This window comes from Haliotis rufescens, unplaced genomic scaffold (assembly GCF_023055435.1).
Source record: "Haliotis rufescens isolate VD_foot unplaced genomic scaffold, xgHalRufe1.0.p SCAF_11, whole genome shotgun sequence".
Taxonomy (NCBI): Eukaryota; Metazoa; Mollusca; class Gastropoda; order Lepetellida; family Haliotidae; genus Haliotis; species Haliotis rufescens.
The window spans coordinates 24,390,941-24,463,029 of record NW_025963791.1 but is presented as its reverse complement, the minus strand read 5'-3'; the positions used below and the strand labels follow the sequence as shown (position 1 = coordinate 24,463,029).

The following is a 72,089-nucleotide window of genomic DNA, read 5'->3' as shown; positions in this document are numbered from 1 at the left end:
CAGATCTTTAATCACCATTAGATGAGATGGCGTCAAGTCTTAAACCTTATTCCTTTGGGACATAACAGTCTGTTTGGTACTCCGCTTGCGGATGGAATATTGATTTTATGGCAAACACTCTCAGTTGCAGTCATTTGGCCTGATCTTTTGAAACAGAACCTGTACATTTACATACACATGTATGTTTGTGATCGATCCAACTTTCATAAATTTAAAGTCCCAATTAAACATTATTCGCTAAAGCATTGTTTTATATTCAGTTATAATACACCTTACTAGTTGTCTTGTTACACAACTAGGCAAACGTGTCCTAGTCCTTTGGTGAACTCATGTCACTGTATCTCGAATTTACCCTGATCACGGTCTAGTGACCGCTCCGGTCCCTGGCTTTACCTCCGACATCTCTCGGCAAAGTCCTGCGGTCGTCGTTGTAGAGTGTCATTTCATTAGTGACCCGACTATTTCATTATCTTGTGATTTAATCACACACTCATACCATGTGTTGTCTCAGTGTATGATATCTCCTATATGTTCGCTACCTTATTCATATATTGACAATGTTCTTGTGACTATAATATTAAAACATTAGGTGAATTTATACGTAAAACGCAGATATTTCTCATGTATATATGATCCTTTTTGCCTCCCCAATAATCGTACATAGCTTGTTGTAAATATTTCATGATACCGATGGATAGCGCAAGTTCAGCGCTTTATTGTGATACACCTTCAGTATGGATATTGTTGTTAGTTTGCTATTCGTGTCTTCCCCATGTTTAGAAACAACCGTTGGCTGAGCACCTCAGACTATTGTATTCCCAAGCTGTCCAGACGCGCTTTATATAGATCTTGTAGATCTTTGTAGATCTTGTGTCTACACCCCACCCCACCCCACTCCCCACTCCCCACCCCCGCAATATCGGCACCTTGGAAGCGCTCGTGAAGTCACCAACATCATCATCATCATCAACCCCCAAGATTCGTTGAGTCGTTTGGGTCGGTGTGCTACGGGGAGGTGGTACGAAACTCAGGTTTTGTTGGTGAATGATTATGGAGCACTTTTGATCTAGTACTGACTTATTCTGGTTGTACTGAGCTTAACTTAGTAACTTGTTTTTTTGTAATACTCAGTTTGTCAAGTAATCAACCTTCCCGTGATTGTCTAGCTTTTGGGGAATTTGAGTGAAAGTGACTGAATCTTTAGTCGATTATACTAGTCTGATGTTCAGACGTTAACGTCTATTTTAACATGAAAGTCCAAATGACTTATTTTAGGGATAGGCCCTCTGTGTGTTATTTAATCAGTCGAGGTTATTCACTCATCAGAGTGTTGAGCTAATTGTCTACGCATCTGATCGGTATTTCGTCAAAGTATTGTTTTAGCTACCTCATTATATTTCTCTGATACAGTTGCTTAGATAAGCCACTGCATTTGCTCTGATTTAATTTATCAGCGATCGTTGTCAACGCAGACTGACACTCTAACTCTATGACATTATTCTTGTTTAATGACACCTCTGATCACAGCTCCGTGACATCTTCCATCCATAAAATCGGTTCCAACCAAGACGCTGAGTATGGGGTTCAGACTAGAAACAAAGCAAACACTTGATTGGGGTAATAATATACCATACGCTTTAAACATAACAATATATTAGTATTGTCCAATAATTATATGATTATTGTTTTTTTTTATAATTAAGACTATTGACCTTGTTTGATTATTTTTATCTTCGTATGCTGTGTCCCATGACAACTATAATAAGAGATCAACCAGCTACAAAAAGGTAACGAATATCTATCGATTATTAGAACTGATTTGACAAGGACGGCACAATGTCTACCCAAGGCAATACTATTCTTCATTTTAACATCATTTTAACGTCAAAAAGTCGTAGCTTAATGACGGGTTAACCGGTTTTACTGATTATTTTAAAACGTTAAGTGATACAGTGCGTATTTCGAAAAATATTACTTTCAAGAGCCATCAATTTTACACAAGCACAAAATGTCAGTGACAGAGACTGCCTTCATTGCAGTCTAGAGTTTCTGACAGTCGATTCGCAAATTGCAAATAATACGAGTAGACGCGTGCTTAACGTAGACGTTAGAATTACAATCTGATAGAATCGAAATTACCGTGATTACCAACATTTACAAATGTGGACATGTAGGTTAACCGAAGAAGAAAATGTCACGTGTATCCCTGACGTTCTCTGCTGATCTTTCTTTCTTTCTTGTTTAACGCCGCACTTAGCAATATTCCTGCTATATGAAGGCGGTCTGTAAATAATAGACGCGGGACCAGACAATCCAGTGATTGACACCATGAGCATCGATCCACGCAATTGGGATACGATGACGTGTATCAACCAAATATCCTCTTGGAAGACTCAATTGGGATGCCAATGATGCAATACGCTTACTTATTTGAAAACGACGGTATGTGTCCATCATTTAATGACATATCATGATCTTAGACGAGGCAAAAATCCATCAGTATTAGACAACTGTACAACTCACCAACATACAAAACGTGTAAATCATAGAGTCAGTCCAGCTGAGCTCACACAAAGCATCATAAATTCACACGGGGCCAGAATTACGAGTTTTAACAAGATATGACCGATTGGATTTTTGCACTGAAAAATGCAGGGCTTGGACAGGAAAATTCGCACGGGGTTTTAAAGGTGTGACTTAATACCACCGTGTTGTTCTAATGTCCCCATTGGTACATGGTGGGTTATCCTGAATAACTCAAAATCATTCCATTGATGGCAGCTGGATTGTCATTTAGGTTTGCTTGTAATAACACCCTAGCAACCACAGAATTATATGTTAAGGTCACACTGGGAATGACAGTTATGATTCTGGCCCCTTGACTGAGGATGACAGGTGTTATCATTGACAAGACACGGGGATGTGACCAGGGAGCTGGACACAAATCTCAGACGGACGTAAGGGCATTTGACGGTTACCACGTCATAAGGAAACCTGGCCTTTCCAAAGAGGTCCCAAGGGAGCTGGAGACAGAGGGTCAATATCTGATAGACCGATGACAGACATGTTTCTCTTGCAATGAAAGCCCGTTGATCCGGTACTTTAAAAATAGAGCTCCTTTTGGTATATGCCATTAACAACGTCTAAAATAGTCACTATTGGATGGTGTATCTAGATACCAATACATACATGAGTGAGTGAGTGAGTGAGTGAGTGAGTATGGTTTTACCCCGCTTTTAGCAATATTCCAGCAATATCACGGCGGGGGACACCAGAAATGGGCTTCACACATTGTACCCATGTCGGGAATCGAACCCGGGTTTTCGGCGTGACGAGCGAACGCTTTAACCACTAGGCTACCCGACCGCCCCTAATACATACATGAAGGCTGTATAGATATTGATTAGAACTGAAAAAAACATCATTGTTTCAATAACCTGTTTGGTTCCATCTAGACCTGCAATTGTATAACGCTATTTCTTCTACCCAAATTTTTGTCATGTCAATGTAAGTTGAACGTCTTTAGATTGATGTGTGAAATGTATCGTCACGGCATGCATGCATTGCACTGTACCAACTGTGCCAGTGTATCAGCTCAGCAATAAATACAAGTAATCGTGTTTCTGTATTTACTGCATCTTCCTCTATGTCGAATAGGTCGAATAGGTCCTGGAGCCTTGGACAATCTGCAGTCGATATTCATTAAAACACTATTATAAAATTGAATTTGAAACGATGAAATACTACAGTAAATATCGGATCAGTTTTAAGGGTTTGTGTGATGAAAGGAAGCTGTGGCCTTTTTACCCTTAGGTATTGATTATGTCAAACTCCTAGCATATGGTCAGAGTGATTATGTCCTCAAGATTGTCACCTGTGTCAACGTTATGAGCGGCTGTATTGTATATTCGTTCTGCGGATGGCATCCGGCAGAAGATTCCCCTGCAATCACTGAATGACAATCAAACCTATTTTTGTCACATCTAATGGCTGTCACCTACATATCCATATATGCAGGCTTCTCATTTGGATAACATATGTTTCAGATTGGACAAGTCCAACTTTATAGTATTAGGTTGAACAAACATGGTCCTTTGGCAGTGGATTTCCTTTAAAAAATTGGGCCAGCGGGAGGCCCTTTCTTTGTTTATTTCGAAACAAGTGTGTACCCTTATAAACAGTTGTGTACATACAATCAACGTTAGTCTATCTCCCTAACCCTATAAAAGTAATTAAGAAATTAACCCAATTCTAGAATGATTTGGCAGGTCTAGATTTCCTGAAATTGAACTTTGTTCTGTGCTTTATAATATATCTTGTACATATAGGTTTTTACATAAGATCAATTTATTTCTGGGACTTAATGTGAGCCAACGTTGGAAAAGGTCTCTCTACATAAATGTATTCCTTGATGTGCACAATCATTTACATTGCTTTTAATTTCAAAACAGATTTGTTAAAGTGAAATATATGACAGTCTACCGTATTTTAGAGTGCGCACTGTATCAAATAATACAGCTTTATATGCATAATACACGCATTAAATGAGTTTCGATTTTGTTTCCCGTGCCAAGACATTATCGAGAGCACGTAACACACGGATGTCAAACAATCCGTACTATCTGGTTAAAAAATCCATTGTACAATGTATATCTGGACTTGTTTATTATCTATCATATCCATTTTATTCCAGATTCCATTCGATATTGAGCGATCGAATTATCAGGATCGTGTGAAGCCTCAAACAACTACTTTTAAATTGAAAAAGGAGGTCCAGTGACATGGGAGATTCAGACCTGTGGAAATCTACACTTGCTTCATTTAAGACTATGGCATTACAGAAAGGGCTAGGCGGAAGGGACAATGATATGGTTCTGGGACTCTGAGATAGACCAACCAAAGTGCTACCCTTATGGTTATCTTAAATAGATTTAGGAAAAGCTGTTTCTAAACCACAAGATATTCGAAAACATAATTCCTGGTAGTTTCAGATTCAATGTATTTCTATGATTGCATTGAAATGGCTTTTCAGTTATGATTCTGCGTATTTCTAACTGAATCACCGAGACAATTACACCCGGTAACCTTAATGTCAGCATGTAAAACAATCCTTATGCATACGGTATATACAAACGAAACTGCAAAAAAACAAGATTCAAATTTGCATTGATCTCGTTTGCAAATGGCAAAACAAGCACACAAAACATGCTTCTACAAGCAACTATCGTCATTACCGTCAACAGAACGGCAGAGCGCCCGTAAAGGGAAGTAACTGCGCGCTATATTGTATGGCGTCATTTTTAGCGTTGCAGTATTTCACCGCCACGGTAGTGTGTTCGAGACGCGGAAAATTTACCGATTTCTCTTTCTAAATGGAAATAAAATCGAAACGCGCCGCGGACTTTGTAATGATGCGGCGTTGCCTGAGCACCAAGACCATATTTTTAGTCAAACTGTACTTATTTTTAGAATGTTCGAGATTCTATGAGCGGAATGGTGTACACGAAGTTCCTACTTGTATAATCCCGTATGTGCATTTTATTAGCTGAAGGACGAGGTAGGAAGGATCAGGTAGCTTGATTATATTATTTCGTAACCGTAACTTACTATCTTTATAATAATAATGATGATAATAATAATAATAATAATAATAATGATAATGATAATAATAATAATAATAATAATAATAATAACTATATTTGTTTAATGATCATCTTGTGAAGCATGTCAAGACTCATGATGAAAACAAGGCATTCCACGGTTTTCTAAAACGAGCCAAGGATGTGGAACATAATATTAATGTCGGTTTTGATTTTGTTGATGGTTCTGTACTACTGGACGGTACCGAAATGACTGTCAACCAAGCGAAGTGCCATATCAAGTCGGCCCAGACTCAGTTTTTCAAGGAGAGGCTATCTGAACGATCGTTGCATCGAGTTTATGTGCAGTGTTTTGAGAACATCAGCAATCCTGCAGGGTCCTTCGCTTGAATGAAGTCGTCTGGTCTGAAAAGTGAAACAGAAAGTTTTCTGTTTGCTTCTCATGACCAGTCACTTCCCACTCGAAACCGTCAATGTGTGATTTTGCATCAAAATGTAAATATGAAATGTAGATTATGCAATGAATTTAATGAGACTATCCAACATTTTGTCAGTGGATGCCCAGCTTTGGCACAAACACAGTATCTTAAACGACATGATGGTGTAGCTCGATCATTTTATTACCGTCTTCGCCATGCTTGTGGTTTTGATACAGAGGTCCACCCATGGTACGACCCGGAATATGTAGGGGGCGTCATGGAAAATGATAAATACAAAATTCTTTGGAATAGGCCCGTATACAGCCTCAGCCGTATCCAGGCATACAAACCTGATCTTGTCCTTTTTGATAAATCCAATGAAATTATTTATATTATTGAATTTTCTGTCCCTTTTGACACTGGTGTGATTGACAAGATTGAGGAAAAACATGGCAAATATGCGGACCTCGCTTTCGAAATGTCACGCTTGCATCCAAAGTACCAAGTTGTCCGACTCCCCATTGTTCTCAGTGCGTTAGGTTTAGTACCTCCCAATCTGTTGACTGACATTGGGAGAGTACCCGGGTTCGCTACCAGAAATACAGCCCCTCTGACAATCTGGGTAATGCAGAAGGCTGCAGTGTTAGGGAGTCTTCACATTTTCCGAAAAGTTCTGTGTGGGTTTGACGAGGCCGCGCTTCCTGGGAGAAGTCCCTTTCGCTGTCTTGGCTGCGTGTGGAAGGGGTAAGTGCCCTGAACTGACGATAAGCCTAACCAGCCTGACTGCCAGAATCACACTAACCCTCTTTGCTTCATTTGTTTCTAACCTGTACATATTTATAATAATAAAGCCCAAAAGGATCCACAAAAGGATTTGTAAGGTTCAGAAAATGATCCTTGAAGAGGCTAAAACTTGCCACCGTAACCTCTCAATGTGTTGGATAGACAACAGAAAAGTTTATGATTCTGTACCTCACGAAAGGATTTTGAAGCCAATGTTTGTTTGTTGTTTTACGCCGCACTCAGCACTATTCCAGCTACATGACAGCGATCTGTAAATAATCGAGTCTGTACCAGACAATCGCCTTTTACGACAAGCATGGGTTGCTGAATACCTATTCTAACCCGGATCTTCACGGATCTTCTTTGAAGCCAATGAAATGTATTGATCTTCCCGAACGGCTACTTGTTTTACTCAAGTCTCTAATGAATTGCTGGTCAACTCAACTTGAGATGTATTCGCAGCTGCATGCGGTGACTTCGGAACACTTTTCTATCAGAAGGAGAATATTTCAGGGCGATTATTTTAGTCCCTTGCTTTTCTGTTTGTCACTAAATCCTTTTTGCTTAGCAAAGAGGAATGTTATCACCCTGGACCTCCTCAGCATAGAATCCAAACATTCATTACTCACCTCCTTTACGTGGTTGACCTTGGACTTCTTGACAAAGAAGAATCCACACTGAAAACACAGCTCATTGTCGAGTCCTTTCCTAATGATATTAGCATGTCCTTTGGACTCGACAAAAGCCACATTCTTAAGTAGACGAGGGAGGATAAGTCATTCTGCATTACCCAGACTGTCAGAAGGGCTGTATTCCTGGCACAAACCCGGGTACTCTGCCAATGTCAGTCAACAGATTGGAAGGTACCGAACCTAAGGCATCAAGACCAATGGGGAGTCGAACTTTGGTACTTGGGATGCAGGCGTGGAATTTCGAAAGTGAGGTCCGTACATTTTCCTTGATTTTGGATTTTGGATTTATTCCAAATTGACGCGGTGACTTATGTACAATGCAAAAGGATTACAGACTTTAAATACATTCTCTTGTAGATTTACATTGTGTTTTCTGCACGATATGCAGTCTGTTATTGTTCATATAATTATATAAATATGCCTACCGAGATGGATTGTAAAAGAAGTACTATTCTAAAAATATTAGCTTCTACGGTGATGCGGCCGTCATTTCGTCTGTTTCAATCAGAGGGGTGGTTATTGATTTGATACCTCTTATTGACCAATCAAAGTCGAGTATTTTCCAAATTCATGTTAGAATGTATGTTACATGTTGATTTGGAACTCATCACCCAGTGTGTTTTTCTTCGGGTTACAATGCACCAATTAAACGCTCTTTGGTGACAGCGAAGAAAGTAAGGATGGTGCCAACCCCACCCTACCCTGAATCCCCAATGCTATCAAATTTGTCACTCATTGCTCTCCCCTAAAACCTGAATACTACATAAGCGAATTCTAAACCATTGAGAAAAGGGTGCGATTTGTAAGTAAATTACTGAAAAAATATAAAATATAAAAAAACGTACATAATATACTGTTTATTGTACAGCACGTAGTGAAACGACATGATCATGCAGCTCACCCCTTATTTTAGACAACATACGTGCCAACCTATCATGTATTTTTGTGTTTAAGCGACTTGGGTTGTGTGTGCATCCCATCTTTTTCAGAATCCTGGATCCGCCCTGATTTAACTTGTTTGAATAGAATCCCGTGCACGACACAATCATGAGGCTGGTCTTTTGAGGTTATCGATGTCCAAAACCTGACCATCAGATCCCCTTTCAGTCTGCTTTTATGACAGATATAAACTACTGGGGACACATTCGAACCTTTATGTGAATGAATGGCATCGATTTCTTTGATGCATATTACTATAATATGTGTCTATCGCAACTGTTATATCAATAGACGAGTCAAAACCAGTTGTTAATAGCATGAGCAATGAAATATGCTGTCGATGTACAATGAAACACACGCTGCCAAGCCACCTCTGAATGTCAGATCTCGTTTTATATATGTAAGGCATTTTGAGGTTTTGATTTCAAAGTTTGTGAGGAATACAGTCATATTGTTGTTATTGTACGACGCTTCAATAATTCCCCCCGCAGACTCTATGAGAATCCCACCATTATAGAACTGTGGCAGTCGGTAGGCATAAGCGTTTATTAATTACGTCGAAGATCCCGGTTCAAAGTCAGGGCAAATTCGTGAATCAAACCCATGATAATTGAATCCTGGCACGCCCAAGGGACGCCCGGTCTGCAAAGCTTGCTTGTCTCAGTGGAGAGCACATCAGTAGTTTTCCTTAAAAAGTTTGATACCTCTGTACTCTTGGCTCCATGTACAAAACGTTTGGGTTTGCATTCGATCTAGCATCCTTGCACTAATGGCACTCTGGTTGTTTGACAAAGGTAATTTTACAAAGAGTTATTTGAAGCCAGGAAATCTTAACATTTCGCTGCGTATGAATATTTTCGTGATAAATATTTTTGTCTTAATCCAATATTTGAAAAGAAACCCCTTGATATTCGGCGTTACAGCATAAAATTCTGACTCTGTGTATAATGAGCGTCTTAATATTCATAACCTGGCACCAGTTGATTTCTATATCCAGTGAGTCCAACTATGTTCTCTGGTACAGTTGAAGTGCACGAAAAATAGATGAAACTGAAGAGCGTCGATACTTTTTTGTGTGTATTTGCACGGTCGAAAACTACAATGTGAATGACTGAAATTCTTGACCGCAAAAATTCTACTTTCTGAAATCTTCGGCTCGCGACATCGGATCGAGCATTTCCGTTCCATAAACACAAAGGCTCTAGAAATCTGAAAACAAATCGGACTTGACTCCCTTTGACACAGTCGTTGCTGTAACTGTTGTCAACTTTTGATTTCAGTTCCTTACACTTGTTTGATTTTAACGAAGAACACAAAATGTTATATCCCGATACCTCTTTCAATCGTCTTTTGAATATTGAGTGAATATTGTTTAACAACTTAATCAATGGTTGGTTGGTTGGTTGGTTTGTTGTTTAACGCGGCACTCAGCAATATTCTAGCTATATGACGGCGGTCTGTAAATAATCGAGTCTGGACTAGACAATTCAGTGATTAATATCATGAACATCGACCCACGCAATTGGGATTGACGACATGTATCAACCAAGTCAGCGAGCCTGACCACCCGATCCTGTTAGTCGCCTTTTACGACAAGCAAAGTCGCCTTTTACAGCAAGTATGGGTTGCTGAAGACCTATGCTACCCCGGAATCTTCAGTCCTTAATCAATGGAAACAAATCGCTTGTAAATTCGTGTCTGAGGACCGTTTCACAAAGCGATCTTAGTCTTAATACCAGATGACGATCCTGACGACTCATACTTTAACAAAGACTCACTACAGTCTTAGATCTGGGATCGCTTTGTGCACTGGAAGCTAGGCAAACCAATGATTGATAGCATGAGTACACATCCACTACAAAATACACAATGGCACATATTCAACCTCTTCACAAAGCAGACTTTCCGATCAATTTCAGTCTCCCGTTACCAGGGATGGGTTTTGACTTGCAATAATGACTCATGTATTGTGATAGGTGCCACAACATATTCCAAGTGCTCGTCCACCATATTGTTGGATGATGGTATGGTCACAGCGCATAATAGACACATTATATACTGGACACAGGTAGCGAATAGTTTCGCTTTTTCTGTTACAGGAAGAAAGTTGCAAATTTCTAAAATTCATAACTGCAGTTTGACTTGTCACTCATCTCAATTTTGCTAAAAAAAGGAACATATACATGATTTTGAAAAACACAGTACACTGATATTTTCCAAACGTATTGTGATACATATTCACCGCACACCGTAAGCCACTTTTGACATTACACATGAGGATTCGGGGTAGAATAGGTCTTCAGCAACCCATGCTTGCCGTAAAAGGCGACTATGCTCGTCGTAAGAGGCGACTAACGGGATCGGGTGGTCAGGCTCACTGCCTTGGTTGATGCATGTCATCGTATCCCAATTTCGTGGATCAATGTTCATGATGTCAATCACTTGATTGTGTGGTCCGATTATATAGCTGGAATATTGCTGAGTGCGGCGTGAAACAACAAACAAACAAACATTACAGACAGGGGTGTGGTCATGTGGGCTATTCCTCCCCGGGCCCTCGCGCCAATAGTGAGTGAGTTGGGTTTAACGCCGCTTTTAACAGTATTCCAGTTATATCGCGGCGTGTCAGCTTAATTTGGGAGGAAAGCCCCAAGTGATGCAGGTCTCAGACGTTGACCACTTCGTTGAAACCCACGAGCACGGGTATGGTGCTGACAAACCTAGAAACATAATCGGGTCGAACCGGGATTCGAACCCACAATCATAGGTTTCCGGCGTGTCCAAGGGACGCAACTCTGCACAGCGAATCGCGGCGCCTTAGACGACTGGGCCATCCGTGCCCCCCTCGCGCCAATAAGATTAGAGTATATATATATATATATATATATATATATGGGACTCATTACATATATATTGCTTGGAATCTCGACATATGCATGTGTGTATTCTCAAATCATAGATTTTTATTAGCTAAATTACAAAGAATGAATATTAATCAATTTGTACGAACAATGAATATAATTCGCGCATAAATGGTTAAAAAATATATTTTACGGCGCTTCAAACGGGTGATTACCCAGATTCTCTTTCCACGTCGGTATCATGTGCAAAATATAGCTTGTGCCAAACACGCCGATCATTAATCATAAAAGATTTGTTAGAAACCTTGAACGACATGCTTAAACAATTTGTCACCTGAAACAACAAGTCAGCAAATCCTTCCGTCCGAAAACATCGATAAACTGGAAGCAAGGTACTGTTGTCAGAAAACTAAAGTACTCACGGAAATGAAAAAAACTGTTTTTCTCAATTTAAAAATCGACACAAAGTGTTACGACGCTGTAAATACGAAATAACAAAACAACTCAAAAAGTACTAGTCTGGATTTGCTAGTTTGATCTCAGTGAACAATACAAAATGTACTTTACAGGAGGTAATTTGTCGTCACTTTCAACATTCAAAAATAAAACTAAGTCCAAACTGACATAGCAGAAACAGACTTTAGGCATTATGCACCTGTTCTCACCTGTCGTCAAGGTGTCATAGGTCATGGACATTCACCTTGATCTACTTACACCTGGTTATGCCCTGTTTCACAATAGTCTGTTTTATTCACATATTTACACACTTTTACTTGTAAAAAGGCATAAAAACCTGTGATATGTTGTATTTGTGCCAAGGCCCAATTAGTACTAATTGAGTTGTTTGAATATTTACATATTTTGTATGTTAACTGTATTTATTTAAGATCTGAGGTCGAAAAAACATTTTTTTTCATTTCCGTGGGTACTTTAGTGTAGCCCACTTTTGCCGCAGAAGTGAGCAAACTTGTCCAAGGGAGACAACCCCTGGTGGCTACGAACTCTACCATGCTCTGTATGAATCCCACTACAAATTAAATGAAAAATCGGTCCATCTATTTAATTATTTAATTATAAAAGAAATTGTGCCATAAAGTTCAATAATAATATGTTTGTGAAGAAATTAGAACATGGATCTTTCAATACAATGTAATATTCTTGAAGACATCTCCTCGATTATAAGGTCGTGATTCACAACTTGAACGTGCATGTTCACTCACACGCGTATGTTAACAGGACACAATGATTGTTTTGCTGCCAGGTGCTCATAAAAACACTCTTGTTTTACCGTAAATAACGCTCACGCAAATCCGTGGCCTGCTGAATATTAACGTCTACGCGCCGTGGGTAAACAGGAATGGCGCAAAACGGAGTTGCCAGACATTCTTATATCATCTCTGTGGAGACGTTATCCACAGCAGGACAACACTCGTGACACACGTCCTCGTGTGACGTCATGTTAACACGAGATTCATTTTCGGTTGGTGCATTTACGTTATCAATACCAAACTGCTACATTAACAGCTCGGACAATTCCATTCGTGACCAACTCGTGTTATTCCGTGACAAGCCGAATATCGACACGTGGCCCTCTCGTGGCCATTCTTGCGACCGGGTTCCGTCTTAGCGCAAACGGGCATACCTACAACAATTGTCAACTTGTTGCGTAATGGTTCACATATATTTCCCCATATATTATATATATTTCAGATGCAATTTAAAACATCGGGACATGCGGATTTCAACAGTATGATTGAACACATTTAACTTTGTCTTGGGTATATTTTTAGATGCAAGACATGTAAATTCAAAAATTATTTATGTGGGATTCTTTGACGAAGAACTTGAAATCATACGCGCATTCTGATTGGTTTGTCGTATTTTCGCACATAACATTCATCGATAGGGGGACGAGTCTTCTTACAGGTTACGGAAAGGGGCAAGTGGTTACGAATGGGACAATTCCTGGGTTGAGACCAATTAGTGGCAGTGCCGTACGCATCTGGTTGAGGGAGCACAACATCTGGCCCCGACGTCCAGCGATCCGCCCAACTGTCACTGCCAGACACGCCTAGCTTAGTGTAGACAGCATCTGTTGTTCCGAAGACAAGGCTGAGACGGTACGTGGGATGGTCAAAAAGTTCTAAGCCTCATAAGAACACTAACAATTGTCAAGGTAACAAATGTTATATTTGGGATAAGACTTTCTATGTAAAGTACAGATTCTCGTGCTTTTTTGTGTCCCGTCCGTACGCAATATTCTAGCTATATGACGGCGGTCTGTGAATAATCGAGTTTGAACAACACTGTCCAGTGACTGAAGTCATGAGCATCGATCCACGCATTTGGGATACGATGGCATGCATCGTCCAAGGCAGCGAGCCTGACAACCCGATCCCGTTAGTCGCCTCTTACGACAAGCACATTCGCGTTTTACGGCAAACGTGGTCTGCTGAAGACCTATTCTACTCCAGGTCTTCACCGGTCACTTAGTACATGTACAGTGCACACTTTTGTTATTTATCGAGTAACATGAAGTGGTCACGTGACTTGATCCAAGATGTCTGAAAGTCGAAATGCTTATAACGAACTTCGGATAAAACGAATTAAAATTAATGGTCCCTTTGAGTTCGTTATAAACGTAGTTTACTGTTTATATTGTCCTATACTCCTCACACAAGGTGTATGACCAAAGCGATATCATAATTACCCCGGTCAATGGATCAGTGTGTACTCGATCTTTTAATTCTGTGAGGCGCCAGAATGTTAACACTCACATTGACATCTCATCCTAACGGGTACCCATTGACTGCTAAGTGAACAGAGGCACATTTCGAACAAAGTCACTTACGTAAAGAGACACCACATGTCCTACGTGTGCTTCAGTATGGGACATGACCGAATCCCTAGGAAGTCTCAGGAGTCAAGCTGCCAAACGCGGTCACCCATCCAACTATTCTCCGCGACCGACATTGCTAAACTTCACCTGATCTGATATGTACGCTGTGCACAGGATCACCACGTTGCAGCAAGATAGTGTTTGCCCACATGTTGAACGTGTTGTGACAGATGTTTTGAGGCAGCTTATCTCGGATGAGATGGCGCAACGCCTACGACAGGACCAGAACTAATCGGTAACGTTAGCTCAGTGTGTCAATCTTTGGTTGACATTTGGAACAATCCCTAGGCTGTATTCAATCATCTGGTGTCCTCAATGCGCCGCCGCTGCCTCGCCTGTTCCAACGCAAATGTTGGTCACACCCGATATTGACATTGTTAATTGAGTATAAACCACCCCTCTTTTAGGGCTTTTCGCTCTGTCTCCTGCTACTAGGTATGGGTTTTTCAATAAATTTGTTATGATTAAACATTGATCAGAAGAATGAAGAAATATATTTCGGCTCCTTATCCAAGCATACTTGGTCCATTGTGATGTTTTAAGCCCTTTTGAACTTGTTAAATGTTTTTAGTCAGGCTATCAAAATATTTAGGCATTTTATAAATTGCCCTAGTGAATCATATTATACACATAGCCTGTAACTCGAGACAGTGAATACTTTAAACAACCTATATTTGCGCCAGATGTTTCTCGAGCAGAATATTAGCTGATATGGTTATAGTCGTAGGCGTGTTGTTGCACAATGTGCATGCAGACAAAATATCAGAATGATGTTATTTAGTTACATATCAAAATGATTAGCTCAAAGTGTTTAATTTTAAATACTTTAAGTATATGAAAACCAGTCTCGATAATCCGCTAAAACAGATTCCATTTGGCGTAAAAGGCAACACAGCTGTGAACATTACATGAATGGACCACTGAAAATCAGCGATGATGGCAAGGGTCAGCATGTCCTGCCCTACATGTAGCACTCGGTCCCGGTAGCACCCGCCAATCACACAATTTGCATTTACTTTTTTGTAAGTATTTATTGCTGGAGGAAAATGCATCGTCTAGATCATATACAGCCTGTGAAGCGTTTTATGGGTGTGGTTTTGTAACAAATATATTTTAAAATTTACTTGAAACAGGTTGATAGACGATGGATAGTAATGTAGCAGGTGTGTGAACCTCCAAATGAACTTCCTAATTTGTAATTACATGGAACGGCTCTAATACAAAATGCTATTCACGTGTATGTTGGAAATCGATCACATATAATTATAGCCAGTAGTAATGAGGGTGTTGCCTACCTTCCTCGTCCCTTCTTTGTTAACATAATGCAAGAATATGTAAGACGAATCTCGAACTCAATGTGCTGCCCAATTACAACGATAGTCTTCTTGAGAGAGGTTTGTCCCCTCGTCCTTCGAACGGATCTGTGCGGATGTGCTCATTTCTAATTAAACCAATGCCTTGTCGTATGCATTGAATGAACGAATATTCATATTACAGGAATCATTGTTGGTATATCACCATCAGGATTAATTAGAAGGAGTCGACCTCTTGTCACCTCATGTCACGGACGTTGTCTTGGTAGTATCAAGTATCTCATCTCGCGACGACTACAGATAGCTAGAGGCGTGATCGCACATCACAGATACAGCAACAAATATGAATTCGACAAGTAATGTAACAATGTCAGGAGACAACACCATTTTCGGAGTCTTATATCTTACTTCAGCAGTACTGGTGATGATGTCAAATGATCTGATCTTGCTCGTCACTCTCAAATCCCGGGAACTCCATCTGCCAACACTTTGGATGATCGCATTCACGGCCCTATGGGACTTCTTCGTTGGTGTCTATATTCTCCTGTTTGCAGTGCCTTCAAGTTTTCTGAACCATTTCGCATATCCAAAAAACATGATTAGTGTCTCTGCATTGATGATAGGCGTGATAAATCAGCAAAACATATTCAACACAAATCTGTTGATGTTTGATCGTTCCTTGGCTGTTCTACTTCCTTTGGCTTACACAAGAATTGCAGTGGCGCGAAACTATGCTCTTCTCGTCCTTCTGACTCTGGTGGCCAACCTATCGATTCTATTGGTTTTGATGCTCACGGACACAACTTTCTACTTCGATGTTCGTGTCTGGCTTTGCACGGTACAACCATCTACTGTGCTTAAAGCCATAGTGGGAAGTGGATTAATAATCAGCCTACTGGCGATGATACTTGGTGGTGTTTTGGTGTTTAAAGACATCATGCGGTCCAGAAAAATAATCGCACCACTAGGTGTAAATCCAACATCACAATCTTCAAGACGCCTGTCGGGTTTTTCTCTGACGGTGGTTATATCATCAGCTATGTTTTGCCTATCATATTTTCCATTTGCATTAACGGCCTTTTTTTTTCTACGGACAAGGACATATTGCACTTATCAGGTTATCGACCATTTCCGTGTTGAGAAACAGCGTGTTGAATGTATTTATATACACGGGAACTTACCGACCCTTCCGAAATGAATTGAATCGCTTGTTTTGCAAAGCCTACTACAGACGGCAGAGACAGGCAGCTATGATGGCAACACTTCAACACAATGAACTGAGTATAATCTCGAGGCCATATTAAACGATGATGTGTATCGTGTCAAGCAACAGTATTTACAGCAGGAAGCAATCATTTCACTTTATTCACTTTATGGAAACATGTTTTCAGGTCGTAGTACCCAATTCTATTATATTTTCACAGATCATTTTCATTTAATACTGCTTTACCCTGTTCAGGTTTTTATAATGGGCTGCCTTAACACTGCCTATTGCAATATTTTAGCAAAAACTCGACGTCCTCCAGCACGAGGAACGTCTGGTTTCAGTGGACTACAAGCCTAAATATAGTGATACTGATACTTTTAAATGCATTTTGTAATGACTTGTCACTGCATTTATGTTGTAAACATCTTCAGAAAGACGATGTCTCCGGTCTGCCAGTGTTTCACTGAATAGTGAGTTAGGGAAAATAGATCAGTTATATCACGGAAGGTCATCTTATTGTAAGAGGACAGCCTAAAAAGATACAAGTTGTACACATTTACCAATTATGTGAAACCCACGAAGGGGTTTGGTTGCTGATATTTAAACTGAGGCGAAACGGTGATTCCAACACAGGATCAGTGGATACTGGCACGCCTAAGGGACGTAACCCAGCCGCCTCCACTGTATAGGATGACGAAAGGAAACATTTCGGAGGGACATAACAGTGAGTACTCTGGTGATATATAGCTGTAGTCAGGTGTTTTTTCAATCATATGTATTCCATGACATGGTATCTGTTCCTTAAATGGACACATTCATGAACACAACATATCCTCTAAGGCCCACTTTGACGTGACAATACAAAGGAGACGAAAATGTGCTTGAGATATATGTGTCACATGGACTGTGTGATCCCAAAAATGTTTCAATGAATAGTTGAATGAAGGTTCATTGTGCCAACATCTGGTCCCGGTCCTCCGCCGTGATATTGTTTTAATCATAAAATCCAAAAACTCAATGAGTCCTTTATCTAGGCGGGTCCTTTAGAACCATTGAACAAAATGTGTTTTCTTTCTGTACTGTAAACCTAATGCCATTTGCTGGAATAATATATCGCCTGATACATAACCTTCAGTCTGATATACTCGGTAGACAATTGATAGAAAGTAGTTTCATCGATTATCTCGGACTGAACGTATCGTATCGGGAAATGTATTCCTCCATCAAATCTCATGAATATACAGCGTTTCACATTTCCCGTGATCTAACCCCTGGTTTCAAAGAGCACTTTGCAATAATAAATAGAAAAACAGGAAATCCTGATAGATGGATGACAATGATAAAAAGATGACCCTGGGAGACAGAAGGGTGGACTTGATATAATATGACCCTGTTCAGATAGGTGACCGTAATTGATAGATGACCTTGACAGGTAGATGTCCCTGATCGATAGATAGATTATCCTGGTAGATGACCCTGATAGATAGACGACACTGATAGATAAATGACACAGATAGATAGATGATCCTGTTAGATAGACGATCACGATAGATAGATGACCTTGACAGATAGATGATCCTGGTAGATGACCCTGATAGATAGACGACACTGATAGATAAATGACTCAGATAGATAGATGATCCTGTTAGATAGACGATCACGATAGATAGATGCCCGTGATAGATAGATAACCGTTGTAAGTAGACGTACCCTCTCAAATCATAAGCCCCTCCGGACTGGACCATTAATCTCCAGCGCTTTCTATAAATGGCAATTAACACCTCGTCACGTCGCTAGATCTTACATATGTGCATGTTCGTGGGTCACTGACCTAGTCCCGCATTATGTCATACCTCTATCTACAAAACATGACGGACGTGGTCAATCAGTAGGACGGGCCCAAATCATCGACAAAAGCGGACGGACTGAGCAGCGAGTCGACGATGAAGAACCGCCGTCCGCCTTCCTGCCTGTGCGTTTTGTCACGTGATTACTGAAACCGGGTTTTCTGCGGCATTATATACAACCTACGCAGATGACACCAAAGACGGCTACGGAGTGTGAGGCTTCTATTTATTTGTTAATGAGCAAGGTAGACACCATGTGATAATAAACAATAGATAATATAATATACGCACATCAAAACATAATACATAATTATCATATCATCATCAAAGCAATACGATAATTTCCGTTACATTGCTTACAACCAAATACTAGTAGATGATATGAGAGAAACGGCTTATAATACATATTGGATAACATAGTTACACATGTGATTTACTTCTACATATATCATAGATATATATTTTTTGTGACAGGTAAAGAATATATAAATCGCATCACTTCGATGCTGTTTTATTCGAGGCAAAGTGATTCTGTAACCCTTTTCTGTGATATACACACAGAATGTGAAATGATCGGATGGGCTATCCAACGCTATCATTGCCACTGTTTTATGTTAAAAACACATTATGTCCGAGCGTCAAATGTTATTTATCACGACTTTTAAAATTTCAAAATTGTATAAGTTAACAAAGTAAACACCCATCATTAATTGTAATAGAGATTATTTCAATAAGCTATGGTTAGTCTAAATCCAAGTTTATTATATTATTCACCTTAATTTATAAAATTGTAAGCAGACTATATTCAAGTTTGACACACACGTTATATAAAAACTATTACCAGAAAAAACACAATACCATAAAAAGGGAGTTATGTACAAACATCATAACACCGTCTAATATCATGGCATCATCTAAATGAAAACTGAACCCTCATCGTGTAGCATATGTTGGCGATAACGGTACCGCCGGCATCTCCTCTGCATGGACAATAACACCAGTGGCGCTGTCATGTTTAGAACTTGTGCAAGTGATCAGTCTGGTGGAGAAGATAGCTACAAATAATATCCCCGTAGCTATCTTACTAGATGTCGGAAACACTGGTACAAATGAAAAAACATGTTTCACACACACACACACACACACACACACACACACACACACACACGCACACACGCACGCACGCACACGCACACACACACACACACACACACACACACACACACACACACACACACACACACACAAATATGTTATTTACATATTTGAGATGATACTTTGTCACGGGTTGAAATATACAAGATTTTGGAGAAATGTAAAGATAATAATTATATTATATTTCATCCATTTACTGACGAGCCATTTAAGCTCAGTCGAGCCTCTTCTGGGATTTTGGTTTCAATGAGAACCCAGTTGCCCATGGTGGTCTTGAGAGGCTACTTAAAGGGTCGGGTGGCCTGGCGTGGTGACTTGTTAAGAGAGTGCTATAGTATCCCGACGGAGTTGGTCGTTGCTAATGGTAGCAATCATTGGATTATTTACAGGCATCCGTAATATAGGTGGAATATTTCTAGATAGGACGTGTACAGATAATGCGTCGGGAGTATTAAGCGTCACTGTCATGCCCCTTGTTCCCTTGGTTACTGTTTTCTGACGTATACAGAAAACATTTACCACACAATTCTGCAAAGGAAACCGCCTGAACACACCAACAATGTTTTTATTTTGTCTAATAATGTTTTATGACCTTTAACCGCGAAAACTTGCCATGAAATTTTGGAAATAAAGAAAATATGTTTTACACACTTGCCCGCCAGCCTACACTGGGATTATCTGATGTGATATTGTGTTACTGTGTGCATATGTGAGTCATTTATTTTTTAACTTGCTTGCTTGCTGTACCTTTACCAATGTTGAACTATACTGGGGTGTGATTAAAATTACTTACCGTCTTTCTTTAAACAAGGACGGCGTCTTAATAAAAGCCACAAAAACATTCCATCATCATAATACATCTCAAATTAAAGCAGAAGTTAACGACGGAAAGGATAACACAAAACTAGCTTTTTGATGCAAATTAGATTGAGGGTAAATAATTAATGATCTGTTTATTTGACCGCCGTGAACATCAGTGAGTGAGTGATTTTGGTTTTACGCCGCTTTTGGCAATATTCCAGCAATATCACGACGGGGGACACCAGAAATGGGCTTCACACATTGTACCCATGTGGGGAATCGAACCCGGGTCTTCGGCGTGACGAGCGAACGATTTAACCACTAGGCTACCCGACCGCCCCGCCGTTAACATTAAAGGGGCACTGATCTAACGTAATTCCCCGGGACTGGTTGTTGCCTTTGTTATTGTTTTTTCCCAGTGAATACCCGGATGTATAGCAGAAATCTAGACTAGTTCGCGACCTCTGCTGCGCCATTCGTAAGCGCATTAGTCACTTTTATGGGTAGTAATAAGGGCGTATGGTCACATTGATCAACAAAATGAAATACAGTTTTCGAGATAATAAGGAAATGTAGGTATCTTTGTGAGTAGCATCGGTAATGACGACGAAGTTTTGAAAAGTCACTTGCTTGGTATTTTGCGATTTTCGTTTACACTATTTTGACTTGCAACACAAAGTATATATTTCACCTGAGCATATGCTTTTTTTATAGTGTGTATATTTTTTTACTGTCAAATGTGTAACAAATTTATTAAACGTCTAAATATTCAGTTATTTTACAAAGTGACTGAAAAACATTTCCATCTGTATTATTATGACAACGAATTCCAAACATTTTGATGTTTAATGTCATCACCAAGAGACTGAAAATGTAACGTTGAAAAGTACATTTCTAAGTTGTTTGGCTTCTAATCCTACATAATAATCTGTTGTGATGTTTGTAGGCGCTTTTGATCGTCTTGATCAATCTGGACAGATTTTTTTAGTCAAAATGACTGAAATATTTACACATTTTATAAATTGCCTGAGAGAATCACATTTTACAAATTGACGGTTATATATACACGCTTACAAAGGAAAAGACCTGTGAAAACAACGTCTATCGCGCATTGAAGAACCCAACCAAGACGTAGAGAAACAAGAACGAATCGGTTCAAATGAAGGAAAACAAAATGCAGATATCATAATTACAACCTACCAAATTTATGTGTATAAGTTTTAGGCAGCTTCCTTGTTCGAGGAATGTATCCGTGAATATCCACACAAAGGAACAATATCCCACTCGTCTGCAGCTGTACAAAGAAACTAATTCGATGTCACGTGTCCTTAGTAACAATCAAATATTTTAAAAGATATATATCGTTTCGGGATATTATAACCTGTGTTCGTTTCTCAACTGATCGCTTGGATTGTTTCAGGTGTTTTACATAGGTGTCAAGTCTCAATGGTCGGCTGAGAAAGCCCACGTGACAACTATTTTCATAGCGTCCACGGTTCCTAAAAATTCCATTGAGTGATAGATAACAATGATCAATCAATCAACGTATTATCAGTTAACCCTTTGAACAAAGTATGTTGTTTTTACATCGGCACTTCGCGCCATGATATGAGTGTATTCCCTTTGTTTTAGTAAACCTAGACATGTAAACACTCACTCTTGACATATCCACTGTGCGAGATAACAGTGATTAATCAATCAACGTATTTTCTGTTAATCCTTTGATGACTAGGAACGATCCGTTGATTTACAAAATAAAGTAAATCAACTGATCATTCATCTCTTGCTGGGCTGCCACGTGCATATTACATAACACACATTTCACCTCACTTCAAACCTGGATTTAGATTGAATAATTACCCCAGACACAATAAATGCCAAATGGGAATCTTTGTCAGGTAATATAAGTGGTGCTACCACTAATTGTACCTGTAATAAATTCATTAACCGAGCATCAAGTGAATGACGACAAATACACAAGTGTAGGGTTATACGAGAAAACGTGGATGACAACAAGGGAGTAGTAATCGTATTATCGACGCAAGCCGAAATCCGAAAATGCTTTCACTGCATGGATACTGTTTTTAGTATTAAACTATAACCATCTGGGGTATTTCCAAATGACGACATCCGATGAGCTCCCTTGTTCTTTTTGTCTGTTTGTTTAGGCTGAAGAAATGAATTAACATGCGCCCTTTGTCGAAATCTTTATAGATCACAGTTAACCAATCAGTGTTCAAAAATGCATAAAACAAATATTGCCTCCAGCCTCCAAGTTTATTTAGCTGTCCTTGCAGACGGTACCCCAGTCTCTGGTCACGCTCAGTTGCGTTGCGTATCATCCGGGTACTCACGGGGGAAAAACAATAACAAAGGCAACAACCAGTCCGTTAGATCAGTGCCCCTTTAAGTATAGATATTAGGTGAACATGCGGTGCCACAGTGAATATCTTCATACCAATAAATTTCATTCACATGGACGTGGCGCATGTTTTGAATGATAATCTCGAACGACAATTAAGAGTATGTACATCACAGAAATCCTTAGTGGTTTATGTTTATAATAATCAGCAGACACGAAAAGTCGACGTCTTGTCACCGTAGTTGTGGGAATTGTCTCAGTAAATACCACATACACGTGTATCTCATCTTTAGACGACTACAAATAACTCACCGTGAGATCGTGCAGCGCAGATACATCAGCAAACGTACAAGTGTTGTTTAAACGTCAGAAGACAACGCCAGTTTCGGAGTCTTATAAATTAAATTATATCTTACGCAGTTCTGGTGTTGATGTCAAATGACGTTATCTTGCTCGTCATTAACAAATACCTGGAACTCCACGGTCATCTGCCAACACTTTGCATTCAAGGTCATCTGGGACTTCCTCGGGCTTCACAAATAATCTGATTGTTTTTTAACGCTATGTAATTATATACATATGGCTTGTGGCTTATACAAGAATGGCATTTGAGCGATACTATAATCTTCTCGTCCTTTTGACTTTGATGGTCAAACTATTTACTATTTGGTTCCGACTACTTCAACGGTCACATATGGCTCTCCATGGTACTCACTTTTTAATCTACCCAACGCTTTAGAGGGGAGTATTTGAATCAATCAGCTTCTTTAAAAGTTAAAAAGGACAAAAAAACAAAAAAAATTCTGTGACAATAAGAAATCTCTACGAGAAGCAAAGTTCATTGTACGATTCCAACTACCTCATAAACACGTATTCTTGAATCACTATCAAATAGTGATGATACCAGGTGTTCGCGAAAAGGTGAGCATATCCTGACCCAGTGGTGGCAGCCGTCACAAACACTTGCACGGGCACGTCAACCTGAAAACTCTCCGAAAACTTTACTTAGGTACTTAAGACTCACATGACGCTCTTTAAAATCTTCGTAGAAAGAGCATGGTCAACTGTACCTCAAAAGTTGTGAAATGTTGACACCCAAGGCTGGAGTTGCTGGAATATTGCTCGACCTGAAGGGATAAGTTGGCTATTTGAAAACTGAAGATATCGCCTCTTGTCAAACAGACGTGTTATGAGTTTTATTTTGTCACCCTGAATCTTTATGCCCACTGTGTACCGTATGAAATAACTACTATAGCAGCATGAAATATTCCATAAAATTATACATTTTTACTCCCAGTCGTGGTACGCGTTCATGATGTTTCACAATACATTTCAATTGAACAGGGCTTTATCCTGCCAAGGTATATTCAGCTTGGAAAGGGATGTTGTGTTAGATGGCAGTGAGCGATTGACCAACAATATCTCAGCGTCCTGTTAATATTCGAGCATCGGCAAGGCATATGTGTTGTCGGCTGTCAGCGAGCATTGACTTATAGTGGCATACCACAGTTATACCCTGATAAATCAAAATGTATTTTATAACCACCATTTAACAAAGACTTGTCCTTGGAAATATATTCTGAAATTCTTCGGGAAGATAGGGTTTCCGGAACTACCGCGATTTCACTGAAGAGTGAGTGAGTGAGTGAGTTAGGGGGTGAGTGAGTGAGTGAGTGAGTGAGTGAGTCAGTGAGTGAGTGAGTGAGTCAGTGAGTGAGTCAGTGAGTGAGTGAGTCTACCGGCACTTTGAACAATGTTTCATGGTTTGTCAGCTTGTTTTGAGAGGACAGATTCAAGGGACACATACTCTCCTTTGTGGAAAGGATTATTGTGTCACATGACCAAGGATAATATACCGCCTCCGTGGTATGGTGCATAGATAGTCTGCCTTGAGCGCAAAGTCGGTGGTTCTATGCTCGTTACGGTCATACTAAAAAGACGCTAAAGGATGGTACTTTTCGTTACCCTGCCTTGCGATTGGCATAAATGAGATAAAACGTGGACTGTTCGGCCTGGAGTCAGTATACTGTCATGGTCTGAGCGTCATATCTCAGTAGGCTAGCTCTAAACGGACTAGTTCAAGCAGTCCCACACACGCGCACACACACACACACACACACACACACACACACACACACGCAAACATTCACACAAACACACACAGAGTTGCATGCACGTCGCTAATGGGGGCAATAATCTTTGAATTTAGCGACATTTAAATCCCATTTCACCTTACCGCAACCCATGGATAATAATTGGTCCGAAGCTGTGATTTCTCCCCATGATCCTGGCACGGCAAAGGGTCGCAACACAGCGAATAGCAGCGCGTTCGACCACCAGATCACTCGTGCCCATTGAAAACACACAGATGAGCAGACACAGGGTTTTCTGCTATAGGGGTTATTGAAGTAGTCAATCTGAATTTGTTCGTGTCTGAGGCTTCTATGAACACAAGATATCCTCAAAGGCCTACTTCGGGGAGCATTTACATCTATAGAAGGTGTAGATTTGTTTGAATAATATATACTTCCTGAAAGGCAGCAATCTCAAAATTATCCATTTGAGTCACCCCCCTTTGGTTAGCTATGGCAGCGGAGAGATCGATTTTCCACTCTTGCATTGTTTGTAAGAGACTCTAATTTCATCATGTTTTGATTACAAAGCAAATTAGTCAGGATATGGTTATTTCAATCCATTCAACGAGACAGTCAAATCTCAGTGGCAGAATATAGGACAGTTGCTAGAGCCTCATATACTTATATACAATGTGCCTTTGTTTCTGTTTGTCTGTGTATTCTTTCCTTACAAACATTTCACTCAGCAAACTTTTCCCAATAGCAATATTCTTACAGTAAAGGCATTAAGTCATTTATCAGTTTTAATTCTCCGGTATGAAACTTAAGTAAATCAGTAAATGATGTGCGAGCAATGTTATAGAGGAGTGACGTATTAACTACCAAGCTCATATAGTCAGTGTAGTGTAACGAATATAGGTTTCAACATTCCTGACACGCTGGCAGTGAACATACATTCATTATGTGAACACAGAGCGGCCGGACTATGCGTGTAACAGTTTTCTCCCTCCCGACGCAGTCACGACAATAGGAGCCTTCAGTGTGTGTGCAGGCATTCTCACTCCAGGTAACGCACACCAGACGCGACCAATATACTTGTCAACCACCACGGATACAGCCGCTGTACTCATTCTCCTCGGGGAGGGCGTAGCAGTGTGAGTGAATCTGTTGAGTTGAGGGGGCACGAGCCTATAGCTCCTTGTTGCAGCAATGGATTTCCGGGACGCTAGCAAGGTGAATGTCAACCGGCGATGTCTTTATTTTTTTATATTCCTTTTCCTTGCCCTGCCTGTGGTGGTGGGGGTATTAGTATGGTATTTTATCCCCAAATGTGACGGGAGTGATCCTTCATCGGAAAAGATTTCTGGGGATGGGTCCACCACAGCGCCCGTTCCAACTACCCCTGGTTTCTCGGAGACAGAACCCTGGAAGAATCTCCGTCTACCCCGATATATCGTACCGCTGCATTACGATCTCACCCTGTACCCGGATTTCTATGGTGATAACGGGTGGTTTTACGGAAATGTTACTGTAGAAATCAAGATCAACAAAGACACGGACTATGTGCTTATTCATTTTAATTACCTCAACATCTCGAAAACTGAACTCCGTGAAAATGACACGAACAATCAGATCGGCATCAAGAGGACATTTGCATATGCAGAAAACCAGTTCTGGGTCATTGAAACAGCTGTGACATTGAGGCAAGGTGCAAGTATTAAACTGTCCCTACAGTTTGACGGTTCGCTCACCAAAGCAATTGTTGGCTTCTACAAAAGCAGTTACGTCAACTCTCAAACAGGCCAAACCAGGTAGGCTCGTGTATTCAGACTTCTTTGTGTGTTAAAGTTCTGGAATAGTAATGTGGAGGTGGGTCACTTTATACGTGTTGATGTGTTGAATGTGACACACGGCACGACGAAGGTGAGGTGTGACATTAACAAACAAATCTCTCTCTCACGTCGCTCTCTCTCTCTCTCTCTCTCTCTCTCTCTCTCTCTCTCTCTCTCTCTCTCTCTCTCTCTCTCTCCCACATATATACATTATCTTTGAACAATTCAGTACAAGGTATGGACTTAAAATAAGCTACTCAATTTTCTGTTATTGTTTATATCAAGACTGTGTAAATTGACGCGCAAGCTACATTAGCTCATGTCGATCTATGCACCTAACTACGTTGATGCACGATGAAGCATTGTTTATCATGTGTACATTTAATTACCAATCACGTCTCAAAGACAGTGTTCTTCTGTGTCTATTTGTAACCTCATTCCCCAAGGGAGGATAATAAGGTTCTCCCGACTCTGTGTTGTGTGCTTGGGGAACAACGCCAGTTAGTACATGAAAGATGACCAACTGACCCCAACATTCGATTTATGCTTTGTCTATTAATTACCTCATGACGGCAGATAGAACAAGCACACGTCATCTCTCAGAATTAATGCACTGAGCGACAAACATCCACACGCTTTCAACATTTACTCACGCCATGCGCAAGAGAAGGAAGCATTTCTTTCCTTATATGAACTATCCGAACGTTGGCAATGATTTCAACTGAATGATTTATGAAAGATAATGCATTTGATCAACATACAGTAAACTACGTCTATAACGAACACGCTTATAACGAACTGACCGATATAACGAACTTATTTTTAGTCCCGGTCATGTGTTGTATATTATGTATATATGCGTATAACGAACTACGGTTATAACGAATTAAAATTAGTGGTCCCTTTGAGTTCGTTATAACCGTAGTTAACTGTAAACGCAAATAAAAGAGACAAAACCCTTTCCTTATCAACGGAATCTCTTCTAGAAGCCTCGTCCATTGTACGATTCCGTCTATATCATGAGCATGTGCTCATAAATCACTTTATTTAATAATAGTGATGATATCAGGTGTTCACGAAAAGATAAGCATATCCTGCCACGCCAGTGAACCCCGTCACAAAGTAACAAAGATTTGTACACAATTCACGCAATACATGCGTTGATTGAGTAACATTGTCACAAACCCCATCCCTCATCGGATAGCGCGGGACAAACCGCCTTCACACCTTCCCCGGAAATTATCAGATAAATGCAAGAAGCCCAAAATAATCAGGTTGATCCCTCAAACCACCATATTGTCGATACAGCTTGTGTGAGTGTTTGTGTTCTAATTATCGCATGATGCACGTCAAGAGCTTCATATCTCTACATTCCCTTGAAGATCCGGGTTAGAATAGGTCTTCAGTAACCCATGCTTGCCGTAAAAGGCGACTATGCTTGTCGTTTGAGGCGACTAACGGGATCGGGTGGTCAGGCTCGCTGGTTTGGTTGATGAATGTCATCGTATCCCAATTACGCAGATCAATGTTCATGATGTCAATCATTGGATTGTGTGCCCCAGACTCGATTATTTACAGACCGCCGTCATATATCTGGAATATTGCTGAGTGTGGCGTTAAAGAAACATAAGAAAAATCATATCTCTACATTCGCACAGTTGTCCAACTTGTTCTGAGGACTGACTTCATTGTTAACACCATGGGACGGAAAGGAACAGTTTTTCCAGCTGGCACCTCGTTGATCTTGAATGGTTGTGTGGACACACCCCATAACCTGCAGGCATACATTTAGAACGTGAGATGGATTCTATGTTAAACAGACCGCCACCGTGGTCTAGTTGATAGAGCGTCTGCTCGGAGAAGGGATGGTCGGTGGTTCGACCCCCGGCCGCGTCATACTAAAAGACGTTACTTATTATTATCCTGGGGGGGCACGGGTGCCCCAGTCGTCTAAGGCGCCGCGATTCGCTGTGCAGAGTTGCGTCCCTTGGACACGCCAGAAACCTATGATTGTGGGTTCGAATCCCGGTTCACCCCGATTATGTTTCTAGGTTTGTCAGCACCATACCCGTGTTCGTGGGTTTCACCGAAGCGGTAAACGTCTGAGACCTGCATCACTTCGGGCTTTCCTCCCACATTAAGCTGACACGCCGTGATATAACTGGAATACTGTTAAAAGCGGCGTTAAACCCAACTCACTCACTATTATTATCCTGCCGGACGCTCTGCTCGGCTTCAAGGTCTGGTCGGTTCAGAGTCAGTTGGGTTTACGGGTTTTCGCTGTATAGAATATAAATCTCACTATCTTGCAACTTTAAGCAGAAAACCACAGTACATTGTCGTTACTACACATACCTGTAGGATCTATTTCTGCAAACATGCTCTACGAGGTTTCTGAGTGACAACGAAGCGTTATGCATTACCTGACCTATATATTCATATATATGTGTGTGTGTGTGTTGTTTTGACAAGGCGCGAAATATTCTCGTTACCTCGAGAAGGTAACGCCGTGCACAGCCGGAATGAATTGTGGTTCATGAGACTGTTTTCTCGTAAACTGTGAACGAGTGATGTACTGGTTACAGCCACACTCGCGTACCTACCTGCACTAGAACTCTGGATACGGAAGCATTGTTTTAGTATTGTCATAATATTAAGTTGAAGAGTTTTAAATAAAATAGATACGAGATTTCAGGACTCGGTATGACCGAATCCAGTTATGTAGCTTTTGAGTTTATGAACCCCCGAAGTCTCAGAAGGAAGGACAATTCTTCAAACATGCATCCACAGCTAGAGACTCACAATCGGAATTTCTCATTTCTGTGAGGACATTTATATCAAACAAATGATTAGGAGTGAGTCAGTGAGTATGGTTTTACGCCGCTTTTAGCAATATTACAGCAATATCACGGCGGGGGACACCGGAAATGGGCTTCACACATTGTACCAATGTCGGGAATCGAACCCGTGTCTTCGGCGTGACGAGCGAACGTTTTAACCACTAGGCTACCCGACCGCCCCAAATGATTAAGAATTGACTTCAAAATACTTTTGCATTTGTTGAGGTAGAAACATAAAAAACAGTGTGCTCGCTTCGTAAATCGGCAATCCAGATTTACAAAAAGTGTGCACGTTAGTTTTTACGTGTATGCCTCCATAAGCGCAAAAAAATAAATTATTATAAATAAATATGTTAATAAAAATTTCATAAACTGCTTATTTAATTATCAACACAAAAAAACTGTCGACAACGATACGAAATCCGTTATATTTATCAGCGACCACAATGCAACAGAAGTTGACCCTGTTAACAGCAACGCGGTAACCAGTGGCCCAGTATTGTGCGTGGGCTTGTTAGTTCAATGGAAACATAAATGCAAAATACATTGCTTGGTTAGCCAATAAAATGCTGACCCGTGAAGATCCGGGGTAGGATAGGTATTCAGCAACCCATGCTTGCCTAAATGGCGGTTATGCTTGTTGTAAGAGGCGTTAAACAACAAACAACAACAATATATTGCTATAGAATCACATACAATTTGTTTTGCACCTGCACATGTTGCAACAGTTATGTACATGACAAAGCAGTTGCTCGTACAAACATATTTGAATCAACCGATTTAAACCTGGAGCCCAAGCTTTTTATATGTAGGATAAAGTATTAAAGTGAACAATTAATGCATACTGATCAGGACATCATGCGCAATCAAATACAGTTAACTATATAACGAACACGCTTATAACGAACTCACCGATATAACGATCTTATTTTTTAGTCTCCGCCATTTGTTGTATATATGCTGTATATTAGCTTATAACGAACTACGGTTATTACGGACTAAAAAAAGTGGTCCCCTTGAGTTCGTTATAACCGTAGTTTACAGTAGCAAAAAAAGTCGAGTCATTCTCAACAAGTGCATCTAAATCAGGAACCAAAGGAACAAGAGCAGAGCGACAATAAATACGATACTGTTCTTCGTTTTACAAGTGATTTGGCGCAACGACCATCGTTTATGTACAAACCTTGCTATATCTCGTAAGTCTATTTAAGCTGTGAGAGTTACTACAGTCGTATCGCTGAGATTGCTTTGTGGAACGATGCCCGTGCATCATGTCCACTGAGCTACCTTAGCACAGTGACCATCGTAGCTCCGAGGTTTCAACATAGACTTACAATGGACGAAGCACTAAGTAGCACTAAGCAGCACTAAGTAGCACTAAGTAGCACTAAGTAGCACTAATATGTATGCTGTGTCATCGAGTATAGTTTGAGATGAGCGTATTACTTCTCTATAGCTTTTGCTATTTTTTCTTCCATATACAAGTTGGTCGCGTGTTTTGAAGTGGGTTTACATCTTCGCTAACGAACTATGATCATTGTTTGCGACGTGTTGTTAATAGTGCGAACGGAAGCGTGCTGTCAATATACAAGAGTCTGTAAATTGACTGCTAAATGCCTTAAAGGGGTGTTAGACGCTGGGGTTTTTAGCGGTCCGAGGAGATTTAATTGCCGAACACCAATTTGTTGCTAGTTCAAATTTTAGTAGGTCTATCAATCTAACAGTTACTGATTACGCGAATTACTCGAGACCAACTCAGTTGCACATGTGGCATTAATGACATCGTCTAGAACGAGGCAGAAAAGGGACCCCAGACCGAGTGCCCGTTTAATGTTCTCAATCAGTACAAACCATTAATATTATTCTAACAATGGCAAATGTGGGAATTCCTTTCATGCATGATTTTAAATGTTGTTATTTGGTAATGCTGTTTGTCGTGAGACTATACCAACAAACTTCAGTTTGTGTAACATAAACGCCACACATTCAGACATCCTTCAATGATAAAGATAACTGTTCGTCAATTCCACACCTGGAGAATGGCACCTTTATTAGCTATCACCCTTAAGGAAGAATGTTTTATTCTCTGAGGGTGGTCGGCATCTGTCAGTCCCATCTCATCCCCTCCCCCACCAGATCCTACACCCCAGGTCCACCCAGAGTGCTCGACCCTCTTATCAGTTCCTTGGGTTCCTCGGGGGCAGACTTTGATAATTTGGAATGATACGGAACTGCCGTACTGCTTCAGCTGAAGCTCTTTACAGATTAAAGACTGGCTACCATTATTTCTGCAAGATTATTGTATTTCCCTAAGGTCCAATATGGTCACTCTCTGGTCATCGTGAATGCTTAAAATCTAATCTCGAAATGGAACTCCCTGGTTTAATGATATTGTTTATTCAACAGACCTAATCGTCGAGTAAATCGCGGTATCGAACAATTGCTTTGGTCCCTTTTATTAAACAGTTCTACTAAATGTAATGTTGAGTTTAAATATTAATATATATTCCTGTTACATTATCAACTCATCTTGCACGTCTACTTGTAATGTTATGTCCGTACATGTGCTCGAAAAAGACTTCCACAGAACGTTCGCACAGTCCTGATCGATGAAATGACGGACGAGAGTGACCATACGTATTTACAACGTTAACAGAAGCTGCATCGTCAAGGTAACAAGGATAACACAAACCACACTAATGATAAATGCACCACAGTATCGATAATCAACTTTTCATGACGATTATAGCGATGTTCCCAATAGAATCTACCGCCGTTATCAAGCAAACGGTATGATAATGGACTGTCGATGCAAGAGTGAATGAGTGAGTGAGTCTGGTTTAACGCCGTTTTAACAGTATTCCAGTTATATCGCAAGCGTGTCAGCTTAATGTTGGAGGAAAGCCCACAGTGATGCATGTCTCATGCCGTTTACCACTTCGGTGAAACCAACGAGCACGATTATGGTGCTGACAAACCTAGAAACAAACATAATCGGGGCGAATGTTGATTCGAACCCACAATCATAGGTTTCTCGCGTGCCCAAGGGACGCAACTATGCACAACGAATCGCGGCGCCTTAGACGATTGGGCCACCCTTGCCCCGTCGATGCAAGGGTTTGTGATAATTGTCCCGATCCAGCTTAGAATGAAAGTAAATTTTATGCAATATTCGGAAAAATGTCGACAACATTACTAATCACGTTACATTTGATCGATTCTCAGAAATTTTGAGCAAAGTAAACATAAACATGTATTCCAGTTGGGACATCTTGGGCGGTTTTGAAATATGTATTCATAATACATTGGAGTCGGTAACTAATTGATGACATAAATATCATCTTTTTCAGTTGACTCCAAAATTCTGATTATGAGAGTAATAAATACATCGTATATTTGATTGGCGTACCAAACAAGTAGCTTCGCGAATTTACACAGTCTTCTCGGCAGTGTTAACGTTAATACTCCCATAAAAAACAAAATATAATGATGTCAGTTCCTAAATATTCTTTTAGATGATAATATACATTTAAGTTCGGAGAAGCCTCCGTCTATGTACCGTCTACTTGTTTCGAGTAGTAGATGGCGGTATGTATGGTGTCGGCTATCCTTTATACAACACAACGCAACAAGGTATACAATATATACATGCAACAAATATGTCACCATGAATTCGAAAAGGATTCGATTCTGATTGGTGAGTCAGAGGTTGCACAAGAAACACCTCTGATTTTTTATGGCTGGTTTGGCGGCCAAAAAAGTTATAGAAAAGTATTTCTTTCTCAATCATTGTTGGTATGCATTTTGAAATAAGGATGCAGTTGACTTTTAGGCTGCAAATTTCACAGTTGCAGTAACTACAATATTAAGTATGTGTGCCGATGCGTTTTGGACAGAATTCACGATAGAAATCGACCGAGTGTAATTCAGGTTTTTAGGACAGCAGAGCTTGCAAGGCTTGATTTTTCTTTAGCGGTACACATTATATGGTGGCTTACGAAGTAGCTGTGCGTAACACTTTCTTTTCCTTTCATATAATTATGCTACTTAAGTAGAAGTAGTATTTGAAGCAATGTTTGAGAATAGACAGCGCCCTAGTTTTTGCAAAAGACTCAACCCTTGCCAGATCAAACAAACATCTTTACTAGAACCAAAGCGGTTTTTATATTTTGTAACGGTAACATGACAGAAGCGTAGGCTTATATGCAAATTATATATCACGATTGCAATCCACGCGAACTAAACACCTACCGAAAATATGTTAGTTACAAACATCATTTTTTTGCAAATACAAGTCGTACGCTCATGATGAGTAGTGTTTCTTTCAAATAACATTGCAACATGTAGATGATTTAGTACCGCGTGTCGGCGATTTGTCCGTTCTTCAAGGAGTTTTGTTTTTAACCTTCTGGAACACGTGTTCCTCCCGCTGGCACAGATGTTACCACAGACGTGGTGCCAGTCAGACCGCCAGATCCATGCGCCCACGCTACCGCGATGGAAAGATCATTGTGTTCGAAAAATCCAGTTAATATTTTTAACCATTTGTATTTAAGACTGTTATTGTTGGTGTGTTATAGAGCTGTTGCATATGTTCCATAAAGTCGATATGATCCAGTATGATGCTGTTAGAATGTCTGATGAGGATGTGAAATGACAGGCGGTTCGGCTTCAGGCAACTTGTGACATATACATTGTGCCTTGAGCATAATATCAAAGAACATGCTGATATTTCAAATAACTTATCTACTTGTGCCTTTGTCAGATCCTCTTATATTAAACATTCACAGGCCAGGTTCTCTTTAATCTTTTTATTTTCCTATTTGCCAACAGCACTAGTGCTCGTCCGTGGTAAAGTATCTTTCTATGTTATCTGATACTAATTGCATTTCGGAATCATGGAATTCTCGTCGGACCAATGCATACTTCGAACAAGTAGGACGACCGTCATCGTTGTGTCCAACAGGTGCTCGCACTCACCGTTGATATACCATCAACGGGTGGTCATAATACGATGTTCGTAGGTACCGTTTGAAGGTCGTACGAAGTCGCGTGTTACAAGTAAATGGTGTTGCTAAATTACGTTACATGCCCAGGTAACATTGCTAAATTGCCTTTCCAGTACTCATTATTTTGTAAGCTGCTAGCGGGAAGGATGAAGATGGGAAAGATGAAAGATCATGTTTATGTCCGTGATATATTTATCTTACATATATTACATTTATGTCTATACACGTCATGGTAGGTTTCACCAAAGTGGTAAACGCCAGAGACCCGCATCACTTTCATCCTTCATTAAGGCGACACGCCGTGATATAATTGGACTACTGTTAAAAGCGGCGTTTAACCCAACTCACTCACTCACCCATGTATCACTAAGACTCTCACGTCAACGATCATTTGTAAATATATGCTTTCAAGTAATGTCCAGCACAACCAATTGTACCCAAACTGCTTAATTCTTTTCAATGACGTTTTTAAAAGCATATCATAAATGTCTTTTACATGACACTCAATGTAACTAATATGTTGATCGGAAGTACCCACGTCACCTCATGATGAATGAACACCACCGACGGTGTTCGTCTTAGAGCCTCAAGACAATATCTGAAAATAGTATGACACAATGGCCACAGCCGTTATACAAAACATATTATCAACAGTGGATAGAGGGAGTTTTCACTTAAACTGTCGTTAAGTAGATGCCTGCCAAATTCCATTGAAAAACAACCTGTATACCGAATAACCTAGTGTGAGGTGATGGGGTTTAACGTCGCGTCAAAGAATATTGCAATTATATAGCGACGTGCACGCTTTATAGTGCTAGACCACTGAAACATAAATGCCACAGTTTGCTGGCTCCGAGCCGACCAGTTATTGTTCTAGCCCTTAATGCAGACCGCCAAACAGGGTAACAACAAGTACAATCTTTTAACGTCTTTTGGTATAACGCGGCCGGGAATCGAACCCCAGACTTCCGCTCTCCGTGCGGACGCTGTACCACTAGACCACGGAGGCGATCGGTACAATAAATACACCTGAAACAAGGAAATAATAAAACATTGATGTTGATTATACCTTTGAATTAATTGCAAAGATGGTCATATGTCTATGTCAGCTGATATAAATTCCGTTAGAATGTTCGACATTATTATGGCGAGAGATGTATTAACCTCCACCTGACCTTGTTCGTATACTGACTTTATAAGGCGTATACTATTTCAAGTATGTCTATGTACAGATGTATTGAGGTGTACAGATTAAAATCAGTGTTAACATTTGTCAAGTGTGACCCAAAACGTGCCTCGAAACCTTCCATAAGGTGGTATTTATGCTTATCTTGACTATAACCCGTTGAGTTATGTGAATATTTTATTATAACAAACATAGCCAATCCAAATACGTCAGGGGATATGTACATAGCAATGTTTGGTTAGGCGTTGATGACCTGTAGCTGTCAATCCTTGCTCTTGAACGTCTCAACATGATTACATTAAGCACAAGGCAACATGTTTAACAGGTGCAATCCTCCATAACAAGACTTACCTTGTCGGTAACATACTAATATCAAAGTGAAAATGTTTAAAACATACAGCACCTTCATATTTGGGTCGTACATCGCTTTATCCGATTACGTTTGTATAAGTAAGTATATTGTAATATGTCACACATAATATATTTATATATGTTGTATACTTGTGTTAACATTCAGGCCTTACGCATGACCTCATGAATAATACGTGTATACTCGACTTTGTTATATGATGTTTTATACATTTCTGCATGGTTGCATTGTGGATGAAACTAAAGTGTCGGCTTGTCAGTTGAGTTGCCTCTGGCTCTAGTCCGTGCATTCTGGGTACAGTTTGTGTGGCCCATTATTTTCGCCCCCCTAGAGACTGGCATTTGTTTTATCATGACGTTTTAAAGCTGAGACAACAACAAAAAACAGAAAATGTTTTGCGTCCGCATTATGTGATGAGGACCCTCTCATAGGTCCATTTTCTAAAAACGTTTCACAATTTTATATCTGGGAAATTCCCACTTCCCTAAATTCAAAATTGTCTACCGCATGCGGATTATTGGTACAATAGAAGAAAGTCGGTTTGCTCTCAGAAAAGAAGATATCATTAATCGCAAATGATCTGACAACTTTTTATATGTGAACGATGTGAAACCCCTTCAGGTACACAATACATGTGACATAACTAACCACAATACCATCTGTCGAGGGGAAATACCGGACATCCCCCAAAACGCCACACACGAAGCATATGCCCGTGGCGGGGGATGTTTTGAAAGTTGAGGATTTCTGGGAACCGTCTGCGAAAACATAATTCCACAAATCGATCGGAAATGATCACCATTTCTCGTGTTTTGTCGCAAACTTTATAAGAATATTCGAAATTGGTAAAAGTTTCATGCATGTTTGCATATGTGTTCTCGTATTAGAAGTACAATGTTACATTGTTATATATTTGATAGTGGCGGCGGACTAAACCAAGAGGTTAAAACGTTTGCTTGAAGACCGATGATGCCCCGGGTTCGATTCCGCGCCTGTGTAAACTATGTGAAGCCCGTTTTGTCTGTTCCTCTCTATGACAAAGCTTTTCTAAAAGCTGGGTAAACAATTCTCACTCATTTTATAATCGATGGTGTGGACTGTAGTTATAAGGGTCGGTATGAGTGAGTGATTTTTAATAATATTCAAGATAACCACGACGAGGAACCAAGATTGGCCTTCACACATTGCACCAATGTCTTGCATAGTGATCGGTATTGCACATGTACTTAAGCCAAAAGACATACTAGTACCTAGTTAACGTTTACCATAGAAATAGTTACAGGGATGACACGAATTATCCTTTGTCAAATAAGTGACTCATTCATGTTTGTTTTTAATGACGAAGTGATACATTTACTATTGGCAACACATCATCGTCTCATTTGAGTTACAGCCAACCCATGCACTTATTGGAATCTGGTTAGTCCCCAATTTCATTCGTCGCACTGTCAGAGATTAACGGCGAAAAATACTCCTAGCTGACGTTAGCCTCTAGTGTCATCGAACGCTATTTTGGCAATGACCGTTACATTATTATCCGCCACCAAGTTCATTACAACGAAGGAAAATCTATATTAGCAAAAGGCACAATCTACCCCTTCTTCAGGATGTAATCGGTCAAGTCACCATGGCTTGTTTGCCGTACTGAGCCGTGAGTTGAGCCAGATCGTCCGTTTCACAGTTTTACCCTTGAGCCATTTACTTGAAACAATTAGGTCAGTGCTTAACCAAGGTACACAGACAACAAGAAAGCTCCATAAGAGGACAACACAATTGTGTGTTTAGTCTCAGCGCAAAGAATCTACTTAGTCGGCATTTATTTCACACCGTCCTCTTGATAAACAATCACTACGCTTCATATCTCTTCATTGAGGAACCCGAGGCTTGAGAAAGCCGTATGATTATTTTCATCCGCGGATTACATCTAAGCCTTGATATAATGTTACACATTACGCCTTGTCATATACGCGCTGGAACAGATAGGATCTTCCGAAACCATATGGTGTAAATGATGCGTTAGTGTAGTTTCTGTTGAACCAGCCTGTTTACAATGGCTAAGTCCACAATTACCCTTCACGTCATCAAATATGGACTTAACCCGTGTGTGGCCTATATGCATCCACGAGCTACTTTGTTGCTGCCTGGGTGTGTAGGTTGAGGCCGTGTCACCATGTATTGTGATGTAATGTAAATGAGAACAGTGTGTCCGGAAACGCCGTGTGACGTGACACACAGATTGTAAATACAGTATTTGTTTGAAAACGACAGATACAAATGTGTGTTCGTTTTCATTGTTTTCTGTTTGTGTGAGAGGAAAGTCCGAAGTGATGCAGGTCCTAGACGTTTACCACTTTGGTGAAACCCAACAGCATGGGTATGGTGCTGACAAACCTGGAAACATAATCAACCGTGATACGAACCCACAATCACAGGTTTCAGGCGTGTCCAAGGGACGGCGAGATAGTGGACAATGGATCAGTCAGTTTTCGTCGGGGAAGGAGGGTTTAGGGTGGAGTTTTGGGTTTGGATGTTAGAGAAGGGAGGGGGATGGTTTGCGGCTCGTTTGTGTGCGTGTACAGGGGACTGCCGGTGGTTATCTGGAGTAATAAAATTGTAAATATTGCATGTAAATTAAAAGCTTTGTCTTTTTTCCGCATGTATAATGACGAACAAATTATAGAAAGCATAAAATGTTAAATGACAATAGTCTTGTATTTTTTACCGAATATGAAGTCCAACCTTTAGGCGTTGGTTCCGAACACTCTTTCAAACCAAAAACTGTTAATTTAATCTTATCAATCAGCACTGCATGACTTAACTACCTGCCTATTGTATACAATGTTATCGAATATATTTATTATGTATTCTATTCTATGTTTTTGCTTATTTCGCTGATGAGGTTTTCAGGTTGTAAGAAACCAAAATTCCTCAGGATAATAATGTCTATCATATCTTTTCTTTGTATTGATGAAGTATACTTCTGAAAATACATGTAGTTTAACGTGAATATTTAAAATAAATGTGTTCACAATCTGAAACACCCAATATAAAATTGTACACGACATATACGACTCTGATTAACATAAACATGGAATGCTAAATAATGAAATCCTTACATCGTGTTACACTTTGTAACACTAAATATTTATGCAAAAACTTGTACTTTGTCATTAAGTTCGTTTAACACAAAACTTATACAGGACAGATTTCCATAACGGATACATTACCTTGTTTTCTCGGAAATATTCATAATTTTCGTTCCTGTTTAGTGCATGTATTTATAATTTGTTTTCAGGAATCTGGCAACGTCCAAGTTCGAGCCGGTCGATGCGAGGAGAGCCTTCCCCTGTTTTGACGAACCTAATATCAAGGCTGCCTACACTATAACCCTCCTCCATGAGCCGGACTACACGCCCTTGTCTAACATGCCGCCCCAGGCTGGCCAGGTAATCGCTGACACATCACACACATCTCTCTCTCACACACACACACACACGCACGCACGCACGCACGCACGCACGCACGCATGCATGCACGCACGCACGCAATCTCTCTCTCTCACACGCACACACACACGCACACACACACGCACGCACGCACGCACGCACATCCCTCTCTCTCTCTCTCACACAAACATACACACACACACACATACACGCACGCCTGCACGCCTGCACGCACGCACGCACGCACACACACATCATTCCGCGGCCCTTCATGCTATGTTTATAAATTCAACATGAAAGTAGAAAGACAATAAAAAACTAGGCTGCCAAGGCACAACAATGAACATGCGGATCAATGGAATTTGTCAAGGTAGTGCAAAGTGTACAGACACTGGTCTTAAACTGACGGAGATGCCCCAGTACGTATATCAGATTTTAATAATCATATAGCACTTAAGCAATACGTTCAGATTAGTATCACCCTCTTCATAAATGATGGTTGTTGTAAGGCCTCATGGAATAGACAGGGAGAGGAAGCGCCTAGGAGGAGTACAGTATTGTGACCTCAAATGTCATACGATGGCTGGAGGTATAATACAATGTCGTTTGAAATTTATGTTGCATTGTTTTTACACTTCGTATATCCCATCACCAACAAAATCTTCCAATTGTTTGAATGTTTCGTATGGCTCTGGGTGTGGATTCGTAAACTACATCAGCATCTGGGCCCCACTCCACAAACCGATCTTAGTGCCACGACAGTCATAATGCGTTACAGTAAGGGAGTAACCTCTACGATCACTTTATAGGACGATTACCAGATTAGATTAAAGTGTCATCTTACAATCGTCGACACATGAATAAACACTGCCGAAATTGATCTATTGATGATCAGCAGCATGCGCCTGCTCACATTTTACTTAAGAATGAAATTTTATCATCAGTTGTAGAATCAAGCTATTTGATAAGCCAAACAAACGTCAGCTGGTTAGTCTATATATTGATTAAGACAGCTATTCTATAAGCTATTCTGTCAAATCAAAAATGACCTTGCTCTCACTTTGCGTTTCCACATCGACAGTCCACTAGTGTATTCAAGATAGATCATAGTGTCATACAAATCCAAATACATTAATCTTTGTAACTCGTGCAATAGTAATGACACATTCGACGCAAGTGTCACGAGTGAGGTTTACGATGTTTACTAGTTGAAAGTTCATGCAATCATTTCGACCTCAGTCTCGTGTGGTACAATAGCCATTAGTGTAATCATTTCGACCTCGGTCTCGTGTGGTACAAGGCCATAAGGGTAATTTTTTCGACCTCAGTCTCGTGTGGTACAAGGTCATTAGTGTAATCATTTCGACCTCGGTCTCGTGTGGTACATGGCCATTAGTGTAATCATTTCGACCTCAGTCTCGAGTGGTACAAGGCCATTAGTGTAATCATTTCGACCTCAGTCTCGTGTGGTACAAGGCCATTAGTGTAATCATTTCGACCTCGGTCTCGTGTGGTACAAGGTCATTAGGGGAATCATTTCGACCTAGGTCTCGTGTGGTACAAGGCCATTAGTGTAATCATTTCGACCTCAGTCTCGAGTGGTACAAGGCCAATAGTGTAATCATTTCGACCTCAATCTCGTGTGGTACATGTCCATTGGTGTAATCATTTCGACCTCGGTCTCGTTTGGTACAAGATCATTAGTGTAATCATTTCGACCTCGGTCTCGTGTGGTACAAGGCCATAAGTGTAATCATTTCGACCTCGGTCTCGTGTGGTACAAGGTCATTAGTGTTATCATTTCGACCCCAGCCTCGTGTGGTACAAGGCCATTAGTGTAATCATTTCGACCTCAGTCTCGAGTGGTACAAGGCCATAAGTGTAATCATTTCGACCTCAGTCTCGTGTGGTACAAGGCCATTAGTGTAATCATTTCGACCTAGGTCTCGTGTGATATAAGGCCATTAGTGTAATCATTTCGACCTCAGTTTCGAGTGGTGCAAGGCCATTAGTGTAATCATTTCGACCTCGGTCTCGTGTGCTACAAGGCCATTAGATCACAAAATTCTTTAACCAGCAGGTGACACATGTAACTAATGGCACACCAAGTCTGCCATATGTCCTTTACCCCTCTATATTTCTAGGAATAGTCAAAGAGTGAATGTTTTACACGGTATATGAATATCAATATCAAACACAATCAGCAATTGGGATCTGTTCGTGATTTCGTCACCGAAACATTGCCCAGTCCCGCATTGAATGGTTTTGAATCTCTTTCGAATGGCTACAAAATATTTGAATATTGTAAAAGCCAACGGAAAACACTACACCATTTGGTTACCATAAGAGCAAAGTTCCATAGAGATATCATCGTACTTTGTTTTAAATAAATAACTTCAGTTACGAGGAGTTTTTTTAACAGTCATTTTACTGCAAAGGGTAAACTTAAGAGCGACAAGTGGGCACGATCCTCCAGGCATATTATCATCTGATGGCTGTGTTGTCGTTGTAGCCGACCAAGGTTCCGTGGTCCCCCACCCTTGTGTCAACGCGATTCCAGAGATCCGTCATGATGAGCACCTACCTCGTCTGCTTCATCGTGTGCGACTTCGACTACGTAGAAGACACGACAACTTCAGGAACAAAGGTTGGTTGTTAAAGAAGAAGAAGCACCCAGCTGTTGTTATATACATATACAAGGGTTTTGATTTTCTGACGTCTAAGTGCCGTCTCAGGAACATCTGTAAACATAGCCGACAACCATTACTTTGTGAAGATAATGCATGATTAAATAAAAAGAAAAGAAAAATAAGTAGAATACAAGGATATTCATGCCATGCGTTCATTTGTTCCATACAGAACACTAAACGTTGAATCAGAATGAATCGGTTTTGCTTTTAAAACATGCAAAAAATATATTATTTGGTATCGCCAGCTATATCTTCTGTGAATAATCTGTAACTTATTACTATAAATGCCTTACCTGTGAAGCTCCGGTTTTTAAAAGAGGTCTTCGGCAAACCATGTCTTGTGAGAGGCGACTATGCTTGTCGTAAGAGGCGACTATTGGTATCGAGTGGTTGATGCATGTCATCGTATACCAATTGCGTAGATCGATGCTCATGATGTCAATCACTAGATTGTCTGATGAAGTATCGATTATTTACAGACAGCCTTCATATAGCTGGAATATTAATGAGAGTGGCGTTAAACAACAAACAAACAAACAAATCAAGTGAGTCTGGTTTCACGCCACTTTTAGCAACATTCCCGCAATATCACCTCAGGGGACACCAGAACTTGGATGAACACAGTGTAACCATGCGCGTATGTCATTGATTTTTAAATGTACATTCGCAAAGCTGTGTTGTCGCCAAGACTGAAACCTATGACAAAAACAAATATTGGTTTATTTCAATTCTTTAGCATTGTGCAAAACATGTATTACAGTAGTTTTTTTTCTGATGGACTGGAGTGTTCTCCTGCAGATTCGTGTATACGCCACCCCCGACAAGATCAACCAGACTCGCTACTCCCTGCAGATTGGTAAACACTCAATGGAGGAATACGAGAGGCTATTTAGATTGCCCTATCCGTTGCCTAAGCAAGGTAAGACGTCAAACCATCAAACACATAAACATAGTTTTTGAAATAACAGGACAAAATGGAAAAGAGGTCCGCCCAGGATGTTGCTTTGACCCTCGGCTGTTCTATAAAAAAACTATGTTTATGGAGCTGGTATCTTTCCTTTCGTTAAAACATTTTATCTTATTTATTTCTATTTTATTTAATGCTGAGCTCCAGTATGAACTGATATGTTTTCTCGTTTATCATTTCATCAGTCTCTACACAATTACGTTCGTATGCGCCAGTTTCTTGTGGTTGTGGCGCTAATTGAATTATGTTTGTGTGTTTACACTGAATTACATAAATATGAATTCTCATGATATGGTCGGAATCGTTTAATCGACTCTCCTTTAGGCAGATATTTCTTATGAGTACTGAAATGGTTTTGTCGCTTTAATTTAAGAATATTTGATATTTACCTAGTTGTGTGAAACATTTTGTTAATTTATTTTTATAAAAGACTTAAATCCTAAAACCTGGCTTGCAGTGGTATTACTGGAGCTATCTATCTATAAAAGGGACGCTACTCCGTAAGTTCAAAGGCGTAAGCGGCATCGTCCGTATGAAAGGTGTTTTTTTCTGTGACAAATGTATGAAGATAACCTTAACCAATCTCATGATAAGGTTAGAATTGAATGTATTTAGTAATCTTTCAAATATTCTGTAAGGGTAAAGTGTTTTAACATTATGAAGTCCGGTCCGGTTCAATTATTCGGTAAAACAATCTATGAAAGGCTGTTTGTCTGACTTTTAAGAAATATCTTGACTGTTCACTTAAGCCGTTAGCCTACTCACGTACATGGTCGTTTAAAACGTAAATCTAGTCATAAAATGCACATTTGATTAACACTGAACACATAACAATTACACACATCAAATCCAACTGTCAGTACAGTTTCATATATCTTCCTGTCAGGGACCTGCAGTCACCTTCAACCTCACAAATGGTTCACCTCTGTTACCGTGATTGTGGTTCACAAAGCATTTAAGTGACGTTTCAGTAGGTCCGTTTGAAGATGGCTGCCTTCCAGATTGGTCCCTGTAATGACGTCGTTAGAGGATGAGCGCTAGGTTATTATAGAAAAAGCTCCTCTGTCAAAGGAACAAAGATACCATTTGCATTAGAACTACTATTCTGAATGGAGCTACTGGATACTTGTAAAGGCCGGACTACAAATTGACACAATCAGTGTCTGAATCATGTGTTGTATCAAATACCAGTTCCGGCCTCCCAATAATGAGAAAAGCTGAAGTTCCGTAGAAACCTCCTCGGTGGCAGTGATTTGAAACGTGAAAGATTAATTATGTTTTTGGAGACAAAGAGTACACTCGGTTAGAGATCATATATTGTACACCAGATGAAAGAAGAACAATTTCAGTCATGTTTTATAACAGTCGCGTTTCCTAATAGATTTAAGATGGGCGTGGTCTGTTAATTTTGAAACGAATCTTAATTTGGTTGACATATGAAATGATATTGCGTTTCGGAAAAGATCGATTAACTAGAAGACATCAGTCATATTTCATGCATTTCATTTTAGTTTAATCATTTGATCGCGTGACTTATGTCCTATTTTGAAATTATTGGGATTATAGGACTTTTCGAATTCTATTTCGCAGGTTTTTTTTCATATTTTCATAAATATCATGTAGAAATTCCAAATCGTAATCTTCATAAAGAATAATATGATAATATTTTCCCAGGCGGAAATGTATGTTTTTCTGTCACTTTCTAGTTTTAAGAATTATAAAAACAAATAATGTGATTTAAAAATGCGGGTTTAATTCATTGTGCAAATCGACAAATACTAATGGTTGCCATTCGTATTATAAATCTGACGCTTTTTGTGATATGGCATATACAAATGGAAAATAAATCACAAATAACAAGGTTTAGTGTGTAGATGTTTGTGAATTTTAAATGAACAACATTTTCGAATAGGATTGACATAATGAAGCTTACCAAATACAAAATCAGCAAGAATGGCTTTTGCATTGTTTCAACTGGGAGTCCTCGCCCCAGGGTTGTCTGTTAATCTGGACAATAACAGAAAGACGTTAGGACCACTAAAAATATACGCTATAGTTTATCAAAAGCCCAATCTGCATTATATTTTCCCCTTGCAGACATGATAGCGATCCCCGACTTTGTGTCTGGAGCCATGGAGCACTGGGGCCTGATCACGTACAGAGAGACTAACCTACTATATGACCCCAGCAAGGCCTCATCGGCCAACAAACAGAGGGTTGCTGTGGTAGTGGCCCACGAAATTGCACATCAGGTACATTAGAGGCAAGGTTTGGTGTTGTCTGGAAGCTACCAAATGACAAAACCAATAACCTGAATAAAGTGACAGTTTGAGAAACAGAAGTTTTTGAAAACTAGATGAAAACTAGATGATAACAGTGAAACCTTGTCAGTACGGACACCTTTAGTCCGGAAACCCCGCAAACAGGACGATAATCTGTGGGAAGGTTTATAAGTTTATACAATTAAAGGAACATTACTATAGTCCCATGATTCGGGAAGCATGTAAATTGGTTAACAGGTCCGTCCAGATTAACGAGTTTCATTGTGCAAAAGCAATCTAGAACACGATGCGTCGGAGCCGAAGTTCGACATTGTCGTTGATGAGTCAACCTATCTGGATTTAATTTCATGCCCGAAGTACGTGGTCAGGTGAGGTTAAATGGGATTTAACGTCGCGTCCAAGATTATTTCACTTATATTGCGACGTGGATGCACGTGTTTGTGTGGCTGCTTGTATTAGTCCTGACTGATGTCGATTTATAGTGCTAGGACACAGAGATAACATGAATACCCCACTCAGACACAGTATACTGACTCGGAGCCGACCAGTCATTGTTTTAGTCCCTTGATGCCGACCGCAGGACAGGGTGACAACAAGTACCATCTTTTAATGTCTTTTGGTATTATCGAACTCCGGACCTTCCGCTCTCCGGGCGGACGCTCTACCACTAGACCACGGAGGCGGTCTCCGAAGTACGTGACGTGTGTTTGAACATGACAGTGAAGGATGCAGTTCTCACCTTGGTATCTCCATCCCCCTTTATTCCCTTAATGATCTTTCCCCGGTCCCTTTGTTTACCTGATATGTCGTACCTATATTAGATCTACCTCTGATTTGACACACTTACTTTTACGTACAGAAAATCCCTTCATTCAAATAAATCCACATAAAAAAGTAGATTCATGCTAAGTCATCGTATGTGATGGCGTGGACTACCACTGCCTTACCTGGTCGATAACTGAAATGTTCCTGACTGCGGCGTTAATCAACATTCATTTTTCTGTGACCTTGGTCGATTTACTATTGCAATTACTTGTGATAACAAGTTCTAATTCCTGGTAATAGATATATACAGTTCCGTCTATATTTATTTCTTCAATATATTTTTTCAAAGGGTGACACCTTTACCGTTTGGATGTTAACACATATCACATAGTTGTCGTTTGCAAAGCATTCCAATAAATACACACACCCTTTGTCCCATAAATTTTATCAACCACAAACGATATTTGTCATGGTGATATTCATCTGCCAAACATTATTTTATTATTGATTTTCTGTCATTCCGGCTTCATAAAATATTTAAAAGCTGTAGCGTTTGAGTCGGGCGAAATGTAAGTCAATTGAGTTTGCAAAAACGAGTATTTAGTTCATGTAACAATGAAGCTCGTGTTAGTTAATGTAACGTTAATGAGCCCAACACATCCAATTTCAACAAACTAAATTTCACGCTTGTAACTGTTTGTCCTCTGGGAAATCGTTGAATGAAGCCCGGAATCTCTGTCACTGTACACGTAAAGCTTGGCAAGAATACTGTTTTTGTTCTGATTTCCCCGGAGTTAGTTAATTCTCTGAACATACGTTCGTTCACCGTAAGGACAATGAACTTCATACGTTGAAAGCAAAAAGGCCGTGACAATTATATCTCATGCTTGGCAAGGCAAATGTACCACAGTTTAGTCTGCGAGTAATTGTATTGATTTTGCGGTGTCTGACTATTTCTCCTTTGGCTGATTAAAAGGCATTGTTTAACTTTATCACAAGGAATCTATAACTTTAAAGTAACAGCGCATTTTGTTGGACATTTTTAATTTCTTTCGAAAATATTTTCATTAAAGATATAGTATCTATAGTACTCCAACAGGCCAACGTAAATCCCCATTTCACCTCACCTCACCTCCTGAAGGCCAACGTGTCGAAATATCTACATATTATTGGGAAAGGTCATCACCATATTGTAATACAAGGCAAGTAGAGAGATTGAATGTAACGTCAAGATGTGGATGAGTGAGTGAGTGAGTGCCCATTTGAGTAAAGGGAAGAAGCAAGTAGACCGGATTACTACAGTAAAATATGGTTATAACGAACTGACGGATATAACGAACATACTTTTTTTGTCCCGACTATTTTGCTCTAGTTATGCTGTATATATGCTTATAACGAATTCGAACTACGGTTATAACGAACTAAAATTAGTAGTCCCTTTGAGTTCGTTATAACCGCACTTTACTGTATAACACCATCAACCAGCATGTCGTTCAAATTCTCTACACAATCACGTCCTGTTAATCTGGACCCTGACATTCTGGATTCTTTCCGGGCATTTACTGTTTGTATATCCAAAGAGATGATGTGTTATGTTGTTCAACCGGCCAATCTCACTGCTACCTGCAGAGATTAGCTGTACGTGTCTGACAGTGTCTGTAACCTTTTCCATGTTAGTGGTTCGGGAACATCGTGACGATGGACTGGTGGGATGACCTGTGGCTCAACGAAGGCTTCGCCAGCTTCATGGAATACCTGGGAGTGGACACGTACGAGCAGGACTGGGACATGGTCAGTATGTGACGCATCCCTCAATGAGTGATGTGGGATTAACGCATCTTGTAACAGTATTTAAGGGATATGGCGTGTTAGGTTAAGGTTAGGTTAATGTGGATTGATAACATAATACAGGTGTCGGGAGTTTACCCGTTTGATGAACCCGAGGGCTGACAAACAAAGGATCTTAAGTTTAATCGTGGATTCCCTCTCATTCACAACGCTACGTGTAGCGCCTTAGTCCTCTGAACATCTAAAACCTTATCTAGAGAATATTCGATATTCCAACGAAACAGTTTCCACTGGGCGTAAAAATAATGCACGGATTGGCATAGTCCTTTTGTAACCTTACACTTTTAGACTAATTATTATATTTTTCCTAATTAAATTTACAATACACTGTAACAAAATCATACACGCAGAAGCAGGCATATTTCCCCTCGTAATCTTTCTTTCATCATGATATCATGATATATATATATATTATAAGCGTTAGCTCGTAAGTAAGTAAGGCATATGATAATATGGAAGATTGTTGTGTTATCACTGACAGAAAGAGTATTAGGTGTTCGCGTGGAGGGAAAACATGTTCCCCCTCCATGTCGAAGTTGCGTGCCGCTGAGCAAGGAGGTGTGTATAAGTCATAGCAAGGGACAGTAACTTGTTGACAAATGACGTGTCATATTTAGTAAATCCTTCCATAATATTTCTAGGCTTTTCAAGGAGACATCTCAGCTGTATACAGAAGGTGTATTTTTATTAAATTGGAATAGAATGTACACGCTCTAAAGTACCTAAGCAGTTGAGAAATGTAGACACTATAAGCTGGTGCTGATGGTGTATTGCGCGATCTAAAGGGAAATTCACGATGGGAAAATCCATATATCTCTTGTATAGCTTGGTACAGAGACAGTCATCGTTTTGATTTTCTATACACAAATCCAAGACCCAATCACGCAAGGAACAACAGTTTTTTGTGTAAAGTTTTCGAAAAGATGTTTAACAACAAAAGACATAGTTCATAAGCAACAGTGTGTGGTGTCATTTGATGGAGGGATCATTGACAGCAACGCCGTCAAACAAGTGTCAAAATAAGTTAGTTATGTAACTATAAGTAACTTTACTGTGGTTACTTCCAATGGCACAAATAGTCGACTTCGATCAATGTGTACTATCTATGACATGATCTTCTGTCCAGATGTCCCAGTTCGGCATCGAGGATCTACAGCCTGTGATGGTGACGGATGCTGGGGTGGAGTCGCATCCGATTGTCGTCCCAGTGTATAAGCCCACGGAAATCAACGCCGTTTTTGACAGCATCTCATACAGCAAGGTGAGGGACATGTTTGGATTAACGCTGCTATGCCACTGCAGCGCAGCTATACGTGGAAGGAAAACCTAAACACCGAATGGTTCAAACCACCAGCGCATCCAAACTTACATAAGGGATGCAACTCTGCTTAACGATGCGATGCGCCGGAGAACGCTGGTTATTGAGATTAGGTGCTCACAGAATAGACTTAACAATGTGTATCTTAATTAATACGTCACCCGTTTCAAAAGTGTATGCTGGCTATCATACCATGAGCTCATTGAGTTAATTAATTTCCACACTGCTTTTTTAATCTCAGAATCAATGAAACTAATTATCGTTTTTATCAAAGAACATCTCAGCTGCAGCTGTGCACTGTGTTATCAAAGCAAAAAATTGATTTCAAGAATTTGATGCATGACAGAAAGATCAGACAAGACCTTATTAGTTTTTACATGATGACATAAATACTTTCTACAGCAATGTGTATTTCCATCTTTTCCCAAGCTGTCCGCAGTGGAAAACGTTGCTTCTGAAGGTTAACGTGACATGCTAGCTTTGTATGTTATAACTAAGAATGCAAATATGTATAAGTTTCCCTTTCTAACTAAAGTGAACTTCCCTGTAAAACTGAGGCGATGCGTTTTGGCATTCATAGAAAGCTAATGAGAAGAAACGTCAGTGCAATTAATATATAAAAAATAACAATACGAAAGGTGCAAAGTGATGAGTGAGATATTAAGTGGATGTGTGGGTGAGATATTACGTGGATGTGTGAATGAGATATCAAGTGGATGTATGAGTGAGATATCAAGAGGAAATGTGAGTGAGAAATTAAGTGGATATATGAGTGAGATATTAAGTGGATGTGTGAGTGCGATATTAAGTGGATGTATGAGTGAGATATTACGTGGATGTATGAGTGAGATATTAAGTGGGTGTATGAGTGAGATGTTAAGTGAAAGTGTGAGTGAGATATTAAGTGGAAGTGTGAGTGCAAGTGGATGTGTGAGTGAGATATCAAGTGAATATATGAGATATTACGCGAAAGTGTGAGTGAGATATTAAGTGGATGAATGAGTGCGATATTAAGTGGATCTGAGAGTGAGATATTACGTTGATGTATGAGTGAGATATAACGTGAATATGTGAGTGAGATATTAAGTGGAAGTGTGAGTGAGATATTATGTGGATGTGTGAATGAGATATTAAGTTGATTGGTGAGTGAGATATAAAGTTGATGGGTTGGTGAGATATTAAGTGAACGGGTGAATGAGATATATTAAGTTGATGTGTGAGTGTGATATTAAGTGAATGTGTGAGTGAGATAAGTGAACGTTTGTTTGTTTGTTTGTTTGTGTGTTGTGTAATGCCGCACTCGGCAATGTTCCAGCTCTTTGACGGAGGTCTGTGAATAATCGAGTCTGGACCAGACAATCCAGTGATTGATATCATGAGATTTACGCAATTAGGATACGATGACACGCATCAACCAAGTGAGATAGCCTGACCACTCGATCCCGTTAGTCGCCTCTTACGACTAGCATTGTCGCCTTTTACGGGAAAGCATGGGTTGCTGAAGAGCTATTCTTACCCAGATCTTCACGGGTCAAGTGAAAGTGTAAATGAGATATTAAGTGGATGTATGAATGAGATATTAGAGTATAATTCTGAACGTTGTGTTTCATACCATGTGTGTCAGCCAGAGCGCTGCCTCTGTGTACTGCGCGAATCCAAAAAGTGTTCAGAATAACTTGAATCAAACTAATATGTCCTGGCCTAGCACCCCTTTAATTATACACCGCCTCCGTGGTCTAGTGTATAGAGCGTCTGGTCGGAGAGTGGAAAGTTGGTGGTTCGATGAGACGTTATAAGATGGTACTTGTTGTTACCGAGCCTGACGGTCGGCATTGAGGGAATAAAACTAGGACTGGTCGGCTCGGAGCCAGTATACTGTGTCTGAGTTGGATTTCCATGTTAAGTTGGGACGCGGTATCTCAGGGGGCTAGCACAATAAAACCGGCATAAGTTCGGACTAATACAGGCAATACACACACACTCGCGCGCACGCACGCGCTTGCAAGCACTTCGCTTTCTTAAGTGAAATAATATTGAATACGACGTTTAACCCAATTTCACCTGTCGCCTTAAATTGTAACACCAATATCAACACAAGTTCGTGATATTGCTGGAATATTGCTAAAAGCGGGGTAAAATCAAACTCACTCACTAATATGTATCCACTTAAGGAACTGATTGTGATTAGGAATGCTGTCATGAGGTTTCGATATAGCCTCTGGGCCGACCACTCAGCTTCATTTCAAGTAAAGATGAACTACACATAGCATATAAACACACAAGTTTAAACCCTTAAGTTGTTCTTTTCTCTGGGTTCTACGACACTGAAGAAAATCGCGGCAATCTTCTAAAAATCAAACCCTTTACATCGGCGTTATTTAACGGAGTCAAACATCCGATTTTAATTAGATTAAACATCATGTTATCCTTATACATATTTTGGTGGTACATATTTTTATGTAATCTCTTCACAGGGCGCTGCCGTTATAGCGATGTTACAGTCTATAATGGGGAAGGACAAATTCTTCGAGGGAATCGCAGTAAGTGCTGGCGACAGAAAACTATCAGATCTTTGGCTTGGCAGCGCTCCAATCAAGAAACTGGCTAATTACCATACCCTCTCATTACTCGTAACGATCATTACCCACGTAAAATGAACATCACATGTGTGAGCTGCTATCAATGTCTCTATTATTAATAGTATCATTCCTCGTTCCATCATTCCAGGAATATCTACGTTAACACGTGTGTTGTATTAGAATATTGACATGAATGTACCTGTCATGGTTCGTGCACTGAGGGGGCGGTGGGGTAGCCTTGTGGTTAAAGCGTTCGCTCGTTACGCCGAAGACCCGGGTTCGATTCCCAACAATTGGTACAATGTGTAAAGCCCATATATGGTGTCTGTCGTCGTTATTATTGCTGGAATATTGCTAAAAGCGGCGTAACACCATACACACTCACACGTACACTGAGCAACAACCGGTAATACTACTATACCCATAATAGAGTATTTTGATACCCTTCGAATGGTATATGTGCACACGTACATGAATTAGAAATTAAGCCATGGTGTTTGCTTTCATTTCAGCAATATTTGAAGAAGTATGAATGGGGCAACGCTAAGACAGACGATTTGTGGCAATCCCTAGGGGAGGTAACTGATGTCTTACTGTATACATTCGCGACCGCTCGTCATAATGTTCTGTAAGGGGCAGTCATTATGTGAAGGTTTTAGTATTATCAAACAGTTAATTAGCTATACGGTCTCATCGAGCTGAAACTCGACCCGAGAATAATGTGTTTTTAGTATTTTGATACTTGATGTTACTGTGGTTCTCATGTGATTTGATCTCTCGCTTGTATGTTATATTTTACTTTACTTCTACCACTTTACTTCATAACACAATCCCATAAAATGGTATGCACTTGAGGAATGAGACCTGTCCCTGTACATGATGGCTCAGTTTCATCATATAGGTCTGTGTAAGCCACGAGAGACACTGAAATGTTTATATATACATTTGGAAAGTCCTATTTTGTTGTAAGGAACTTATACGTTTTGTTCAATATACGAATAGGATAGAATTCCTAGCACCAAAGATATAGTACAAAGCTATAGTACCCTCACCTGAAGGTGAGTGAGAGACTAACTAGGTTGGGTTTAACGCCGCTTGAACAGTATTTCAAATATATCACGGCGTGTCAGCCATTCCCGCGCTCGTGGGTTTCACCATTTCACCGAGGTGGTACATATCTCTAGAAGATCTGCATCACTGCTGTTTTTTTCTCCCAAATCAATGTGCAGGTGTTCTGAAGATGTGTACCATTTGTGAAACCCATGAGCGCTGGAAAGGCACTGACAAAGCTAGAACATGATCAGGTCGAACCGGGATTCGAACCCATGATAATTAGGTTTAGATCGAAGAGGACTTCGAACCCATGATTATAAGGTTTCTGTTAATGCACGCAAATCTGAACAGCGAATTGCGGTGACCGGGTCATCCGTCGAAGAACATATTGAGAAAGAAAGCTTAGTCTGAAGACAGTGAATAGTCGTTTTCTTAGACCACATTAACATACCAAGTAGAATTACACCCTTGGAGGTCTGGGTTAGAATTGGTCTTCAGCATTATTGGTCGCAAGAGGCGACTAAAGGGTTCGGTGATCTGTCTGATGGATGCCTTTGTATCTCATTTGCGTAGATCGATGCTCATGATGTCAATCACTGGATTGTCTGGTCCAGACTCGATTATTAACAAACGGTCGTCATAAAGCTGGAACATTGCCAGAGTACGATGTTAAACAAGAAACAAAGTTAAAAATAACATGAAAATGATAGTTGACAATGGTTGACATTTACCAGGTTCCAGGAGCCCCGGATGTTAAGCATATTATGGACACGTGGACACGTCAGATGGGGCTTCCTTACGTCAACGTGACGTTCCAGCCGTCGTCAAGCGGGGGCACGACTGTGAGAGCCGTACAGAAACGTTACCTCTCTGACCCAAATGCTGTGTATGATGTGGACGAGTCGGAGTTCAAGTAAATATCACCGAAACATGTACAGTGAAACCTCGCAAATCCGGACCCCGTTTTTCAGGAATATATATTACAAAGGATTTTTTTTGTAATTGACTTCAATATGCTTTTGTGGTTATGGGGTAAAAACGTAATAACCGGTGTGTGCACAGTGTAAATCAGTGTGAACACAGTGTGAACATTCCTCTTAAAGTTCATACCTCCATGAACGCAGAAACACAATGAAGTCACTCCACATAAATAAACATGTCACCAATACTAACTTCACAGACTTCTTATTTAATCATTACGCACAAAATGCTGTCTTCGACAATACGAAATCAGTGACATCATTCGGCACAATAATGAACACAGCCCCTGCTCATTCTATTATCAGCCAATCAGGAAATAGTAGTCCGTTAGTGGGCGGGGCTTAAATTGTTTTCAGTTTATGGAAACAAACGCAAATAAGATTGTTTGGTTAGCCAATCAACTGCCACAGAATCACTTGCAATTTATTTTTTACAACATATTCGATCATGAAGGAACTTTCACGAAGAACGATGTTGTTAAGATCAACGTGTTCTACTGTATCTGATAAATTGTGACGGTCTAACTGTGTTTAATGTCATCCTACCACTGTCGTAGAGTTGTGTGGTACCTTCAGTACTAGTTTGTCTACAGGGTGCAATTATATTCATTGCATCTATGCAATAAGGCAGGTGTAGAATATCAGTTGCAGAGTCATTCCAAACCTATTAATTGTTTTCCAAATGTGATAACGGAACAATGTTCAAATATGATGACGTGAATAGCTTCAAGATTTATCTGTATTGTGTATTTATATTATCAGATGTTAATACCTCATTGACTTGTGGAATATCATTTATGAAATATTACTGAGGTTAGTCTTTGTTTGAGTTCTTCCCAATATTAACTGAGACTTAGTTTATAATGGCACACACATTTTTGGAAAGGTAAATTTCGACCGAAAGCAAACATCATTTGAAATTGCTGGGGTCTTTCTGATCCCGATGAGTGGTACGTCACATTATTATCCATTTGCATATTTAAAACTAATTTAAGATTTCAAATGCCCTTTAAAAGATCGTTTTTAGGTCGAGTGGAGAGAGATTCAGTTACATTTATATACACTTTAAAAGTGGTAAGTGGTAAGTGGAATGATACATGCCCGGATTTATTACAGCTCGATTGCAGTTTCATGCAAAAAAAACAGTTTATTTTACAAATAGTAGTTTCAAAAGTAAAATAATGTCAAATGTGTTGTTCTTCAGGTATAAATGGTACATCTCCCTGAGTTACATCACCTCGAGTGGAACAACAGGGACCCACATAATGGATATGACTGACGGTAGGAGACCTCTATCACGTACCCTGTATGTTGAGTGTTATGTTATTTGATCAGAAGCCCCTGGTGGAGTGAGTGAGTAAAGTGGGGGAGGGGTTGTGGAGAGAATACGAGGAAATCACAAATAGGTGCTGGTCGTGAGGTCACACCACGAGAATGGTTTGGGTGCTGACGAACCACAGGCCACAAACGGGGAGCATCTTGAACTGAAACCTACGACAAGAGATTCAAGAAAGCTGGCACTTCAGGGATTTGTGGAGCCTTCGACCACTGGGTCACAAACGGGGAGCATCTTGGATTGAAATCTACGACAAGACATTCAAGACAGTTGGCGGTGCGTCAAATCCATTTGAGGAGCCTTCGACCACTGGGTTTCACAAAAGTGGTGAACATCTACGTCTTCCTATTGCCTCGTAATTCATTAATACTACAGTATTTGACTAAAGTAAGGTCAACATCAATGTTAATCCCCTCGTTTTGATAGTCACTATGATAATTGCATGTTTTTGTTATATTCAATAAATATTGGTTTTAATGCATAGTTGACAGTGTTCCACAATTGTCGGCGGCGAAGCTATTACACGCGTATTATCATTGCAGTTGAAACACTGGATGTTAACGTCGATATGACAGATGCGTCTCAATGGATCAAATTCAACGTCAACCAGACTGGTTTCTACAGAGTTACCTACCCTGATGCCATCTGGAGAAGGTTTGCCACCGTCCTGGCTACAAGCAACCCCTCTGTGAGATCAGATTCTTTGTTTCAATCCTCAAAATTACATCTTAGCAACTCAATCTTAATACAAAATATCCATGACAATCCGGCCATTGCTGGAAATTACGGTCTGCAGACCATTTGGCCAAACAGTGCCACTGTTACTTCTGACACAGAAACAACTTCAACGTTAATACAATCAGTACAGACAAACATGCTTTGCCTAAAGTATATTAGGTCTACTACATAGACATAAAGAGGAACAAGAAAAGTGTTTTTCAAGTGTAAGAACTTGAAGTCATACATGTGTCATATGCTATACAACCATAGTTAAGGACCACCCGATTATTACATATTACTACAGTTAATCTGTCATGGCATGACAGATCAACTACAGTAAACTACGCTTATAACAAACTGACCGATATAACGAATTTACTTGTTAGCCCCGGCCATGTGTTGCATATATGCTGTATATATGCTTATAACGAACTTCGGTTATTACGAACTAAAATGGGTGGTCCCTTTGAGTTCGTTATAACCGTAGTTTACTGTATATTAATTAAAGAGAATCCAGTGGTCCTTAACTTTATTAGTGGCATATATCTATTCCCTTGCGAACAAACTTCCATTATACAGACATGTATATGCATTGTACAAAAGGATGACAAATGACATTGTACAGACTCAAATATAAACATATTAAAACTTATTTATGACATATTTTGCTTATTCCAGAACTTCCCAATCTCCGTCGCCGACAGATCTGCCTTCATTAACGACGCGCTGAATCTTGCACGTGCGGGCCTCCTAAATTACGACGTAGCTCTACATATGACGACATACCTCGACAAGGAGACTAATCACATCCCCTGGGAGAGCGCTTACACCGGCATGGCCTATATCACCAAGATGTTCAGGAGCGGGGGCAGCTTTGGCCTGTGGAGGGTAGGTGACCTACTACATGCCAACATTAGCTTCAAGTACATCATTTTGTTGTGAAAGCCTTGCCACTGTATGACGGCGGTCTGTAAATAATCGCATCTGAACCAGACAATTCAGTGATTGACATCATGAGCATCCAGCCACTTAATTTGGATACGATGACCAAGTCAGCTAGCCTGAACACCTGATACGGCAAGCATGGGTTGATGAAGACCTATTCTAACCCGAATCTTCGAGGGTCGAGAGCCTACTGTTCTTGGGACCCAGTAGTCTGGTTGTGTACCATCGTACCCAGGTTTCGTGGATGACTGAACATGTTTTTCACTTTGCCTGGTCCAGACTCGATTAATGGTTGATGTTGGCTGAATATTGCTGAATGCGACATTAAATATCATTTTATCAATAATTCACTCCAGTGGTCTACCAAATACAAAATCGATCTAGTATATGTGATCTCAATTTGAGCAGTTCGTCGGTCTTGAGGTCAATAATATTCGCATGTTTATTACATCTTTGTAAGCTACGTATACATTATTGTAAATGTTGAATTGTCAACGCACATCCAAATGCAATTCATGTTTCCCCTACAGCAATACGTGTTGGCCAAAGTAAACCCAGCCCTCGCCCGACTAGGATGGGAAGACACAGGCAACCATCTCTCTAAGTAAGACACATGACGCACCTGTTCTTGTACAGCCACTGTTTGACAAATACAGAAAATGTTCGTCCCTACCATGCTGGTTGTAATTAAAACGTAATGCACAACTGTTCACAATTTCGATCACTTCACACTCCCACCTCTAATTTAACTGGGTGATTTCATTGAGCTTCCGATGTGACATCGTACCTCGATGACGTGGAACGTGCGCTCAATCACTGCTTTGTCGGAACAAGACTCAACTGCAGCGTCAAACAGTATTCATTCACACACTCACGTTGTGATACCACTATGTCTATCGCAAAGACACACATATACTCTGTATAAACCTGTAACGACTCATCCGACGATATATTATTGTGTGTCGAACACTATGCTCTGACCGACCGAGAGATCTCAGAAGATATACATCAATAACTAACAAATATTCTCCTTATGATTTTTCCGACGGTATATGAATGCCTGCAATCGTTTTATGGTTTCCTGACACACATCACGTTACGGTAATGGTTGACACAATATTGTATTTTACATATCATTTATACTTTTACAGGTTAATGAGAAGAAACCTTATTGAACTTGCGTGTGGACACGGCGATGTAGAATGTCTTGGTAATGCCACTGCCAAGTTTAGGAACTGGCTAGATAATGGCGTGGAGTAAGTATGGACTACTGTCTGGATTTGAGAAAGCAGTTATCAATATAGTATGTGTGCTCCAGTAAAGGATATGCTGCAGTTACGCGGTCTAGGCATATTCCCCTACGGCCAACCCAAGACCTGTCCCCCCTCCCAATTTCCTCCGGGTCAAAAATACCCCCTAGGCCCCCTTGGGGGTATGGGGGTTTGACCCAGAACATTCTTTGCTTCAGACTGTTGAAATAACTATAAAACGAAAGCACTTGCAGCTTTTGGGTTCATGACCTGTTCTCCGCCTACTCCAAGATGTCTATGGGACGACATGTAGAGATATATGCTTGCATATCATCAGATACGGATTTCACAAAGGAGACCTCAAGACCTACCGCAAGACCTGCCGTACTTTACAATATTCAATTAATAACATAATGGCATTTTTATAATCTAAATTCATTATCACTTCTTTTGCCTCATGGTTTTATCAGGGAATAGCCAAACTCTTGACAGTCCACTATTTGCCAATACAGGATATCTCCCAATCTTCGTCCTCGTGTCTACAAATACGGCATGCGCAGTTCCGGAAGTGCCGCTGATTGGGACAAGATGTGGAAGAAGTACCAGACTGAGTCGGTGCCGCAGGAGCGAGTCAACTTCCTGTACGCTTTGGCTCAGACCAGAACAGTGTGGCTGCTCCACAGGTATACCTTAAAATAATAATATTAATTTTTTGGAGCACTTTTGCACACATTTATTTGTCTGATGATCCTCTTGTGAAGTATGTCAAGACTCATGATGACAATTAGGCATTCAGTTTTCTAAAACGAGCCAAGGATGTGGGACATTATCTCAATGTCGGTGTTGATTTTGTTGATTGTTCTGTACTGCTGGACGGTACAGAAATGAGTGTCAACCAAGCGAAGTGCGATATCAAATCGGCCCAGACTCAATTTTTCAAGGAGAGGCTTTCTGAACGACCACTGCATCGAGTTTATGTGCAGTGTGTTGAGAGGATCAGCAATCCTGCAGAGTCCTTCGCTTGGATGAAGTCGTCTGGCCTGAAAAGTGAAATAGGAGGCTTTCTGTTATCTGCTCAAGACCAGTCACTTCCAACTCGAAACCGTCAATGTGTGATTTTGTATCAAAATGTAAATATGACATCATTATGTAATGAATTTAATGAGACTGCCCAACACATTGTGAGTGGATGCCCAGCTTTGGCACAGACACGGTATCTTAAGCGACATGAAGGGGTGGCTCGATCATTTTATTACCGTCGTCGCCATGCTTGTGGTTAATCCATGGTACGACACGGAATATATAGAGGGCGTCATGGAAAATGATAAATACAAAATCCTTTGGGATAGGCCCGTATACAGCCTCGGACATATTTTAATCTGTAAATAATAATAGTCCATTTGTATAGCGCATATATCCATGCATAGTGCATGGTCAAAGCGCATAACAGAAGTCATTTGGTAGACAGTTAATCTGAAGAGATAGGAAAGTAGAAAGTTCACTGCAGTCACGGAGGTGTTGTGGTAGATTGTTCCAGGCAATGACCGCTGAGTATGAAAAGGAACGTTTGCCATATGGAGTTATCGCTGGAGAGCAATGGGGTTTCACCGTAACCCAACGGCTGAGAAATAATTAAACTTGTATATCCTGTTCCATGGATATTACTGACTTAAATGATGCAAAGGCATCTTAAGCTCATTTTCTCGTAATCCGAGAATTGAATTTCACCATAACATAAAGCGGAGTGCAGAGTTGCGTCCCTGTGACGTGACAGTATCCTTTGATCGTGTGTACGAATCCTAGATACGTCCTCATTACGATTTGTGGGTTTGACGGAAGTGGTAACGTCAACACCATCCATAACTAACTTAAGTTGACGAGCCATGATATAATTCAAACCACAAAAGTCACTTACTAACTCTACATTCACTCATTATTGCACTAGGTATTTACTGTAGGTTTACACCGCTTGGCAGACAATGTAACGTTAGTGAACATGCATTGTGAATTGCGATCTACTGATGACGTTGTTGACCTCAGGTACCTGGACTATGCAAAGAACGAGAGTATGGTCCGCCAGCAGGATTTCTTCTCCGTCATGAGCTACGTCAACCTCAACCCTGTCGGTAACAGCATCATATGGAACTGGGCCAGAGAAAACTACGAGGAGCTGTTGGGCAGGTAACGTGAGACACGTCACACGTGGTGGAGATGATGATAACTAGGATGAGAATGATGACGATGATGATGACTAGGATGAGAATGATGACGATGATGATAACTAGGATGAGAATAATGACGATGATGATAACTAGGATGAGAATAATGACGATGATGATAACTAGGATGAGAATAATGACGATGATGATAACTAGGATGAGAATAATGACGATGATGATGACTAGGATGAGAATAATGACGATGATGATGACTAGGATGAGAATAATGACGATGATGATGACTAGGATGAGAATAATGACGATGATGATAACTAGGATGAGAATGATGACGATGATGATAACTAGGAGGAGAATAATGACGATGGTGAAAACTAGGATGAGAATAATGACGAAGATGATAACTAGGAGGAGAATAATGACGATGATGATAACTAGGATGAGAATAATGACGATGATGATAACTAGGATGAGAATAATGACGATGATGATAACTAGGATGCGAATAATGACGATGATGATAACTAGGAGGAGAATAATGACGATGGTGAAAACTAGGATGAGAATAATGACGATGATGATAACTAGGATGAGAATGATGACGATGATGATAACTAGGATGAGAATAATGACGATGATGATAACTAGGATGAGAATAATGACGATGATGATAACTAGGATGAGAATAATGACGATGATGATGATGACCCACGCAAGGCCCGGATTGGATTCCGTACATTGGTACAATGCGTAAAGCGCATTTCTGGTTACCTCCGCTGTATTGTTGCGGGAATATTGCTAAAAGCAGCGTTAAACCATACTCGCTCATTCACTCCCAAATATACTCACCGCCAAAAGAAATGCGAACCATGGAAACATATAGAGAAGTATGAACTCTAAGAAGAGATTTGTCCAATGTGTACCCTTAATGACAAAACGAAAAGTCAAGTGTTGCTAGGGAGTGTTTTTAGTCTCATCACGACATGATGCACGTGATTTACAAACTTTACACGCTAATCCTCGTCACACTTTCATGTGATGCGTTCATGAGCGTCTGTTCACACAACATAACAGTGTGTTCGTTTGTGCATCGAACAAATCTAATATTTCTTGAATATGAGTAATTCTTCATATATTAACCCATATGTATGGCTTTGGCGTATCTTTTGTCGGTGAGTATAGATCAGTACACCACAGCAATGGGAAATGGGCTACCTTTTTAAAGGGACGCAACTGTTACATCTTGAGATATTTTACTAAGGCGGATTTCAGATGTCGAGGAAGGTGTCGAGGAGACGGGAGTACGGATGTGTATATTGTTATGAATAGGTAGTTAAATAGTGTTGTTGCAAACGAAAAGAACACCGCCGGGACATTTGTCAAGAAATTTATTAATTCAAAACATCAACGTCAACTCCAGAAAATAATCAGTCCCGGGTATCTGCTGAACAGATTCCACTGGGCGTAAATGGCAAAATAGTGAAGAAAATTATGTGAATGGTTCACTTAAAATCAGTGATGACACCAGGTGTTCAGTCACTCACACAGTGTGTATAAAAGAGGTAAGTGTGTGTCTGTTTCCTAATTCCTGCCATACGAGGGCGGCCTTTAAACGATCGAGTCTGAATACTATTTTATCGTGGGACAAGTTGATTGAAACTGAGGATTATTAAAGTGTTAGTTTATTTTGTTGATTTTATGGTTGTCTCTCGTCAAGAGAAAAATGTTCCGGAACACCAGTTCTGTTCTTATATGCAGTGTTTCGTCTGCAGCAAGTACATTATTCGATATCGGTCTTTTTTACCCCAATATCCTCAGTGTCATTATAATTATTGGGGGGCACGGGTGGCCCAGTCGTCTAAGGCGCCGCGATTCGCCGTGCAGAGTCGCGTCCCCTGGGCACGCCAGAAACCTATGATTGTGGGTTCGAATCCCGGTTCGCCCCGATTATGTTTCTAGGTTTGTCAGCACTATACCCGGGCTCGTGGGTTTCACCGAAGTGGTAAACGTCTGAAACCTGCATCACTTCGGCTTTCCTTCCACCTTAAGCTGACACGCCGTGATATAACGGGAATACTGTTAAAAGCGGCGTTAAACACAACTCACCCATTATAATTATTGCCCTGTGGGGATTCCGCGTTAGAATTGCGCCTGATGCCTATGTTGGTCGTTAGAGGCGTCCAAATGGACAGGGTGGTCAGGCTCGGAAACTTGGTTGATCATGTCAGCCTACACTGACGGTTTTTAGTGGTTGCTCACAAAATCGATTGTCTGGTCCAGAGTCGATTATTCACACGCTGCCGTCATATAAGTGGAATATTGCGAAGTCCAGCTTTAAACAACAAACAAATAAACATGCAAACATAATAATTATCATAATGAGTAACATTTCACTTTTTTGCAGATTCACCCTGTACTCCCGGTCGTTCGGTAGAATGATCCCAAACATCATCAAAGATTTTAACACAGAGTTTAAGCTGACAGAAGTAAGTGAAACGATATTCCAACTTGGATGCCGGTAGTGAGGGGGTGTTCTTAAGTGTCAACCGCCCGACAGCTTTGTCAAGCACGGCGTGAAACCTTTCTCTCTTCAAGTCTTTGAAAGGCATTTAGAAGTGATACACATAAGGAAGACAATTCATGGATGTCTATACATCTATTCACCTGAGGAAGGAGTAATTACATACTCCGAAACCTTGTCTTCCTCATAATAAAGAAGTTGACATCCACTTCATCAGGTGAGTAGATCTGTAGACATCCATGAATTCGCTTCCTTAAGTGTATCACTATAGTGTATCACGTTTGTGAATCTATAGATCTGTAGATCTATTCACCTGATGAAGGAGTAAGCATATACTCCGAAACTTTGTGTTACTCATAAATTATCCTCCTTTCTCGCCGTGTCTTATCATTGCTCTGCAGAAATTGTCATTACAGAAATTGAAGCGTTCATAAAATCCACACAATTCAATTATTTCGGTGTCGTAACTTTTCATATTCACAATCTCTTCAAATCTCAGCATAACAAAATTATGTTCATGCATTTGTAACTGAATAAAAACAGTTTCAAATTAAGCAGTTTATAATAAAATTACATGCAGCATATCAAATCAAAGTGCCTTGTGAGTTGCAACCCTAACTCGCTGATCTTCCCAGTGTTTCTTTAAACACGTCCATCAGTACACAATTCTTTCGATGACTAATAAAGAAACATAAACTTAGGGACACGAAAGTATGCCGGGTTTTTTGTAATTGAAAATTGAAAGAACTCTTGTTAAATTTGATTATGTCTTTTTAACCATCACCCTTTCCTACAACAGTTTGTAAAAAGTTATCTGTAGCTGGGAAATTCTGTGTAAAAATAAATTGGTTCAAACGACTGGGGTAAGCAATGAATTTGCAACCACATGACCCTTCCCATTTTTGAAGTGTTTGTGCCAAAAATCTGATTTTCAACGATAACATGTCAAAGATACCCATCAGCAGTTGTGTAACATGCGACAAAATGTTTATAATTATTAAAAGTTTTAAATCAAATTAATATTATTTTAAATGTAACAAAAAATGATTTTCAAAGATTAGATGTCTAAGATACCCATGAGCAGTTGTGTAACATGCAACACAATGTTTATATTCATTTAAAGTTTTAAATCAAATTATGTTTTTAAGAAATGTAACAATGTCGATTCTTTGATTGCTGACTAATCGCCAGTAGAGTTCATTTTTTATACAATTTCGCTAACTTAAGACATTTGCAACTGAAAATCAAACATATGATAGATTTAACTGAGTTGTAACGTTTCTGTTGCCCCTCAGTTTATATGTTGGTATTTGGCCATTTCACAGTGTGTTTATCTATTTTCATTTTATTTGACGGAATGATTTCTCATCAGCATTTTTACTATTAGTTACTTTTGTTTTAACTAATATATATTTATACATATAAAGACCTTTCCACAATCATAAGAAAGCTCTGCTAAAAGCAGTCCATTGTACCTTTACGACCATAACATAAGCAAGTGTTTATGAATTACTATCAACTAGTGATGATACGAAAAAAGGTACCCACTGGTGGCACAAGTCACAAACACATACAGAGGCAAGTAGATTGTTACCTGAAAAGAACGGCTACATATGGTAAAAATTCAAGTAGGGAATTATATCGGACATGGCTTTGGTCACCCTTGGAGATGCCCACATGTCTACCACAAAACAACATTTGAGTAAGAGTGGCACATGGTATGACGCTCTTTGAAGTTTTCGTAGAAAGATCATGTTCGATTGTACTTCAAAAGTTGTAAAGTGTTGACACCAAAGGCTGGAGCTGCTTGAATATTGCTCGAAAGTTGACAATTGGAAAGTTGAAGCCATCTCTTTTGTCATAAATATTTGTGGAGAGCCTTATGCATAGATTTAAATATGAAACAGATGAGACGGCAATTAAATGTTTTCGAGTCAATTGAGAAACCATCAATACCTACAAAGGAATGACTCCTTTGTCATTCTGCATTGTTAAAATGGTGCAAATTCCCCATGTATTAGTCATTTAATCACACTGCTACATGCCGTGGAGCTAATTAAAATACACAGATACCGGCGTGGGTCTTCATGCATAGAGCTCGCGTTTGTACAAACATGAGAACAAATTCCGCTCATATGAGTTGTTTCCTAAGGCTATTTTTCAGCAACAAAATTACTAACATACATGTAGTATCACATGAGTTTAAATCTAGATCTCAAACACGTCATACATTTCGTATTTTGATTTCAAACTTTAAGTAAACAACATTTCTTTTGCGAACAACAGTGGAATAAGACGAAAAGTCTACAGAAAAGATATTTTCCTCACATGGCAGTAACATGATATACATGATTTCTTGTAGTCCTGATGTTGTCGCTCGAGAAACTGAGTATTTATGTCCCACGCAAATAAACATATGGCTGACATGATGCACGGTCCAAAAAGATGTATGTCCAAAAGTGACACTTATATTTTTCATAACCGTTGAAGTACTAAATGAATAGTGGCGTTGTACAAGTTATACACTCAGAAAATAAAACTAACAAGTTACACTACAAACATAAATATTTTGTTCAAATTGGTTTGAGGACAAGACAGATCAGTATCTCAACCAAGTCTTTTCTCAATTTAAAGAAGCGCCCGGAGGCACGGGTGGCCCAGTCGTCTAAGGCGTCGCGATTCGCTGTGCAGAGTTGCGTCCCTTGGGCACGCCAGAAACCTATGATTGTGGGTCCGAATCCCGGTTCGCCCCGATTATGTTTCTAGGTTTGTCAGCACCATACTCGTCCTCCCACGTTAAGCTGACACGCCGTGATATAACTGGAATACTGTTAAAAGCGGCGTTAAACCCAACTCACTCACTCACTCACTAAAGAAGCGCCCAAAATGAAATGTTAACAAATGTGTTATAGTTATTTTTATTATTATCCAAATATATGTTTTTGTCTTAGAAAATATTATTCGTATAATTACTTCCACAAATATAAATACCAGAGTAAAACACCATTTAAAAATTGTTATGCTAATTTCGAACTGATATATTCCTGAACGGCAAATTGAAACCATTTTCATTTCTGCAAACTCAACCCGTATCAATTCAAATATTACAAGTTATGTAATGAGAACTGTCGCTGCTAATTCTGCAGCATAATTACTACCCACGTTGAGCCAGGAAAATACTTTGCCATTTTATCCCGATAACTAAGCTTGAAATAAAACCTAGTTGGCCAGATTAAAACCTTGCTTTATGGAGCCCCATCACAGATTGAAATCATCCTTTATCGAATCCCACCCCACACTGAATTCTTACTTTATGGATCCCCACTCAAGATTGTTATCTTTCTTAATGGAACCCCACCCCACATTGAAACCTTGCCTTATCGATCCCTATCCCACATTGAAAACTTTCTTGAATAAACTTCATCCCAAATTGAAATCTTGCTATAGGAAGATCCATCCCTGATTAAAACTTTACTTTATGGAGCCCCACTAGCGATTAAAACCTTGTTTTATAGAGCCCCACTTCAGGTTGACTTGTTGGAATCCAATGAAATAAAATCTCTCCTGGAAGCTGAAATCTTGCACTGTTAACCTTTATATTGCAGGTCGAGGCATTTTTCAAGCAGTACCCTGAAGCTGGTGCCGGCGACAGACCCCGGAAACAGGCCCTGGAAACCATCAAGAGTAACATCAACTGGGTGAAGACTCATCAAGACACCATCATCAGCTGGTTGCAAAACAACATGTAAAACAGGACAAATTATTTTTTTACTATCGACACCAGAGCATCGGGGTTTGACTTCCCTACAAAATAATCCATCTTGCATCAAGAAGGTATGTTAAACCTTTCATTTGTAATTGCAGATTTAGATAAGGACGATTGATTTGACATCTTGTATTTATTACAAAATAGTATCGTTTTCCCGTTATCATGCATATCTTCATGATACAAGTTGACATAATACAAGTAAAGTCTGTTCTGCTATCCGTTAATGCCTCTTTTTCTCCACCCATTAACCACAATGTTGACATCATAGACAAGTACTTTGGAATCTTTAAATGTTTAAATCTTTTCTGCTATTTCTTTAACAAATTGAAACAGGTCAATCCTTGTTAATTTCGTGGTTTATTTTTCATTTAAAAGTATTCATCCCAGAGACGTTGATAGGATTCATGTAGCATGATGCAAACATCTCAAATATTGTTCGATTGCATTTCTACATATATGTACGCTCTTCCTCTGTAATTACCATGTCATTGTGGAATTAAAAGGAGACAATAAAATAAAAAGACAAAATATCCAGGACACAGGAAGTACCGTCTGCCAACAGTTAGGTCACAATGTCTGGAATCTTGATGGTTTTAACAAGAAACCCTATTTCATGGTTTTGAATGATCGGATGTCTATTCAACAAATTAATTGCTTTTCAATGCCTGAGAATTGATTCTATTTTTTTAATTTATGCGTTCGTCAGAATAATATACTTCAATTGAACGTCATTATTAGGTGTGGCATGTTTCAAAGTGTGTGTTAGTTTGTGTTTGTGTTTCTCATTAGTTTTTGAAATTAGTTGATGTTTACATAATTTTAAAAAAGTCCCGTTTTGCCGTTGTCAAATATTCCGTTCTTGTGCCATTTGGAAAAGTAATTTTACCATTAATGTCTCAAGTTATGTTTATAACAGAATTTCTTTGTGTTTTTAATCAACATATACCACATCATATCAATTCAACTATGCCTAGATGACTAAAACTAATTTAATATATTTTGATATAATTCGGACTAAATTATATCTAATTATGTCCCTTTACTTATTGAAATATGAACTTTTCCAAGCACGGTAATTTGCAACTTTAAAATGGACCTTTCTCTTTGAATGTTGTGTCCTGTATTCATGCTTGTTGTGTCCTGGTGCGTTCAAGTTGTAGTCCATTCTAAATACAAACTTAAAAAAACATAACATTTATAGAACATATATTCTTTGTTAGTCTTTTATTCTCGTCCCGTCTTTTCAGGAATAAACAGAAATGTGTTGTTATGCCCTTTACTCCCAATCACCCATACTTTATATCAATAGGAACATTGTACGTTAATCCTCCATGTTGTCTTATATTGTTAATCAATTTATCATTCTTCATGCATTGTAAATATTCAGAGTGAGTTTTCTTGAAACTGTATCATTTTATACATTTCAATATCCCCTGTAACAGAATACGAATAAATGGCATATATAACTGTGTCGATGGCTTGTCATTTTAATGCACAGTGGCCAGCCTTTGATAATCTTCCTGTTGTTGCGATCTGCACGGATTACTTACATGTACGTATAAATACCCAGTATCCCTATCACAATTGAGCACTACACAGAGCTGGTTATGGAGTATTCTATCTCTCACGGTGGCCTGTAAAAGTTCAGTCGAAGCCAGCAAAACTAGTGGTTGATATTATGAGCAATGTTCGACGCTCCCGAGGCAAAATGACACGCTATCCATCAAGTCATCAAGCCTGATCACGCTTTCCAATTCAGTCGCCTCTTTTGACAAGCAATAGATTGTTTGGGACCTTGTCGAATCAGGCACCCTACATGTCTGAGAAGGTGTCCTGAATAGGTCTTCAGCAACCCATGCTTGCCGTAAAAGGAGACTATGCTTGTCGTAAAAGGCGACTAACGGGATCGGGTGGTGAGGCTCGCTGCCTTTGTTGATGCATGTCATCGATCCCAATTGGGTGGATCGATGCTCATGATAACAATCACTGGATTGTCTGGTCCAGACTCGATTATTTACAGACCGCCGTCATATAGCTGGCATATTGCTGAGTGCGGCGTTAAACAACAAACAAACCAACCTGAACAGTGACATCATTGTTGCGGACCTCGTTATCCCGGAAACCTCACCTCCGGAAGATTATTGTTTGGAACGCCTACATATGTGTACGTATACAGAGACACAACTCCGTAACAATGTTTCGTTAATCAGGAAGATTTCATAGGCAACACCACTGTCAGAGTTTCATTGTATATTATATGCTAGTGACTGGGTGAGTTTGGTTAAAATCCGCTTTGAACAGTTTTGCAGTTATATCACAGCGTGTCAGCTTAATGTGGAAGGAAAGCCCGAGGTGATGCAGGTACACAGATTACACATATCTGGACAAGACCCGAAATCATTAGTGCCATCACAAAATAAAATCAACACACTATAAACAAATATGTTTGTTTAAAGTGAGGGAATATAATATTAGTCGAGGTTTGATACTGGGACCTTCTGACACTGGAAGAGCGAGCTGGTCGGCCTTGTGGGATGCCCTCATGAGCATCTTCCAATAAAGATGTAACCTTCGCCAAGAAGAATCTTATACGGCATCAACTAAGAATGAGTTAATTGTAACACAGTAAAGTTTGCTTGGATGTTAGATAGGACTAAACATTGAATGTTTCGACGCTTCTACTGTCAGAACAACAGCTTTCACCGCATTACAATCATGTGATATTCAATCCTGGTTTGAACTCGACTCGAAACCAAAGGCCGATAACTCGTTCCGAACTCGGGACAATGAGATATTGCAACTGGTACTTAAATCGAAAATTTAAATTTTAAAAAATGTAATTGCTCATCGTGTGTGAGCCGCGAGACCACACACTAAGAGGTGTAACCCATAGCCAATTGCACCCAAGCAAGCTTTATGGCCCGGCGCCTTATCAATCTTGGCGTCGGCTCTGGCTCACCCCACTACTCAGAGAGAGAGCGAGGGTTCATTACGTCTTGGAGCGACATCCTCCACTTTACCGGCGAACAGTAAGCTGAGAAGGTACTCGAGGCAGATGAAATGGGGGCTTACACAGACTGGGATCTTATCACAATCTTCCGATCAGCTCCTACCCAGTTTGACTTTGATGATGACTCCAGAGTTATTATATGACGATGGCGAGTTTAAGTTTTAATAAATTTGTATTATGTAACTGAAAGATTTGAAAGTCAATTTATTGTCGGTCCTCGTCTATTAACTCAACCAATTCCATCTCATCAAATATTACTATTTATAATGAAAATGCGTGACAAAATGTCAAATAATTTGCACAATATGTAAGCTTAAAGAGTACTTTGGCTGTACAATCAGAACTGAGACAGAACTAAATAATAACATATAAATTTAAATTTGAACATGCGAATATAGTTACTTTTGAATGGTGTGATTAAAAACTCTTCTGTTACCACAAATTCACACACGCCCTGTGCTATCCATATTCATTGATAACCTCGCTCACATCTCATGGATGGTAGGGTAGCCTAGTGGTTAATGCGTTCGTTTGTCTGGTCATATTTGGTTGGTTGGTTGGTTTGTTGTTTAACGCCGCACTAAGCATTATTCTAGCTATATGACGGCGGTCTGTAAATAATCGAGTCTGGACCAGACAATCCAGTGATTAATATCATGAGCATCGATCCACGCAATTGGAACCGATGACATGTATCAACCAAGTCAGCGAGCCTCACCACCCGATCCCGTTAGTCGCCTTTTACGACAAGCATAGTCTCCTTTTACGGCAAGCATGGGTTGCTGAATACCTATTCTACCCCGGAATCTTCACGGGTCTTGTCTGGTCATAAATCCCGGTTCGATACCTTTGATTGTTGCCAAAATGGAGCATAAAATTCCATTCACGTACATATGTATGTGTTGTTCAAATAATATATTGCAACAAGAGCAGGTTTAAAATGGTTTCACCTTCCCTAATGCCACAAAAATGTATTATTTATTTAATTCAATGAGTATACGTGCATGACAGCAAAATGTCATATCGTCACTGACTACACTGATGATTAGATGTGAGGGTGTAGTAACAAGTCACAAGCCACTTATTCCACTCAAACCTGCGTCATTTGCCAAGGAACACCTAATCTTCATATCGTGTTAACTGTAGGGTCTTGTTTTGATTGATGGCAGTAAAACCCAGATGGTTGTCTTATTGGGTTTATCACGCTATAATGAATTCTTGTTTCCAAAGCATCACTCAGACGTGCAGCTGTGTTACATTGCACTGGATTCCGTTGACATTCCATTGAAGAAAACATAACGTTTTGGAAACATTACAAGGAATTGAATCCAGACAAACGAAGTATTGATTGAAATATTATAACTTTACTCAAGTGGATCGTATGTTTCGTGCATCGTCGTTTGTGACATTGCCTACTGTCGGACGTCCAGTGACACTCATAATGAAACCTTAAAGGGATTAATTTATTTTGAACGGTAAAACGAGGCTTGATGTTAAGAGGAAAATCTCACTTCGTTCTGTGAAGAGTATGTAAGTCAATTTCATCATACATGTAGATATGGAGTCGATACCACTCGTGGCACCGTGTCATAGAAACTGAACTGCCGGGCAAAAGAAAGTATACACCCATATTTCATGGTAGCTAAAAATGAAACAATCAAGAAATGGTTATTAGATGGTAATATGATACGGGTGTCATGGTAGTGTTTTGGACCTTAAGTTTGCAATGATTCAGCAACTACTTTCATTCCAGAAACGTATTTATCAAATTTTATTGTACAATTTCTATTGTCCGGCAGTTACCATGTACCATTTATCCTTTCATGATTAGAGAAGCATTTTATGTCGGAGATATACAATAATCATCCAAGTACCTCTCCCGTCATCTGCATAACCCTACGGAACTAATACAAATAAGGAATACCATTTATGAGAATAATGAGCGTTCTATTATGTAAATGTTAGTATCAGCTTATGTATGCTTGTTCGCGAAGGAGGGCTCCAAATGGTTTAGAGGAAATCTTAGTCTTATTAAATGGATATATATTCACACATTTTTTTTACCATCATGACTATGGAGCAGGAATGGGTTTAGAGTTTGTGTAGGGAGTCATTACATACTGAAGCTTCTTCCACGACCATTGAAAATTCAAATAGCATTTAATCCGGGATACAATTCCGAACTGTGACTCACTGAATACATAGAAGTGGCATCGCTTTCAAGGCCCTCCGTGGTTCCCACC

General features: G+C 39.9%; 1 protein-coding gene across 1 annotated transcript; it reads left to right on the top strand.

The window, feature by feature from the left end:
• Positions 1 to 25,916: 25,916 nt before the first annotated feature.
• Positions 25,917 to 68,307, top strand: LOC124132780 (glutamyl aminopeptidase-like). The gene is made up of 19 exons (XM_046496903.2): positions 25,917 to 26,764; positions 39,486 to 39,636; positions 42,149 to 42,283; positions 43,125 to 43,245; positions 45,391 to 45,545; positions 48,018 to 48,131; positions 49,315 to 49,449; positions 51,981 to 52,046; positions 52,598 to 52,663; positions 53,873 to 54,051; positions 55,323 to 55,399; positions 55,997 to 56,142; positions 56,853 to 57,062; positions 57,650 to 57,723; positions 58,271 to 58,375; positions 58,882 to 59,052; positions 60,410 to 60,550; positions 62,951 to 63,032; positions 66,673 to 68,307. Exons 1-19 carry the CDS (start codon positions 26,163 to 26,165, stop codon positions 66,814 to 66,816), a joined length of 2,874 nt encoding a protein of 957 aa, XP_046352859.2. The 5' UTR covers positions 25,917 to 26,162; the 3' UTR covers positions 66,817 to 68,307.
• Positions 68,308 to 72,089: the final 3,782 nt, after the last annotated feature.

Bases quoted from the DNA above. Each gene is read 5' to 3' on its own strand.
- LOC124132780 (XM_046496903.2), top strand. From the start codon at position 26,163: ATGGATTTCCGGGACGCTAGCAAGGTGAATGTCAACCGGCGATGTCTT. The intron at 43,246-45,390 runs GTAAGACGTCAA...TTCCCCTTGCAG, and splicing joins CTATCCGTTGCCTAAGCAAG to ACATGATAGCGATCCCCGAC. The intron at 52,664-53,872 runs GTAACTGATGTC...GACATTTACCAG, and splicing joins TGTGGCAATCCCTAGGGGAG to GTTCCAGGAGCCCCGGATGT.